The 60,948-nt window shown below is 38.8% G+C and overlaps 1 protein-coding gene and 1 pseudogene across 1 annotated transcript; both read left to right on the forward strand.

Moving 5' to 3' along the window:
* The window catches only part of LOC106992589 (protein tyrosine phosphatase type IVA 1 pseudogene), a 542-nt pseudogene extending 385 nt beyond the window's left edge, over positions 1-157 (forward strand).
* Positions 158-28,494: 28,337 nt separating this feature from the next.
* UPP2 (uridine phosphorylase 2) lies at positions 28,495-60,104 on the forward strand. The gene is made up of 6 exons (XM_015110188.3): positions 28,495-28,786; positions 32,680-32,797; positions 41,673-41,787; positions 45,563-45,772; positions 47,926-48,072; positions 58,867-60,104. The coding sequence occupies exons 1-6, from the start codon at positions 28,725-28,727 to the stop codon at positions 59,007-59,009; spliced, it is 795 nt and encodes a 264-aa protein (XP_014965674.3). The 5' UTR covers positions 28,495-28,724; the 3' UTR covers positions 59,010-60,104.
* Positions 60,105-60,948: the final 844 nt, after the last annotated feature.

Consider the following 60,948-nt stretch of genomic DNA (forward strand, 5'->3'; position numbering starts at 1 on the left):
AAAATGAAAGATGAAGATGCAGTACAATTCATAAGACAAAAGCAGTGTCGAGCTTTTAACAGCAAGTAACTTTTGTATTTGGAGAAGTATTGTCCTAAAGATGTGGCTTCGCTTCAAAGACTCCAGTGGTCATAGATACAACTGTTGCAGTCAATAAAACTGGGGTCCCTGATGCTACTGCCTTGGAAGTGGAACTTGAGATAGGACCTGATTTGTTAGACATATTAGCCAACATGTTGGCTTAGTGATCAAGTCTAATGTAGCTTCCATAGGAGTATTGAAAGGCAGTTTTACCAGGTCACAAGCTAGATAGATTTGGCAACCTCTGTGTTTGGGTTACAGTGAACCTATTTGGACACTTGTCAAAAGATTCTTGCTGTTAGCATTTAAAATATGCTTGTCATTTGTACCAATTGACCTTTCCTGAAATCATGCCGTATTGAGTTATGTGTTGTTTAAATCTATTCCCACGCCAGAATCTTATCAATATATAAGAAAATTAGGAGGATTAGGTGCCACCTGGCACAATATTTGTATATTTTTAGTACCATACAGAACTAAAATCCTAGGAACTATGAACACTCTAGACCTTATGTAGTTTATTCCTTCAATCATTTCAAACATTGAAAGTAGGGCCTACATGGTGACTTGCCTGCTCTCTTTCATACTCGCATGTATCAGGTTTGCTTAACCATTGATTCTTTTTTTTTTTTTTTTTTTTTTTACCAAGTCTTACAGTGATTACTTAATGTGTTTCAATAAATCTTACTTTGTGCTGTTATGAAAAACCTCCATTTAAAAAAATCTACATTGTATAGAAGCACATGTCTTTAATGTCTTCAGACAGAAAGGCCTTACAGTTAATTTAATGTTTGCAATCTGAGGTGCAACTTCACAGGGAAGGCCTGAGAAAAGAATGGAAGAGGGCTATTCATTATTTTTAGCAAAATATTGCCATGGTCTTGTGCAGAGCATGTGGGATATGCCATTTAATTTAGTAAAATATTTTTTAAAGGTAGAGATGATTTGTTACTGTAGCTAAAACAATTCTTAATCATAAAATTTCTGAAATTCTTGTAATTTTTTCCATATTTATCAGAAGTTGTTTACCAACTTATTTTTGTTTGAAAGTGATTTTTTATTTCCTTCTCTTCCTAACCTTTCTTGCAAAAAAAGAAGTGGGTTTCTGCTAATGAACTGAGCAGACATCTAATATTTTATATGCCTTTCGAGCTGTGTAACTTAATATTTGGATACTTGATAATTTGTTTTATTATGTAATTGATAAAATAGTGATGTATATTAAGGTTAGTTCAACCATATATTTATACTGTCTGGGGATGTGTGGCTTTAGTTCTGTGGGAGAAATAATTTGTCAGTGTCCATCAGCTTGTAAAAACTTAATGTGAGAGCTTAAACATCTAAATAAATAGTGAAATGCATTTATCATTAAAAAACAAAAAACAAAAAAAAAAAAAGAGAGAGAAAAAGAAAACAAACCAAACTCCTTCCCTATCAGGAGTAAAAACAAAGAAAGACAAATGAGGTGAAGGAGATAGGGAATTCCTCTTCACTGCCTTTGTGGGGAGAGGGAGAAACAAAAGTTGTAAAGGAATGTGGAATCTTACCTGCATCAGGGATTGAAAAACCAAAACTTTGAGAAGATGAACGTGACCCATTATGGGCAGAGAAGATTTACAAATCAATGTGTTCAGATTGCCAGATTCCAAGTTTTTACCACGCCCATTTTTTACTTGTTTACAAACACTGTGTCCCAGAATAATTTCTGAAACTTACTTATTTACCTAAAATTTCAGTAGTTGTCAATGTGTGGAGGTGTCTTTTATTTTTAAATAAAATGATTAGACTGTGTACACTACAATGAGTACCTAAATTTTCAATGCCCAGACACCGATGAACACCCCCAACTATCAAGACCATCCAGGAAAACTTGACTTCACCAAACTGAATAAGGTACCATGGACCAATCCTGGAAAAACAGATATGTGATCTTTCAGACAGAGAATTCAAAATAGCTGTTTTGAGGAAGCTCAAAGAAATTCAAGGTAACAAAGAGAAGGAATCAGAATTCCATCAGATAAATTTAACAAAGAGATTCAACTAATTAAAGAGAATTGAGCTGAAATTCTGGAGCTGAAAAATGCAATTGACATGCTAAAACAATGCATCACAGTTCCTTAAGAGCATAATCAAGCAGAAGAAAGAATTAGTGAGCTTGAAGACAGCCTATTTGAAAATATATAGTCAAAAGAGACAAAAGAAAAAAGAATAAACAAAAATGAAGCATCACTACAAGATCTAGAAAACAGCCTCAAAAGGGCAAATCTAACAATATTGATCTTAACGCGAAGGCAGAGAAAAAGATAGGAGTAGAAAGTTTATTCAAAGGGATAATATCAAAGAACTTCCAAAATGTAGAGAAAGATATCAGCATTCAAATACAAAAAGGTGATAGAACACCAAGCAGATTTAACTCAAGGAAGACTACCTCCAAGCATTTAATAATCAAACTCCCAAAGACTAAGGATAAAGAAAGGATCCTAAAAACAGCAAAAGAAAAGAAACAACATACAAAGGAGCCCCAATACGTCCAGCAGCAGACTTTTCAGTAGAAACCTTATATGCCAGCAGAGAGTGGCATGACATATTTAAGTACTGAAGGAAACAAACTTTTACCCTAGAATACGTTTGATGAAAATATCCTTCAAGCATGAAAGAGAAATAAAGACTTTCCTAGACAAATGAAAGCTGAGGGATTTTATCTACACCAGATCTTTCCTACAGGAAATGCTAAAGGGAGTTCTTCAACCTGGAAAGAAAGATACTAACAAGCAAGAAGAAATCCTTTGAGGGCCAGGTATAGTGGCTCATGTCTGTAATTCCAGCATTTTGGGAGACCAGTGAGGGAGGGTAGCTTAAACTTAGATGCTTGAGACCAGCTTGGACAATGTAGTGAGACCTTGTCTCTCCAAATTTTTATTTAAAAATTAGCTGGATGTGGTGGCATGCACTTGCAGTCTCAGCTACTTGGGAGGCTGAGGAGGGAAAATCATTTGAGCTGGGATGCAGAGGTTTCAGTGAGCCAAGATTGTGCCACTGCATTCCAGCCAAGGTGACAGAGTGAGACCTTGTCTGAAAACAAACAAAAACCAAACAGAAAAGACATCATCTGAAGATAGAAAACTCACTGGTAATAGCAAGCACACCGAAAAGCACAGATTATTATAAAACTATAATTGTGATGTGCTTACTCTCTTAAGTAGAAAGACTAAATGGCGAACCAGTGAAAAATAATTACTATAACACCTTTTCAATACATAGACATTTCAATAAGACATAAAGAGAAGAAAATAAAAAGTTAAAAAGCTGGGGGATAAAGTTAAAGTGTAGAGTTTTTATTAGTTTTTTTTTTGTTGCTTGTTTATTTGTTTGCTTATGCAGTGTTAAGCTGACATCACTTTAAAACAATGGGTTATACGACAGTATTTACAGGCTTCATAACTTCAAATTTAAAAACATAGTATAAATATACAAAAAATAAAAAGCAAGAAATTAAATCATACACCAGAGAAAACCACCTTTAGTCAAAGAAAGTCAGGAAGGAAGGAAAGAAGGAAGAGAAAGAAGGAAGGAAAGAAGGAAGAGAAGATCTTCACATACACACACACACACACACACACACACACACACACACGGAAAACAAATAACAAAGGGGCAGAAGTAAGTCCTTATTTATCAATAATAGCATTGATTGTAAATGGATCAAACTCTCTAATGAAAAGACATAGGGTGACTGCAAGAATTTTTTTTTTAAAAAAGACCCACGTATCTGTTGCCTACAAGAAAGGCACTTCACCTATAAACACACACATAGACTGCAAATAAAGGGCTGGAAAAAGACATTCTATGCAAATAGAAACCCAAAGAAGAGCAGGAGTAGCTATACTTATACGAGACAAAATAGACTTTAAGACAAAGACTGTAAGAAGAGGCAAGGAAAGTCATTATATAATGATAAAGGGGTCAGTTTAGCAAGAGGAAATAACAATTATAAATATATATGCACCCAACATTGAAGTACCCAGATATAAAACAAATATTATTTGAGCTAAGGAGAGAGATAGACCCCCATACAGCAATAGCTGAAGACCTCAGCATCCCACTTTCAGCATTGGACAGATCTTTCAGACAGAAAATTAACAAAGAAACATTGGATTTAATCTATACTGTAGAACAAATGGACCTAAGAGATATTTACATTAGGGAACAATATAAATGTAAATGTTCTAAGAGAACATTTTTAATGTAATAAAAATGTGAATATTTTAAGATAACATTTTAGCCAATGGCTGCAGAATACACATTTTTCTCTTCAGCATATGAATAAGGATAGACCATATGTTGGGTCACAAAACAAGTCTTAAAACATTAAAAAAAAAAAAAAAAAACTGGAATAATACCAAGCATCTTCTCTGACCACCATGGAATAAAACTAGAAATCAATATCAAGTGGAATTTTGGCAACTGCACAAATAGATAAAATTTAAACAATATGCTCCTGAATGACCATTGGGTCAATGAAGAAATTAGGAAGGAAATTGAAAAATTTCTGGAAACAAATGATCATAGAAATACAACATACCAAAACCTATGGGATACAGTGAAAGCAGTATGAAGAGGAAAATTTATAGCTATAAGCACTTACATCAAAAAAGAAGAAAATCTTCAAATAAACAACCTAATGATGCATCTTAAAAAAATTAGAAAAGCAAAAACAAACTAAACCTAAAATTATTGGAAGAAAATAAATAATAAATATCAGAGCAGAAATAAATAAAAATGAAATGAAGAAAATAATAAAAAGATCAACAAAATGAAATGATTTTTTGAAAAGATAAATTGAGAAACCTTTAGCAAGGCTATCTAAGAAAAAAAGACATAAATAAATAAAATCATATATGAAAAAGGAGACATTACAACCAATTTCACTGGAATTCAAAGGATCACTAGTGGCTATTATGAGCAACTATATGTCAATAAATTGGAAAATCTGGAAGAAATAAATTCCTAGACATATACAACCTAACAAGATTGAACTATGAAGAAATCCAAAACCTGAACAGACCAATGACAACTAACAAGATCGAAGCTGTAATAAAAATTATCCCAATAAAGAAAAGCCCAGGACCTGATGACTTCACTGCTGAGTTATACCAAACATTTAAAGAAGAACTAATACCAACCTTATTCAAACTATTCTAAAAAATAAGAGTAGAGAATACTTCCAAACTTATTCTATGAGGCCAGTATTACCCTTATACCAGAACTGGACAAAGACACATCTGAAAAAGAAAACTATAGACCAATATTTCTGATGACTATTGATGCAAAAATCTTCAACAAAATACTAGAAAACCAAATTCAACAATACATTTAAAAGATTGTTCATCATGACCAAGTGGGATTTACCATAGGGATACAAGGATGGTTTAATATATGCAAATCAGTCAATGTGGTACATCATATCAACAGAATGAAGGATGAAAATCATATGATTATGTCAATTGATGCTGAAAACATATTTAATATAATTCAATATTGCTTCATGATTAACAACTCTCAATAAACTGGGTATAAGAGAAACATACCTCAACATGATAAAAGCCATATGTGAAAGACTCACAGCTAGTATAATCCTGAATGTGGAAAAACTGAAAGCCTTTCCTCTAAGATCTGAAACTCATCAAAGATGCCTGCTTTCACCACTGTTATTCAACATAGTACTAGAAGTCCTAGCTATAGTGATCAGAGAAGAGAAAGATATAAAGGGCATCCAAATTGAAAAGAAAGAAGTAAAATTATTCTTGTTTGCAGATGATATGATCTTATATTTGGAAAAACCTAAAAATTTCTTAAGGAAACTATTAGAACTGATTAATGAATTCAGTAAAGTTGCAGGATACAAAAGCAACATACAAAAATCAGTAGCATTTCTATATGCCAACAGTGAACAGTGTGAAAAAGAAACAAAAAAGTAATCTAATTTCATCAGCCATGCATAAAATTAAATACCTAGGAATTAACCAAAGAAGTAAAAGATCTCTATAATGAAAACCAAACATTGATGAAAGAAATGTAAGAGGACACTAAAAAATGGAAAAATATTCCATTTCATAGATTGGAAGAATCAATATTGTTAAATGTTCATACTATCTAAAGCAATTCCTATCAAAATACCCATGACATTCTTCACAGAAATAGAAAAAAAGTCCTAGAACTTATATGAAATCACAAAAGACTCAAAACAGCCAAGGCTATCCTGAACAGAAAGAACAAAACTGAAGGAATCACATTACCTGACTTCAAATTACACTACAGAGCTATCATAACCCAAACAGCATGGTACTGCCATAAAAACAGACAACATAGACCAATGGAACAGAATAAAGAACGCAGAAACGAATCCATACACTTACAGTGAACTCATTTTCGACAAAGGTGCCAAGAACATACATTGATGAAAAGACAGTCTCTTTAATATAGGGTGCTGGGAAAACAGGATATCCATATGCAGAAGAATAAAACTAGACCTTTATGTCTCACCATATACAAAAATCAAATCAAAATGGATTAAAGACTTAAATCGAAGACCTCAAAGTATAAAACTGCTACAAGAAAACATTGGGAAGCATTGGATTGGCCAAAAATTTCTTGAGTAATACACCAGAAGCACAGGCAACCAAAGCAAAAGTGGACAAATGGGATCACATCCAGTTAAAACTTCTGCACGACAAAGGAAACAATCAACAAAGTGCATGAGACAACCCACAGAATGGGAGGGAGAAAATATTTGCAAAGTACCTATCTGACAAGGGATTAATAATCAGAATGGATAAAGAGCTCAAAACAACCCTATAGGAAGAAATCTAGTAATCCAATGAAAACATGGGCAAGGCCAGGCACGGTGGCTCAAGCCTGTAATCCCAGCACTTTGGAAGGCCGAGATGGGCGGATCACGAGGTCAGGAGATCGAGACCATCCTGGCTAACATGATGAAACCCCGTCTCTACTAAAAAGTACAAAAAACTAGCGGGCGAGGTGGCGGGCGCCTGTAGTCCCAGCTACTCGGGAGGCTGAGGCAGGAGAATGGCATAAACCCGGGAGGCGGAGCTTGCAGTGAGCCGAGATGGCACCACTGCACTCCAGCCTGGGCGACAGAGCGAGACTCCGTCTCAAAAAAAAAAAAAAAAAAAAAAAAAAGAAAACATGGGCAAAAGATCTAAATAGACATTTCTTAAAAGAGATACAAATAGCAAACAGGCATACAAAAAGATGCTCATCATGGATCATCAGAGAAATGTAAATCAAAACTACAATGAGATATCATCTCACCCTGATAAAAATGGCTTTTATTTAAATGACAGGGAATAACAAATGCTAGGGAGGATATGGAGAAAAAGAAACCCTTGTACACTGTTGGTGAGAATGTAAATCAGTACGACCACTTGTAGAATTTTGGTGTTTCCCCAGAAAACTGTAAAATAGAGTTACCATATGATCCAGCAATCCCACTGCTGGGTATATTCTCAAAAGAAAAGAAATCAGTATATTGAACAGAGATCTGTACTCCTATGTTTGTTGCAGCTCTGTTCACTACAGCCAAGATTTGGAAGCAACCTACTTGTCCATCAACAGATGAATGGATGAATGAATGTGATACACAGATACAATGGAGTACTATTTAGCCATAAAAAGAATAAGATCTTGTCGTTTGCAACAACATGGATGGAACTGGCAGTCATTATGTTAAGTGAAATAAGCCAGGCACAAAAAGACAAACATCACACTTCACTTATTTGTGGGAGATGCAAATGAAAACAATTGTATTCGTGGAGACAGAGAGTAGAAGATGGTTACCAGAGGCTGGGAAGAGTAGTGGGGGAATGGGAGCAGGGATGTGGGGATATTTAATGGGTACAAAAAGTAGTTAGAAAGAATAAAGAAGACCTAGCATTTGATAGCACAACAGGGTGACTATAATCAATAATGACTGCACATTTTAAAATAATGAAAAGAGTAGAATTGGATTGTGACACAAAAGAGAAATGCTTGAGGGGATGGATACCCCATTTACCCTGATGTGATTATTGCACACTGCATGCCTGTACCAAAGTATTTCATGGTGTGGTGTGGCTCTGCATCTCCACCCAAATCTCACCTCAAATTGTAATAATCCCCACATGTCAAAAGTGGGACCAGGTGGTGATAACTGAATCATGGGGGCAGTTTCCCCTATACTGTTTTCATGACAGTGAGTGAGTTCTCATAAAGAGGCTCCCCCGTTTGCTCGGCATTCATTCTCTCCTGACACAATGTGAAGAGGTGCCTTCTGCCATGATTGTAAATTTCCTGAAGCCTCCCCAGTCATGCAGAACTGTGAGTCAATTAAACATCTTTTCTTTATAAATTACCCAGTCTCAGGTATATTTTCATAGCAGCATGAGAACAGACTAACACATACCGCAAAATATATATACATACTATGTACTCACAAAAATTAAAAATTTTTTTTTTAAAAAAAGAAAAAAAAGCCTACTTGTATATGTCCCTGTAAGATATTCAAATTATAAGAATTTGGTCCTAGATATGCTTCTTGGGTTGGCTGACCAGGGGTTAATGAAAGAGTTGTGGAATTTAGGATCGGAGAGACTTGGGCTATTCACCTCCTGGAGGACTTGGAGCAAATGAACTAACATTGTTGTAAAATGGAAATATCTATGTTACAGGGTGCTTGTGATGACAAAACAAGATCACAGACAGGTAGCACCTGTCATCATTAGGCAAATTTAGAAAAATTAAAAGGTGATTAAATCATACTAAACCCATTCCACTTCATTCAATTATTTTCCCCACTCATACATTTCTCTTACATATATATTTTTTCAAATGGCTGAAAAAAAGCCTTTTCCAATATTTTCTCCCCAACTTGACACTGTTTCTGCTCTTCAACAATGAGTGCGTTTCTGGCAGAGTAATGTTGAATGAGTTCAAGTGAGTCAGAGTTGAGAGAGGGGTAAGCTCCATGCTGCCTCATTCATTGTTCTTTTGCATAATCAGTGTTAACAAATGTAAAGCTAACTGTATTCTGTGAAGTGTATCATGGGAGTCAGTTTCCTGTCAGGCACTATTCACACAGAGACAACCAAGCCATTCAGTGTAATCATCATCTGTGTTTGAAGTCTGACTGTCTGGGGACAGAGTCTTGCTTAGATCCACACTGCCACATAAATATCCCTGGTCTTAGCCCCTTGACTCTGGAATTTCCCTTTCAGAGCCTTCTCATTTGATTAAGAGATTTGGGTTCCATGAGCCACACACCATTTCATGCTTCTTAAATATATATTCCATAAATTTTTATTTAAAAAGTATATGTTAAGACAAATGGTATTAAAATAACAGTAATTGTATCTTTCATTATGTGCTTATAAACCAGGTATTTAATATATATTTTCTCATTTTTATCTTCCCAATACTCCTGCATAGTAATCATTATTGTTTTCCACTTTACAAGAAGAAAACACTAAGATTATGAGCTTGCTGGCCCAATGATACATGGGTCCATTTGGCTTTAAAAGAATTATCCTTTCTGTATATCACACTGCCTCTTTAGGTGCAATTTGTTAGTCTACCATTTTGAAATAAAACAGCATCTATATCCTGTGACAGAATTGTGATGCACTGTTTTTCCTGCTTCCACAGCCAGGAGAATGGCTTTTCTCTGAGTACAATTACTTTCCATTTATCCACACACTGATTATACTCAGGAACAATGCATCATTTGGTATATTGTTGGTCTATTTTTATAAGCCTTGATGCGCTACTCCCTTCCAACTTATTGAAGCCATAGTTATCTTTTCCAGCTAGTCCAGTTCAAATCAAAACTGGCCAAACATCGGAAATATTTTTTCTACCTTGAAACAAAATTACGACTCTTACCAAAAAGCCAGCCTCTGTATTTTGTCCACCAGACTGTGCCCTCATTAGTGTGGGAATGAAGAAGGGATTAAGGCAAAGTAGGGGAGGATTAGAATTAGTGTGGAACATCTCTGCTCTCTGATCCCCTGACCTTCTCTCACCCCACCAGGCTCTGGAGAGAGGAGAGGAAAGATTTCCAGAAACCTCAGTTATTTGTTAGAATTTTAAAAGTATTCATTTAAAGGCATTTATTTTAAAATATTTTCAAATAAAATCTAATATTGAAAACTGAAGTGTGTCATGCCTGTGTACTCTTCTAAATGTTGATTTGCAGTGCTGTTACATCTCAAATGAGTTACAGACATAAAAATCAAGTGTTGCCAGGAAAATAAAGAATGGATACAGTCTCATAAATTAAATCACAGAATATAGAGAAATTGTATGAAAATTATGATTTTGGGAAAACAGGACCATAAGTCCAAACACTGCTTATGTCAATTTTTACTGCTTAACAAAGATAGAGAATATTTCTAATGCTTAACAAAAATTAAGGTCACTTTAAAGAAAAGCTTGTGTCCTGGACCATATTTTTTGTATTGCACTATGTTCTTATTTTGCTTGAGGACTAGGTCAGTTAAAACGTTTTTTTCTATTGAAGGGAATGTAAATCAGCAGTCATTATGGAGAATAGCATGATAGCTCCTCAAGAAACTAAAAATAGATCTACCATATGATGCAGCAATCTCACTGTGAAGTATATATCCAAAAGAAAGAAAATCAGTATACCAAAGAGATAGCTGCACTCCCATGTTTATTGCAGCACTGTTCATAATAGCCAAGATTTGGAAGCAATCTAAGTGTCGATTAGTGGTTGAATAGATAAAGGAAATGTGGTCATATACACAATAAAATACTATTCAGCCACAAAAAGAATGAAATCCTGTCATTTGCAACAATGTGGATGGAACTGGAGCCAGACACAGAAAGACAAACTTCACATGTTCTCACTTACTTTGGGGAGCTAAAAATTAAAAATATTGAACTCATGGAGATGGAGAGTAGAATGATGTTACCAGAGGCTAAAAGGGGTAGTGGGGAGTGGGGACAAAGTAAAGATGATTAATGGGTGTAAAAATATAGTTAGATAAAATCAATAAGCTCTAGTATTTTTTATTTATTTTTATTTCAATAGGTTTTTGGGGAACACATGGTGTTTGATTACATGAATAATTTTTTTTTTTGACACAGAGTCTCACTCTGTCATCCAAGTTGGAATGCAGTGGCTCTATTTTGGCTCACTACAACCTCCACCTTCCAGGTTTGAGCAATTCTCCTGCCTCAGCCTCCTGAGTAGCTGTGACTACAGGCACCCATCACCATGTCCGGGTAATTTTTGTATTTGTAGTATAGATGGGGTTCCACCGTTGGCCAGGCTGGTCTTGAACTCCTGACCTCAAATGATCTGCCTGCCTTGGCCTCCGAAAGTGCTGGGATTACAGGCATGAGCCACTACACCCTGTCTGGTTACATGAATAAGTTCTTTAATGGTGATTTGTGAGATTTGGGTGCAGCCATCTCCAGAGCAGTGTACACTGTACCCAATGTGTAACCTTTTATCCCTCACCCCCTCCCACTCTTTCCCCAAGTCCCTAAAGTCCATTGTATGATTCTTAGGCCTTTGCATCCTTATAACTTAGCTTCCACTTATGAATGAGAACACACAATGTGTGGTTTTCCATTTCTGAGTTCCTTCACTTAGAATAATGGTCTCCACCATATGCAGAAAACTGAAGCTGGACCCCTTCCTTAAACCTTATACAAAAATTAACTTAAGATGGATTAAAGACTTAAACGTAAGACCTAAAACCATAAAAGCTCTAGGAGAAAACCTAAGCAATGCCCTTCATGACATAAGCATGAGCAAAGACTTCATGACTAAAAGACCAAAAGCAATGGCAACAAAAGCCAAAATTAACAAAAGGGATTTAATTAAACTAAAGAGCTTCTGCACAGCAAAAGAAACTATCATTAGAGTGAACAGGCAACCTACAGAATGGAAGAAAATTTTTGCAATCCATGCATCTGACAAAGGGCTAATATCTAGAATCTACAAGGAACTTAAACAAATTTACAAGATAAAAACAACCCCATCAAAAAGTGGCAAAGGATATGAACACACACTTCTCAAAAGAAGATATTTATGCAGCCAATGAACATATAAAACAAAGCTCATCATCACTGGTCATTAGAGAAATTCAAATCAAAACCACAATGAGATACCGTCTCATGCTAGTTAGAATGGCGATCATTAAAATGTCAGCAAACAACAGATGCTGCAGGGGATGCAGAGAAACAGGAATGCTTTTACACTGTTGGTGGGAGTGTAAATTAGTTCAACCAATGTGGAAGACAGTGTGGCAATTCCTCAAGGATCTAGAATCAGAAATACCATTTCACCCAGGAATCCCATTACTGGGTATATACCCAAAGGATTATAAATCATTCTACTATAAAGACACATGCACACTTATATTTATTGTGGCACTGTTCACAATAGCAAAGACTTGGAACCAACCTAAATGTCCATCAGTGATAGACTGGATAAAGAAAATGGACATATATACACCATGGAATACTATGCAGTCATAAAAAAAGATGATTTCATGTCCTTTGCAGGGACATGGATGAAGTTGGAAACCATCATTCTCAGCAAACTAACACAAGAACAGAAAACCAAACACCGCATGTTCTCACTCATAAGTAGGAGTTGAACAATGAGAACACATGGACACAGGAAGGGGAACATCACACACCAGGGCCTGTCGGGGGTTGGGGGGTTAGGGAAGGGGTAGCATTAGGAGAAATACCTAATATAGATGATGGGTTGACGGGGGCAGCAAACGACCATGGCATGTGTATACCTATGAAACAAACCTGCAGGTTCTGTACATGTATCCCAGAACTTGAAGTATACTTTTTTTAAAAAAAAGAATAATTGTCTCAAATTCCATGTAGGGTGCTCTGAATGCCATTATTTCATCCTTTTTATGGCTGAGTAGTATTTCAAGATGTACATACATATACATGTAAACAGGAAGAAACAGACATATGTGATGTGTGTGTGTGTGTGTGTGTGTGTGTATGTGTATATATATATCACAAGTTCTTTATCTGCTTGATTGAGTGGCATTTGGGCTGGTTCCATATTTTTGCAATTGAGAATTGTGCTGCTATAACCATGCCTGTGTAGGTATCTTTTTCATATAATGATTTCTTTTCCTCTGGGTAGATACCCAGTAGTGGGATTGCTGGATCAAATAGTAGCTCTACTTTTAGTTGTTTTAGGAATCTTCACACTGTTTTCCATGGTAGCTGTACTAGTTTACATTCCAGCTAGTGGTGTAAAAGTGCTCCCTTTTCACCACATCCATGCCAACATTTATTATTTTTTTATTTTTTTGATTATGGCCATTCTTGCAGGAGTAAACTGGTATTGTATTGTGGTTTTGATTTCTATTTCCCTGATAATTAGTGATGTTGAACATTTTCTCATATGTTTGTTTGCCATTTGTATACCTTCTTTTCAGAATTGTCTATTCATGTCCTTAGCCCACATTTTGATGGGATTGTTTTTTTCTTGCTGATTTGAGTTCTTTATAGATTCAGGAAATTAGTCCTTTGTTGGATATATAACTTGCAAAGATCTTTTCGCATTCTGTAGGCTGGCTGTTTGCTGATTGTTTCTTTTGCTGTGCAGAAGCTTTTTCATTTAATTACGTCCCATCTACTTATCTTTGTTTTTGCTGCATTTGCTTTTGGGTTCTTGGTCATAAAGTGTTTGCCTAAGTCAATGTCGACAAAGGTTTTTCTGATGTTATCTTCCAGAATTTTTACAGTTTCCGGTTTCAGATTTAAGTATTTGATACACCTCGAGTTGGTTTTTGTATATGGTGAGAGATGAGGATCCAGTTTCATTCTCCTGCATGTGGTTTGCCAATTATCCTTGCACAATTTTTTGAATAGGATATATTTTCCCCACTTTATGTTTTTGTTTGCTTTGTTGAAGATCAGTTTGGTGTAAGTATTTGGGTTTACTTCTGGGTTCTCTATTGTATTCCATTGGTCTGTGTGCCTATTTTTATACTAGTACCATGCTGTTTTGGTGACTATAGCATTATAGTATAGCTTGAAGCTGGTTTACGTGATGCCTCCAGATTTGTTCTTTTTGCTTAGTCTTGCTTTGGCTATGCAGACTCTTTTTGTGTTACATATGAATTTTATAATTTTTTTTTCTAGTTCTGTGAAGAATGATGGTGGTATTTTGATGGGAATTGCAATGAATTTGAAGATTGCTTTTGGCAGTATGGTTATTTTCACATTATTGATTCTACCCATTCATGAGCATGGGGTATGCTTCCATTTGTTTGTTTTGTCTATGATTTTTTTCAGCAGTGTTTTGCAGTTTTCCTTGTAGAGGTCTTTCGCCTTCCTGGTTATGTATATTCCTAAGTATTTTATTTTATTTTATTTTATTGCAATTATTATAACAGGGAATGAGTTTTGGATTTGATTCTCAGCTTGGTCGCTGTTGGTGTATAGCAGAGCTACTGATTTTCGTACATTAATTTTGTATCCTGAAACTTTGCTGAATTCATTTATCAGTTCTAGGAAGCTTTTTGGAGGAGTCTTTAGGGTTTTCTAGGTATACAATCATATCATCAGCAAATGGTGACAGTTTGACTTCCTGTTTACTGATTTGGATGCCCTTTATTTCTTTGTCTTGTCTAATTGCTCTGGCTAGGACTTCTAGTACTATGTTGAGAAGTGGTGAGAGAGGGCATTCTTGTCTTGTTCCAGTTCTCCGAGGGAATGCTTTCAGCTTTTCCCCCATCAGTATGATGTTGGCTGTGGGTTTGTCATGGATGGCTTTTATTACACTGAGGTATGTCCCTTGCATGCTGATTTTGCTGAGGGTTTTAATAAAAAAGGAATGCTGGACTTTGTCGAATGCTTTTTCTGCATCTATTGAGATGATCACGTGATTTTTGTTTTTAATTCTGTTTATGTGGTATATCACATTTATTGACTTGCATCGTTGAAACATCCCGGCATCCCTGGTATGAAATCCACTTGATCATGGCAGATTACCTTTTTGATATGCTGTTAGATTCAGTTAGCTAGTATTTTGTTCAAGATTTTTGCATCTATGTACGTTCATCAGGGATATTAGTCTGTAGTTTTCTTTGTTATGTCCTTTCCTGGTTTTGGTATTAGGGTGATACTGGCTTCATAGAATGATTTGGGGAGGATTCCCTTTTTCTCTATCTTGTGGGATAGTGTCAACAGGATTGGCATGAATCCTTCTTTGAATGTCTGATAGAATTCAGGTGTGAATCCATCTGATCCTGGACTTATTTTTCTTGGCATTTTAAATTACCCTTTATATCTCACTGCTTATTATTGTTCTGTTCAGAGTTTCTATTTATTCCTGGTTTAATCTGGGAGGATTGTATATTTCTAGTTTCTCCTCTAGATTTTCTAGCTTATACACATAAAGGTGTTCATAGTAGCCTTGAATAATCTTTTGTATTTCTGTGGTATTTGTTGTAATATCTCCCATTTTGTTTCTAATTGATCTTATTTGGATCTTCTCTCTTCTTTTCTTGGTTAACCTCACTAATGATCTGTCAATTGTATTTATCTTTTCAAAGACCCAGCTTTTTGTTTAATTTATCTTTTGTATTTTTTTGTTTCAATTTCATTTACTTTCATTTACTTCTGCTCTGATCATTGTTATTTCTTTTCTTCTGCTGGGCTTGGGTTTGGTTTGTTCTTATTTCTGTAGTTCCTTGAGGTGTGACCTTAGATTGTCTATTTGTGGTCTTTCAGATGTTTTGATGTACATATATATTTAAGGCTATGAACTTTCTTCTTATCACCACCTTTGCTGTATCCCAGAGGTTTTGATAGGTTGTCACTATTATCATTCAGTTCAAAGAATTGTTAAATTTCCATCTTGATTTCATTGTTGACCGTGATCATTCAGGAGCAGGTTATTTAATTTCCAGGTATCTGCATGGTTTTGAAGGTTCCTTTTTGAGTTGATATCCAATTTGATTACACTGTGGTCTGAAAGAGTACTTGATATAAATTCAGTTTTCCTAAATTTATTGAGACTTGTTTTGTGGCCTATCATATGATCTATCTTAAAGAATGCTCCATGTGCTGAGGAATAGAATGGATATTCTGCAGTTGTTGGGTAGAATGTTCTGTAAATATCTGTTAAGTCCATTTGTTCTAAAGTATAGTTTAAATCCATTGCTTCTTTGTTGACTTTCTGTCAAGATGACCTGTCTGTTGCTGTCAGTGGAGTATTAAAGTCCTCCACCATTAATATATTGCCATCTATCTTATTTCTTGAGTCTAATAGTAATTGTTTTATAAATTTGGGCACTCCAATATTAGATGCATATATGTTTAGGATTGCAATATTTTTGTGTACTCCCAATTCAACGACCCCCCCACCCCAAGTTCTGTCCAGGAAACTTTGCATTCGGTTGAGACTGTTACAAAGTTCAGCTGGAAGTTTCCTTCTCTCTGGTCGTTTCCCAGTTCCCCAGGCAGTCCTCCCTAAGGACCCCTGTGAGACAAAGTCAGAAATGGCTTCCCTAGGGAATGAAAGTGTCCATATGGCTCTTCTCGCTGCTGCTTGTACCCCTGTATTTCACTTGACTCTCTAAATTCATCTCAGCTCTAGGTAAGGTCAAATCCTTCTCCTGTGATCTGGGATCTGGACCTTCAGGTTCCCCAGTGAGGGTGTATGTTGGGGGTGGAATATCCCCTTTCACACTTTGGGCACTCACAGTGTTTTGGCTATCTCCAGGGGCCTGCAGCAGCAACCCACTTCCTTCAAAGGGTCTGTGGACTCTCTTGGCTGTTTCTGCAGTAGTTCTTGGAGCAAAAGTTCATGATGTGAGTTTCCACAAGCTGCTCTGTCCATCCAAGTGGGAGCTGCAAATGAGTCCTGCCTCCTAGCCTCCATTCTCCCCAAGATCTAGTATTTCATAGCATAACCCAGTGACTATAGTCAACAATCATTTGTTATATATTTTAAAATAACTAAAAGGGTGGAATTGGAATGTTCCTAACACAGATAAATGATAAATTCTTAAGGTAGTGGATATCTTAATTACTCTGGTGTGATTATTACACATTGTGTGCGTGTATTAAAACATCAAATGTAGGCTGGGCACAGTGGCTCATACCTGTAATCCCAGCACTTTGGGAGGCCAAGGCAGGCAGATCACGAGGTCAGGGGATCGAGACCATCCCAGCTAACACAGTGAAACGCTTTCTCTACTAAAAATCAAAAAATTAGCCAGGCGTGGTGGTGGGCACCTATAGTCCCAGCTACTTGGGAGGCTGAGGCAGGAGAATGGCATGAACCCAGGAGATGGAGCTTGCAGTGAGGCGAGATTGTGCTACTGCACTCCTCCAGCCTGGGCAACAGAATGAGACTCCATCTCAAAAAAAAGCCCCAAAAAGCAAAAAAACAACAACAAAAAAACCCCATCAAATGTATCTAAGTATATACACATTATTTACCCATAGCAATTAAAAATAAATTTTAAAAACATTTCATTTCTAATTTTTTGCAATATTATTTTTGCTTGCTAAACAATGCATCTGCCAGCAGCATGGCACACTGACCCACATGGACAACTTTCCTAACAGACATAAAAGGAGTATTGTGTAAAGGTTAGCATGGGCTAGTTTTAAGGAATAAAAGAGATAAACCCCAAGTTTTAGAAATGAAGAGTGTAAGCTCATGAGCTGATGCCATTGAGGCCCAGTGAGGATCAAACTTGGAATAGGCCCCCATGCCACGGTGCTGGGGTTCTGCAGGATGTAAACACGGGGTCCTGGTCTGTAGGAGGTGACCGTTGAACCTGAAACTTCTACATTAAGCCAGGACTGGGAAACTCTGTACCTTCAGTGAAAGAGGGTTAACATCCCAATGACTGTTCTGAAATGCAAAGAAAGTTTGTCTCTGCAGCACGTGGGTACAAAAACAGTCTCCAGTGAGAAACTGAAGTAACGTGTCACTTGTGTTTGTAGAATGACACTTTATGCTACCTACATGGTACCAAAATCTTTAAAATAAGACATTAATGTCAAACTGGTCCTAGACTGTGGACACACTTGTAGCCTCTAGCAGAAGCAAACACAAAACGGCTGTCTGCGGATGCTTTCAAAAATTTCTGTGTACTGGATTCCCATGGTAAAATAGATATGGACTAAAAAATTGAAATTATAGGCAAAATGAGGAAACACTAATGACAGAAATCAGCTATAACAGGAAGATTAGCACTCCAAGAACTTCAGATAGATCCACAACCTGAAAGAAGTTATAAAATATCTATGTTTAAAATGATTAAATAGACAAAATATGAAACAGAAATATATAGAAAAAATAGGATATGGTTTTTAAAAATAGGTAAATTTGAAAAAGTAATGATTAGCTTACCTACAAATGAAAAAAAGTTTAGTAAAATAAAAATCTCAGTGCATGGTGTATTTGTTACCTGTTGCCACAACAACGCTATTGCCTAGGTCCTGAAAGGCACACAGCAAGCATTTCCTACTCATGTGCCTGGGGTCAGTAGGGCTGGCAAAGTGACCTTGCTGATCTTGGTGGGCTGGCTCACTTCTGGGGCTCAGCTGACTGTTGGATGATCTAGGCTGGGCCTCACTGGGGTGACGAGGTGCCTGGGCTCCGTTTCACATGCTTCTCTTCCCCCAGCAGACTACCCTGGGCATGTTAGTGTGACAATGGGGAAGTGCAAAGGCATGAACAAGTGGCACACTGTCAGTTCTGCCTCATTTTCTTGATCAAAATAATGGCATGATCGAGTCTGTGGTCAAGGAACAGTCAATGTTACCCAGTTTATGGTGAGAAGGCATTGCATAGTTATATGGAACAGGGTGTAGATACAGGGAGGAGTAAATAATTGAGGACATTACTGCAACTAACCACAGATAGGTTAAGAGCTGTTTAAACACATCCAGAGAATGTGTGAAGAAGAAAGATCTGAGAAGATTTCTCATTTTGTTGCAGAGACAAACTGAATGTATGAAAGGGAAGTTAATAAATTAGGAGGACAAACTGAGATGGCTTAACATACATCTAAGAGGGGTGCCAGAAGAAGATTACATATTCAAGGAAAAAATAGTGAGAATTTCCTAACATTGATAACAGATAGACTTTTTCATAATTTGGAAGCACAGTGACCCATGAGAATGATTTATTTTTTAAAAAAGTCACACCTAAACACATTTTTTTTTTTTTTTTTTTTTTTTTGAGACGGAGTCTCGCTGTGTCTCCCAGGCTGGAGTGCAGTGGCGTGATCTCGGCTCACTGCAAGCTCCGCCTCCCGGGTTCACGCCATTCTCCCGCCTCAGCCTCCCAAGTAGCTGGGACTACAGGCACCCACCACCATGCCCTGCTAGTTTTTTGTATTTTTAGTAGAGACGAGGTTTCACCATGTTAGCCAGGATAGTCTCGATCTCCTGACCTCGTGATCCACCCGCCTCGGCCTCCCAAAGTGCTGGGATTACAGGCTTGAGCCACCGCCCCCGGCCCTAAACACATTTTAATAAAACTTCAGGATATAAAGAGAAAATCTAGATGCAACCAGAAAGAAGAGACAGATTACCTACTCAAACACAAGCAGATGAAAACAAACTTTTCATCAGCAACAATGGGTACCAGAAGATAATGAATGAATATGCTATGAGTGCTGAGGGAAAATCACTGACAATCTGGAATTCTAGACCATGCTAAATAGTCACTCAAAAATGAGGATAAAACAAAGATAGTTTTCAGCTCAAAGCCCATGCTGAAGAACTATTATATAATGTGCTTTAGAAAGAAAGAAACCCAGAAAGAAGGAGATCTGAGAATCAATCGTGATCAAAGACATTGGCAGGCACGAATAATATACATTATTATTAACTGTCAACAAAGCGGTAACCATAAGACTAAAAGGGAGGGAGGGATGAAAACAAGATAGATTAAGTTACTTTATACCAAAAATGTGAAGTAGTAATTAGAGTTAAATTGTTCCAAGTTGCCTGTGTTATGCAGAAGAGTATAGGTATTCATTAACTTTGAATTTTATTAAGTCAAGTATGCTTGTTAAAATGTAAGGGTAACTATTGACAGAATAGAAGTAAAATATATAACTTCCAAAATAACATACGGAAATGGAGTCTGCAAAGAATCATGTAATCATTTTTTTTTTCTCGCTTTGTCACCCAGGCTGAAGTACAGTGGCGTGATCTGGGCTCACTGCAACTTCCGCCTCCCAGGTTCAAGTGATTCTCATGCCTCAGCCTACTCAGTAGTAGGGACTACAGGCACATGCCACCACACCTGGCTAATTTTTGTATTTTTAGTAGAAATTGGGTTTCAACATGTTGGCTAGGCTGTTCTCAAACTCCTGACGTCAAGTAATCCATCCACCTCAGCCTCTCAGAGTGCTGGGATAACAGGCGTGAGCCATTGCGCCCAGCACAGAGAACTTAATCATTCTATAGAAGGTAGGAAGGAGGTAAAAAGAAGCATACATGCACACACACAGACACATTTAGAAACAAAATAAGAAATGAATAAAAGTATATCAGGAATCACAGTATTTGTAAAACAGAGATAAAAGACAACTCTTTGAAAATCCATCGATGTATTGTTTACCTGATACACTCCTAAAACATAATGACATGGAAAGTTTGGAAGTAAAGGACAATATATATATAACCAACAAAGGATCAGTATTCATCATATATAAAAATCTCCTATAAATTAGTAAGATAAAAATAAAATACCCAGAAGAAAAAATGGGCAAAGAATGTAGAAGAAAGTTGAAAGACTGCCAAACACATATAAAGGCATTTAATCTCACTAGTAATCAGGGAAATGAAATAAAGCAAAGAGATACCATTTTACAGTCACCACATTAGCAAAGGAATTATAAGGCTAACAACATCAGATTTATTGGCAAGAATATGGGGAAATGGGGTATAGTATACACTGTTGACACAAGTGTAACTTGGTAAAACTATTTTGTAGGGCAGTGTAATACTATCTAGCAAAATTGAATACATGCAAACATATTATTACCACACATTAGAGAAACTCTTAGGTGCATACACAAGAAGATACCCATACGGATGTTTACAGGAAAAAATTGGAAGCAACATAAAAAAGCCAGTTTTAAAAATGTATGTATAGTATATGTTACATTAATATATATGCGCCATATATTATATATACATATATTTCTTATATATACATATCTACCGTATATGTACATATACCACATACACACACACATATACACATATACCTTAAACCTGCTCATGTAGTTATAAGTATATACTTAGGAGTACGAGTTTTAAAATGTACCCCAAAGCACACCTACCAACTCTCCACCTTTAGGACAGTGATTACCTTCGGGAAGAAAGTAAAGGTAATCTAAAGTAAAGAATGTGGACAGGCTTTAATGAAATCTTCCTTTTAAAAAATATGTGTTAAATATGGCAAAATATTAACAATTGTTAAATTTGGGTAGTAACTACACAGGCATCTAATATATCTGTACATTTCTTTATGTTTAAAATATTTTAAAATTAAAAATTTAAAATATAGTAACTAACATGAAGTAGTCACAAAGACTTAACAATCATCACAGCAACAGTATTTTCTGTTTATTTATTTTAAATAAAAAAACAAGTAAAGTGTTCAAAAGAATAACATTTTTAAAAAGTCATGACATGCCTAAGGTGAAGCATTTACAGAAATGTGAATGTGACCATGATTATACAACCAAGGTTTTCTACTTCTTTAGAAAAAAATTAATGGTTAACTCAATATATTGCACTTAGTAATGTTAAGAGAGTACCATAAAACACGCTGTTCTCTTTCACTCAGCTGAACCTAAATTAGAATCAGTCAGCTTTGAAATTTCATGACTTTGGGGGCCTAGAATTCACCACCTCCACAATGTATTAGCATTATTTTCCCATCTGAGCCCTCTTGGGCAGCAGCAGTAATAATCTGTGGTGTGTGTTAGAGGTTAGGACTGAACCTTCCTTGAGTTCCCAGGAAAATCACCCCCTCTCCCTTCAGTGTGGGGTTTGTCAAACACACTTCCTCCAGCTGTGGAGGCTGATTTCCCAGTGTACTTCACGTTCTGGTCAGGCACTTTCATCAGGTGCTGAAAGACAAACACGGGCTTTAATCTCCAAGGCCTGAAGTCACCAGAATGGCCAATCACAGGCAGTGAGAAGCCAGGCTAGGAGACCAACAGAAACAGAGCTTTTCAGCCCTCATGCCGTTTAACTCACATTTCAGGGACGGCTCAGGGGCAGTCAGAAATTGCTCCAGACAGGGTGGTGAGTTGGGCCCTGCTATTTGGGTAAAATCATAGGGAAGTGTTGAGTCTGAGAAGAGTTAATCATAAAGTGTATGTGAGACACATTTTAAGGGTCAATTTAAAATTTGGCAATGAGATGATTTTAAAATCACCTTTAGGACTGGGCCATCATTTTGATGGGGCCATCTTGTTCATTGGCATTCACAGAACACACAGCTGCTGTGGTTTAACTGTGGCCCTCTTTTCCTATAAATGAGTTAAATCAACAACCTCATGACTAGCAGGGTCAAATGTGGCAGAGATGCTCCTTGCATCCCAGTCCTACTTCACCTTCAACACCCAGATCAAATTCCCTTCTCTTGTTGACACCGTTCTCCTTGGATTCTTGTCTTCTTTAATGGACTCCAACATGTACCAGAAGCAAAGTAGAAAGAGTTTTCATGGTTTGTGGCTACACAGGTCTAGATCTGAACTCCAATCTCCATTTACTCACTGTAGGATCTCAGGCATTTCATTTAACCTCTCTAGGCTTCCATTTCCTCATCTGAAAATTGGGGAGATAATAATACCTCTTTCACAGAGGTGTTGTGAAGATGAAATGAGATACAGAGTCAAACTGTTCAGTCCAAAGCCTGGCCTGGAGTAACGCTTTTAGCCACTGTTGTTACTGACATTCTTCCTGCTTTTTTCATTATTTTTCCTTGTCCTTCAGATTTCTATTCTGAGTTGAATGTGTTTATTTTGAACTTAGACAAAAGCTTTTACATTTTATTCCCTACTGGTATTGATTTAAGATATGCTTTATTTCCAATGAAATAGCTTTTCTTGAATTTTTGTTAGACACGTGGTGCCTCATATTTTCTCAAACATCATTAAGAACAGAAACATCCTAAAAATTGAAGTCAAGTACATGCAGAAGTTAAGGGTCTTCAGTCTTAAGGCCCTCTGTTGACCAAGCCACTAGAGGCACTGATGACCTTTGCTGGCTTTTCAGTTTTCTGTTGACTCTGAGGCTCTGGTGTTGGCTTAAGGTCAGCTGTTAGAAAACAGTGCATTTATGATTTGGTCACACTGTGGGAGTCAGGCTTCTGCTAAGACCTCCAGAAAAGCCAGGAAGTTGTAAGTAAAGTTCTTTTCATTTGGATGTTGCCAGAAAAAACAGGCTGAGAACAAAGACCATTATTATAAAATACTAAAACAAGTCATTGCTCATCTTCAAGCATTAACAAACTTAGCACATAGTAGGTGCTTAATAATCACTTACTGCATGATAAGTATGACACTTCTTATGTGGAGTCTCCATTTACCTGGAGACAGGCCCTTTCTGGAATGGTTGACAATAGTCAGTCCTCCCCACCAAAACCCCTACAAAAGCCTAGAAATAAATGTTCACACAATTTGAAACTTGTCATTTTATTGACTTTAATCATTGTCCAAAGAGAAATTCCTGGAGATATATATATGTGTGTATATCTACATATATTTTTATATATATATATACACACTCTCTCTATATACAGCATCTCTCTATATATATATGAGTTAAATCAACAACTCTCTATCTATATATATATATATATATAGAGAGAGAGAGTGTGTGTGTGTGTGCGTGTGTGTGTGTGTGTGTGTGTGTGTATATACACACTCTAAATATTAGGAAGCATAATTCTGGTAAAAAATAAATTTTGTCAATCAAGAAATTTTCCTCAGGCAAATTTCAGCTTTATAAAGATTCCAGTCCTTTGCAAGGATTGGGGGATGCTGCAGTCCTCCCTAGCGCCTCAGCATGGGTCAGCCTCCGCTACACTAACCCTCGGGGGAAGGTATCTGTGCAAACATTCAGCTGCCACCCCTCTGCCTGACCCTGCCTAGAAGAGCAGTGCATTTTGACAGAATTGTGGAGGGAAACATCCTCCAAAAAAGAGCAAAACAAACACTGTAGGGTCATAGCATTTGTCCTCGGGATACAATTCTTTATTGCTTATAATTATAATCAATAGAGTACTGTGAAACCTAATACTAGTCTCTTTTTTCTTTTCTGTATACATGGCCTTTTTCATAGTGCACACTCCCATCTATCCGCTGGGGGAATGGGAGGTAGAGTAGGAAATTAGGATTCTTTCTATAGCAATGTTGAGTCCCTAATAAGGCAATGTGAGGAAAAATAAAGATTTTAGATATGTTTATGCTGCCATTAACACAACAAAACCTAGGTCTGGACTTGAACATGGAAATTGTTAGAAACCAAAGAGAACTCAGGATAGAATATAAGGGGAATTCACATAAAACAGAGAGAAAAAGTACAAAGAGGATCTCCTTTTCTAGTTATGAGAGTGAGAGGGCAGGAGAAATGGGGCAAGAGACAGACCAAGGTCTGCGGTGACCGTCCACCCTTGGGGGTGAAAATAAAGGAGGAGGGCACTATTCCTATCCAACTAGGCATGGACCAGCCTGAGAACACTGGAGCCAGAGGCCTGCATCCTTCGATGCAGCCTAAGAAAGGTTGCGATTCTCCAGGAGAATCTCCATAGTCAGCTCAGGCCCGCATCCAAGATGGTGATGGGAAGGGCCAGCATAATGCTCCCTTAGGGCCAGATGGGGCCAGCTGCATCTCAGTGAGCCCATTCAAGGACCCATAGACTATACCTAAGTAGCCACAGGTCCCTCATGGGGACACAGTGGACAATGCCTGAGCTACAACATCACATAGAGCCAAGGGATAATACAAGGAACTGAGCACATGGATCCAAGAACCCTTCTTTTCCTCCTTGCTCCGCTCCACTATTCCATTTAGTATGTGTCACCTCAGATGGGAGCAGTGGGTACAAGGAAGAAATTGGATGAATACATATCTAAAAGAAAATAAATCATTTAAATGAGACTATTTAAACCAAAGATGCAATTAACAGAGATGCTAACTGGCAAGTTTAAAAACACTATCCTCTGCTCTGTCTCCCAGGAGGGTGGGTATAGTGAGAAAGACTGGATAGCTGATAGAAAATACTGGACGTTTTCTTTGCACATATGTGTAATAATGTTAAACTATAACACGTCTATACTATAAAACAATTGTATATTTTTAACAGCTCCCCTTTTATACAAAGGTTTTGAGGCAGCTATAATCTATGTATTGGAAAATAAACACTCAAGGAAAGATTAAAAGACCTTTAATTAGTTTTAGTTATTTGTCATGAAGGAGCGAATGCTGAATTTACACTTAGTATATGTGTTTTAACATATAGAAGGTTAGTATGAGAAGTGTGGTAACTTGCATTTTCTTTATTCATAGAATGTCAATATTTTTGTGGAAGAAAAGAAGCAAGAACTGTCATATTAATGCCTTTATTTTCAGCACTTCCTAGACTTCCTAGAGCATGGTGTATGCTCAGTTAATATTTATTGAATGAATAAATGAAAATACAAATTGCTTAGCCTCAGAATGGATAGCTTAGGACATTTTTGGAGCTCTCTCAAGCCATTACTGGTGCTATGGGCTGAATGGAAGAGCCAGGGGAATCTGATGTGGCAGGAGGAAAGGGCTCTTGGTTACCCCATCCCCACTCTGACAAAACCCGCCAAAGAAGGAGATGTGAGGACTTTGCTGTGCCTGGACACCCCTGCTCCCATAGGCTGTAAGGCTAGTGTGAGTGTGAGTGTGTGCGTGCGTGCGTGTGCGTGTGTGTGTGCGTGCGTGCGTGTGCGTGTGTGTGTGAGTGTGCGTGCATGTGCAAGGGGCAGTGTTTTCTGGGTATGGGTGCTTGCTGCAGCCTCAGGTGAACGAGTACAACCTTTGCTGATACCCCATGGAGAGGCATCTAAGAACTGAGACTCTGGTCCCAGGGCCAGTCTAGGAGGCAGGGAAAGAGCACAAAAACATAGTCTCAGGGAGGCCTAAATGCTATCCAGTGGTACATCAAGACCATGCTTTTTTTTCCCCCCTCTAATATTAGAGGTTCAGGGACAAAATTAAGCCAGATAGAAAATTGTAATGGAATTGAGAATGTGATAGTGCCGGCATCATAAAGGAAGACGGTAGGAAGTGAAATGTTTTGTCTCAGGCCAGACACTGTGGAGCATGGATTTGGCAGATCTGATGCAAGACCCTCCTGATCACAAGGCTGGACTGAGTCATGGGCTGTGCCTGGCACATAGCCTTTGTTTGCAAATCACCCAGTGGCCGAGCCTGAGTTTGCCTTGTGCACTCCTGTGTGCATAATTTTTAAAAACGAAACCTTTTCCCATGCTCTTCAGGAGACTGGCCTTTTGCAATACAGTCAATCAAAAAACATTGCTGAGAAACAACCTACCATAAGAGCAGGACTGAGTCTTGAGAAGATTGAAAAGTGGGGAGAATAATTTAAGACTGCCCAGAAGGCATTAACTAGTATTCTACTTTCATAGATCAACTTTTATAGATTCCATAAGATTATTCTGAACTTCATCCAAAAGACAATCACTTGCCTTAATGTCTGGCCGAGTTGTTTCATGGGGTCCATAAATCTCAAATGGCATTACCTGGCACTGTTAGTGATCAAGATCACTGGTTGACTGAATCTGCACTGGAAACAGACATGTTAATCCACCTAGTTAATTCACTGTGGTAATTAATTACTGAACACTTATCTAATTAGCTAATGCTTTTATCTCTCAAACCCAGAGGTAAATGCCAGATTGAAATTGGTGGTTCTCCTCATTATACCTTAAAAATAAAATTGAGAGGTATGGCATGGAATATCAAATAAAAGTGTGCTGGTGCCTGTGGTAGTGAGTGAGTATGGTGAGTCTCAAAATTGCCAGTGGTTCCTGGGAAGGAGCAGCAGGTAGACCAGCCTGAGATGAGTCAGGGGTAAGAGACAGATGTATTATTACAAGCTATCAACAATAACTACTGTCCTAAGTTACAAAGGCAACACACATGTTAAAGACTATTTTGCCTCATAGTCATCATTACCTTTTCCAGGATAAGTGTCCTCAGGAATTTTTTGATATCTGGGCACAGTTGCAAACGTCTAGTTGGTGGTAACAATGGCAAGATTTAGGCTACATGGATTCCTCAATATAGAGTCCCCTATTCTTTTTCCTTCCTATTCTGTAAACTTTGCTGTCTGACCAAGATGGGCCAAAGGAGGCCAGTGTGACATTCAAAGAGTTTGCCAAGAATGACTGTCACCAGGAAGAGGAGCGTCTTCTAACATGGAGAACTCAGTTAGGATATGAGCACTTGATTCTTGACTGTGATGCACATTCTTAGAAATCCAAGCATATTAGGAGGTGTCTTGTATTTGCTGCTGTTTGGCATTTATAGACATTTTAGGTTCTGATTCGCCTGAAAGCCATGAGACTATGTTCTTGAAGCTCTCACCAGCTTAGAACTTCAGTCGATTGCTCTGGGAGTGAAGGGAAAAAAGATCAGGATGAAGTTATCTAGTTTTCTAGATTTTTCCATCCCCAAAGTGAAAAGTGAGAAGCATTAGCAAAAGTAGTGAATTCATGCCTTTCTTGGCAGAGACTTCGTTTTCTGAAAATACTATGCTATATTATTCCATGTGGATTAACCCCTGATTCAATGAATTTTACCAACGGCCTACAGTTTAAAGAAAGAGGCCCTGGGAAATAAGTTTTTTTTTTTTTTTTTTTTTTTAAATTATCAGTCCTTCTGTGTGAACTGGAATGAGCAAAGTTCAGATAAAGGGACATTCTGAGGTCCTGACTTTGGATGCTTTCCTAACTTGTGATGACAAAGAATGAAAACAAGTTGGTGAGGGGCTGGATGGAGAGGGGAAACTGAAATGTTTGAGAACTGGACGTTCTCGTATGTATTGGACACAGTTTTGAGAAGACCTGGTAGGCGTGTTATAGAAACCAAAAGAGGACTTGTATCCGTGTACAGTTTTCTCAAAGCAAATAAGCCTGTTTACAACATCAAACCTGTGTTGGGATCAAGGACAAATGTAAGGGAAAGGTTCTCACCAATAGTTAACAAGCTAACCAACCTGGTCAAAGAGCTAGGATGGCACACCATCAAAGGGGACCTATCTTCTTGAGAAAGTTCTGCTCTGAGAGCTGGGCTGTGGTATAAAAGGCATGTCAGGGAGGGCGTTTTTTATTTGATAGGAAAATTTAAAATGCTAAAGGAAAATGTTTCTTAGCAATTTCACAGGAAAACCTAAGTTTTAAGAGAGGGTATCATTCTAACTTGGAACTGAACTATTATGACTAGATCTATAATAGCAAGTCACAATATTTCTCTTTCTTGACATCAATTTAAGAGTGACTATTCACATAGTAGAGAGAATGGCTTCGGTTATACCTGCCTCCAATAGTTCCATGAGATCTGATAGGAATACATATGTGGGGTGAGTAATTTTGATTTTCTAAATTTGTTTTGATCAGATGGATGCTCCTTAGATTTTGTATTAAATGATTAGATAATGGGCCTCTACAGTTATCACTGGATACAGCTCATAAAACAATAAAAACAATGCAAAATGTCTTTTCAATGACATTTTTACTCCTTGATTTTGGGGGTTAGGGGTTGGCTCATCTAAGAAAATGGGGCAAAATAAGTCAAAAAAACATGCAAAAATTTAGCCAACCTTCAGTAGTAAACAAATTCAAGGTTCAGCCTGGGACTCACTATAGCGTTCAGCCCTTAATTCCAAGACCATGCGCTGCAATTGAGAAATAATTAAAAGGGTCTCTCAGTGCCTGAGGGAGGTTTAATTGTGTTGCAGGATATTGTGGAGTGATTTAATATGCTTCGTGATGGACCTTACAGAGAATTTACTTCTGAAATACCATTTATGTGATTAATCTCATGGGTAGATATAAAATTGCTGAAGCTGTCTACAAATTTAGCTCCAGTTCCTGCCCCAGGTTAACAGAACACAACAGAGCATTAATCATCATGAGGCATAAGGAGATTTTGATGGTTCCCTCTGATTTCCTGAGAGTTGCGTGAAATGTCTTGCTCAGAGCCTCCATTATATCAGCATTTCAGAAAACACTCCATTTGCCCACCCCAAACAGAGGTAGCCTCCTGCATGTTCCCTTCCTCAGGGAAGCCCAGGAGAAAGAGAAAAAGAAAAATTATGAAGACGAAGGTAATGGCAAATGGAAAGACTTCTTCCCAGCCAGCAATTTCTTTTGTTTGGCAATATTTAATACTCATCATGTAGTATAATTTGTCATGATTTACTAAAAAGACTATTATCTGTATTAGGAAAGGAAAAAGAGTTTGAAGAGAAAACAACACGTACAAACTTATTTAGTAAAAAGTATATATTTTGGAAAAATCAAAGTATTGCAAAAACTACATTCATATTGGGTAGAAATTTGGTGTGAAATCCCAAACAAGCTTTTTCTTTGGTACTGACAGAGTGATCATCTTAGAAGTGCTGCTTGATGAACCCAGTGAAACAAGACACTTCTATAGGCAGTCCCCCAAATTTTCTGAGAAATCATTAGACAGTGGGCCAGGGCATCAAGGAAAAGTAATCCTAATGAATTAATGTGTTATAATACAAGTGAAAATAATTAATGGCTCTGGTGGTTGGAGAATTTCTCCCCGGAGATAGGAAGAGTGGTATAGATGAGTGACTTTAAAAACACCAAAGCCCAGGTCTCCTTGAGTAAGTCAATCTGAATTTCTAGAGATAGGGTCTAGGAATTAAAGTGCCCCTGGTGGTTCTGATATGTAGCTAGAGTTTGGAATCACTAGGGTAGAGGAATAAGACTCTTTTATAGAATAATGATTCATAGATTCAGTTGGGAATCCAAAGGAATATTTCCAGGTCGTGAAAGTAGTCTTGGCAGAGTGAAACAGAAAGTGTAATAGAATTTGGAAGAAAAAGTGGATGGCAGTGTTTGTCAAACTTTAATGTGCATGTGAATCACACAGAGTTTGTTAAAATGCAGATTTTGATTCAGCAGATGTGGGGTGGAATCTAATATTTTGCATTCCTAAGGAGCTCCCCAGGTGTTGCTGATGCTGCTGGTTCACTGACCACACACTGTATAACAAGGGACTAGGGCTAAATTCTTGCCTCACAAGAGAAGAAAGGAAATGTCCCTTTGCTTTGAGATTTTGAAGCTTGTTCTGTAGTAGTAAAGTGCACTAACACCATGGAATATTTTATTTTGGAAACTAGGTATGTATGACCCAGTAACTAATTAAAAATCTATTACTCTAGATGTTTTTGAGAAGGAAATTAATAGTATTTTGTTCTACTTTCTGAACAGTTCAATTTAATTCAACAAGAGAATTTGTTAAAACTTAGGGACTCAAGAAAGATATTTGAGATAGCTTGCCTCAGGGGATTCGCAGTCTTTCTAGGGGGATGGAAACTTAACTACATTACAATGTGAAATGCTATCTACCAGCACTAGTATGAAACAAATGCTTTGGGAACACAGTAAGAAAAAAAGTAATACTGACCAAGGAGAGAAGATGCTTGGAAAAGCCTTTATGGAAGACGTAATATTTGAATTGGACCATGAAGGAAAATTGGAATTTTGGTAGGTGAAAAGTAGAAGAAAGGAGGAAGGATGTTTGAAGGACAAAGGCCTGAAGCAGGGGTTCTCAACTTTGGCTGTACCAAAGATCATTTGAGAAGATTTTTAAAATACTTAAATTTTTTAGATTTAAAATACAGAGTGTCTAAATTAATTAGTGCCTGGTCAATAGTGTTTTTGTTTTTGTTTTTGTTTTAAAGCTCCCTGGTAATTTTAATACACAATCAAAGTGAGAATCAATAAAGATATAGAAAGACACAAGGCTTGGTAAAATGTTTTGAAGTGTATGGAATGAAAAGCATGTGGAAAGGCCAGGCTTGGTGGCTCACACCTGTAATCCCAGCACTTTGGGAGGCTAAGGTGGGTGGATCGCTTGAGGTCAGAAGTCTGAGACCATCCTGGCCAACATGGTGAAACCTCATCTCTACTAAAAATACAAAAAATAGCTGGGTATGGTGGTGGGCACCTGTAATCCCAGGTACTCAGGAGGCTGAGGCAGGAGAATCGCTTGAACCAGGAGGCTGAGGTTGCAGTGAGCTGAGATTGGGCCACTGCACTCCAGCCTGGGTGACAGAGCAAAATTCTGAAAGAGAAGAGAAGAGAAGAGAAGAGAAGACAAGAGAAGACAAGAGAAGAGAAGAGGAGAGAGGAGAGAAAAGAGAGAACAGAGAAGAGAAGAGAAGGCATGTGGAGAGAAATGGGAGGAACAAAGAACAAAGAAGTCCCAGACAGTTCTTGGCAAAGACGTCTTGACCCACTGTGGTGTGGGGGTAGATACCTTTTATCACTGATAACTCTAGTGGCATATGATTAGTACCCAAATAACCAAAAGCTACAAATGATATCCTTCATAAATATAAACTGGATTGAATTAAGGTCATTCTTATAGCCGTCATCAGCTCACTGTCTTGCATTTCGTGGTATTTTACAAAGAAAAGAGAGGAAGGATTGGTGTTCTAGCTGTACTGCTGTGATGGGGGTTCGAGCCAGGGCTGTGGCCACTGGGTTGGAAAGAAAGTGGTGTATTCAGCTTGGTTGGTGGAGTCCTCAATGGCAGTGCTATTCAAAGTGTTGTCCACAGACCATCAGCGTCAGGACCAATGAGGAGTTTGCTAGAAATGCAAATTCGGACACACATCAACAACCCGCTGAATCAGAATTTCCAGAAGAGGAGTCCATGAAGTGTCTGGCTGATTCTTATGCATGCTACACTTTGAGAAGATAAAATAAAATACAAATAATTTACTCAAGTTTGCACAATTAGGACATATATGGTTGAACTTGTACTGGAACCCAGGCAATCTGAATCCACAGCCCAGTAGCTTATATTCCACAGCCTCCCATGCAAAGAAATCAGATGACCATTACAATCAGAACTGAATAGAAATGGCTGTTTTGTAATTTACTGGTTGTTAATCTTGCACAAGTTTCTCAACTTCTGTAAGCCTTGGCTTCTTTGTTTGTAAACTAAATTATTAATCTTACCCAGCTAATACAGCAGTTATGGCACAAATGAGTTAATGAATTTGTTATATGCAGTTTTCATGCCATTTTCATGCTTAGTGCTATGTTTGGCACATAGTGAGAGCAAATATTCGCCATAATTATTGTTATACTGCATTGCTTCTCAACGAATAATTTAACCCTAAAGGAAGGTTTATGTTCAGACTTTCTTTCTTGTGAGCTTTCTCTCAAAATTCTTTTATATCTTCTTTGTGTAATTTTTTTTTTCCAGAAAAAGGTTTGTTCATGTTAAAAATCCTTACTTGGATTCAATGGATGAAGACATTCTCTATCACTTGGATTTGGGAACAAAAACACACAACCTACCAGCAATGTTTGGAGATGTAAAGGTAAAAACATTTCTAATTTCAGGAAAAATGATTGAGTTTTTTCTACTAATTTTTCTTCTTACCTTGCCAGAATAATCTATACACCATTGGCTAGTGAAGTCCCAACAGGAACTAAAGTCACACTCATTCTCTGAAACAATTTGGAATGTGTATATCATGAACAATCATTTCCACCCCAACAAGACATAAAGGTTCCCAAACTAAATCTAATGCAAACATGTTATTTGACTACTCTGGTCCCTGGAGATAAATACAATTTTATTGACAATACTGCTGGGTGTTGAGAATTCATTATGTTTTAACAGATTCAGCTCACTAACATCTACATTTATAGCTTAATCTCACTAGTTCTCATTTTATTAAATCATAAAAATAACTCAACAAAACTAACAATATTATTTCACTTCTGGAAAATAATCATTATCTAATATTTCATATTAAGATTTTGTTTCGTAAGAAATATTTCATAAAAATTATTTATTAAATACTACATAAAATTGTACTTCTGCATTGTTTTATCTGACATGTATTTTAATTATATAAGCAATTTGTAATTTGTATTCCTTATTTAAAACAGGGAATACAAAAAAGAATATGATTTTTAAAAAACACCCAGTAGTCCTACCACCTAAACATAGACACGATCAACTCATTTATTTCTTTCAATCATTTTTAATGAATAGACTTTAAAATAGTTGTAACTATATAGCTGCATTCTACACTTTATCATTTAGCTTTACATCATTAACATTTCTCCATATTATTACATTCTTTTGAAACATATCATTTATGGGTGTCAAGTGGTGTACCACACATTACAGAGACTATTATTAACTTTTATGCTAAAATATTTTCCATTATAAACAGGACTCAAATGAATATTTTTGTACCTGAAGATTTTCTACATTTAGGTCAGTTTGCTTAGGGTGATTCACAGAAATGCTCAAAGAGACTGGATTTTTAAAGAACTTTGTTTTCCAAAAGACTATATCTATTTACAGTTGCACTAATGGAGAATCGCGCAGTTTTCATCTGACTTTTTCATTTCTTTGGCAATTACAATAACAAAAATAAAAGCGTCACATGTACTATCTCACTAACATCTGCAGATTTAGCTCTTTTAGGTGGGTTTAGCAGATATTAACTCTCTCCATAAAACAAGAAAATTAAGTTCAGAGAGGTGGAAGAAGGTTACAGTTACACCACAGAGTGGTGGCGCTGAGACCTGGACCAAGTTCTTCCAAGTCCAATCTCTAGGGTCCTTGCTCATTGCACTAGGAGGACCCTTTGGGTCACAGTAACTCAGGATTGTCCATAATTATTTAATCCTAGCTCTTTCACTTACCCATTGGGTCAAGAGGCAGGTGAGAAAAGGGGAGGAAGAAGAGGGGGAGGTTAAGAAGGAGGAGGAGGAAGAGGTTGGAGGCAGAGGAAAAGGAAGGGAACAAGAAACTAAGGAGGGAGGGAAAGAAAAAAAGTTGGAAAATGAGAAGAAATCGATCTACGATGCCTATGGTCAGTAGGTGCTGAGTGGCCTTCTCCCACTCCCTCTCTCCTAGGCAGGAAAGTGTGAGGGTTTGGGTGGGTGTCCTCACAGCGAGGTGACCCACCGTTTCTTCACTCCTCTCCAGGCTGCACTCCTTGCCTTTGTGTCACCTCCCTCTATCTTGTGCTTCATCTTCTCAATGTAACCTCTTCCCCTGCTGCTGTTTTGGTTTACTTATGCTCCAAGAGTCATTGATCAAGGCGGTTTTTAATACTCAATAATCAGATTGTACCAGAATTCAAATGTTAGATTTGAGGTTCATGCCTCACAATAATATCCCAGGACCTTTGTCTAGAGATGACTCTGATTAATTGAAAGACTTTTCATAATTAATGAACTAAGACACATAGCTGGTTAATACATTTAAAAGACTTGAGACATGTATTTGAGGCAGAAAGTGATTTGCTATCTACATTTCTGGGTTTCTGTCTCTCTTCTACCATTTATGGAGTGCTTTCTATATATCAGACTCTGTGTGGCACGTGTGAATGGTACAGTCAGTCCCCACAGCAACTAAAGTAGTTATTATCTCCACTTTACAGATGAGAAAACCCAGGCTCAAATATATACATAGTGATATAACATATATATAATATATGTTTATCTGTAATAGGCACAACACAGCTGGTATGTGAAACAACTGAGATTAAAACTTAGGTTTCTCTGATTAAAAAAAAAAAATGGCTCTTTCTCTGTTCAAACGAAACAAACCAACACAAAAACAAAAATAAAAGCACTATGTTTTAGTACTTTTTAGTAGTCCAAGTATTAGTTTCTGGGAAATCATTGGGATGGAAAGCTTTGTTTTAGAGATAAAAATAAAGGGACTCGCATGTATCTCTCGCTCATGTGTGCACACACACACACACACACACACATGCACACACATAGTTGTCGCATCTCGGTTATAATCCCAGGAACCAGACCTTCACATCTCTGTCTGTCCAGATTTTGTTCAGCACTTATTCTCACACACTGTTTATCATAACCACTATCCAACCTTATACATTCACCACCCACCTGGTTGTGAACCTTCAGTAAATTATCTTTTGGATACAAAGATATGCTCTGTTTCAAACCTGTTTATCCCATCAGAGAGCAACTCTACTGATTGAGCCACTTTGATGAATAGGAGGCAAAAGAGAGAGAGAGAGAGAGAGTGTGTGTGTGTGTGTGTGTGTGTGTGTGTGTGTGTGTGTGTGTATAAATTGAGGAGCAGGTAACCTAGTTCCAAATGATCGGAACTGGCCATTTAACCTGAACTAGAATTTTTTCAAGGCAACAGGTAAAGTCTGATTTATTCTCATAGATGGTTTCCTCAGAAACTTGCCTTCCTCCAGCCATGTTCTCCTCTTTGAACGAGAACATTCTACATTCAATTTCTTGAGTCCCTTAAATCTCAGGGCAGCAGCCCTGGCTCAGAAAAGAGGACATAATCCATCAGTACCTGAAAACTCAGCCTTGTCTTCACAGAGATGATAATCATTATTAAGAGCATTATCTTCAAAGAAAGGAGAACTCTGGGTGTATAAAGTTGAAACTTCAGACTCCAGCAATCGCTCCCATTTCCTTCATATTCTTACCATATTTAAAAATTTTTGCTATGTGCTACTGCAAAATCTCAGTAGCTTAATACAAGTTAAGTTTACTTCTCACTCATATTAGGTACAAAGTGGGAGTTCTTGGTTGATGGATGGTTTCCCTACAACTGATGATTCAAGGACCCAGGCTCCTTCCATTATTGTGACTCTGTTTCCTTCAAGGCATAAATTGCTGTTTCCCAGTGTGTCAACATCTGTCCAGCAGATGAGAGTGACAATATGTAGGGTCACCAATACATCCTCCTTGTAGGATAGGAGATTTCTATGGGCTAGGACTGGAAATGGTACCCATTACTTCTGCTCAAATTCTAGTCACTGGAACTCAGACATATGACCTTGTCTAACTGGAAAGGAGGCTGAGATGTTAAGTTTAGCTGGGTGCCCAGAAAGAACGGCAAACTGTTTAGGTGAACAGCTAATCAATCTCTGCCACACTCACTAGAAAGATTCAGACAATTAATACATACGGTGGAGGATCCTTAGGAGTTATCTATTCGATATCAACATCCAAATATGTCTTTTATAAAATCACTAACTGATATCCTCTAATCTCTCACTAGAAATTTCTAGTAATATGTAAAATTATTACTTTATAATACCATATAATATGCATTTTGAATGTATTTATATTCCCTTGTTAATGTAGAAAATGCATAAGATGCAATAGACCAGATTCATACAACATGGCATAGTTAAGACTTTTAAGATACTAGGGATATCTAAAGCTGAGCTTTTTTCTGGCAGTCATTAGCCAAAGTCCTTAACATATTTTTGTAATGCCTCTGACTCCTTCCCATTGTGTTTCTAACTTCTTTGATAAAACCAGGACAATTGATCGTTTTGTTTGAGACAAAAACACTGTAAATGTCACTTAAGGTCAATGTTGGTTGGTGGTCTTCAGCCATATTTTACTTCTCATTAAAGCAGCCAGACTGAAAACTGTGTCCAGAGATGATGTTTAGTGAGTCTGGTTTAGGAGTAAGGAAGGCTTTAAAAACCAAGCTGCTTCTGTCTGTGCATATGATCTTTATGTCTCCAGAAATATTCAGGAATTCCTGTTGATTATAGCAACATCTACAGTTCAAAGGAGAATTCAAACCACAAGCTATTCTAACATCTGTTTTGGTTTTATGGTCAATCTGAATAGTTGTAATTTACATTCGCTGGCACCACACAATGAGGTTATTTTCAAACTACTGTACTGTGTTTTAAAAATTTCCTCGGACTTAGATCGTGAGCCAAGTCTTAACTATCCACACCAACAAAGAAGAAAATTCCATGAATTATTAATAACAAGTTTAAAACTCACCTGAAGCCATGGTCTTAACCTCTTTGTTACCAGTCTTTATGGCTGACTTCTATTGCAGTTCATTACTAGCTTAAGGCTTCATCAGAGAAACTCATAAGAAGGCAGAGAAATGACAATGTTAAGAGTAGAAGAGAAGCAGAGGGCCTGGATACAGGGCTAATAACACCACTAATTGCAAAAGAGTGTAGCTCAGGAACTATTGCTAAATGGAAACAGGATGCATCATGTTATCAGACCACCCAATAGTTAGAGTAAATCATTTGTGAATGGGGCCACCTATTCTATAACCTCAGTTAGGTATTTCATTAGACAGATATTCTTTATCTCTGTGATGGACCTCGTCAGCCCTCCCAATCCTCTGTCCAATGCTGCCCACATCAGCTAGATACCACCAACTGCCTTTTCCTTACTAGAGGACTCAGACCAGCTTCATTTGTACTAAATTCTGCAATATAGGAATAGTAAGCAAGTTCAGAAGCAGGAATAGAAAATTGCTACATGATATATAAATTAACGGTTACCATTTGTCCATCACTGAGAACGTGTCTGGACTTGTGCAATGTCCTTTGCCATATGCAATCTCACGTTCTTCTTTCAAAACCCTCTGAGGGGTACTGTGTTTTTCCTATATTGGAGATGGTCTGAGGCACATAGCTTATTTGTGTGACACTGAGCAAGCTTCTTACTCACTGATGGGGTTGGAGTTCAAAGCCAGGTTTACCCAACCTCAAAGGGCAGACCCTCAGCTATGTTGTCTTCTCTCTCTTTGCATTTTCCTCGCCACTTACTTCAGAATCCTGGAGGATTTGACTCTTGCCACCTTGCTGTGGCCTGTGCTTCCTCCTGGGTGTGAGAGTCTGCCAGTGCTCACTCTCTTGTTGCCGACCCCTAGTGCTTCTCTGCTTCTCTCCCTGGCATCTACCTCTCCCATTCCTGGTCCCTGGGGCTAGTGTACCCCTAAACAGACTGTTGTATGAGTAACTGCCAGACAATTGTATTGCCATCTTCTATTAGACATCCCTGACTGCAACACCTATCCTAATTTCAGAGAAGGGAAAATGTGAATAAAGCAAAAACAAAAATAAATCACTGGAATTGATGAAATGCCACAGGGAGATCCCACATTTACAATAATAAGGCTTGTTCCATGAGAATTTCTTCTGAATAAGAAATTTAAAAGTCTTGAAATGATTCCTTTAAAATTTTAAGTTCACATAATCCATTTCACAATACAAATTTATGATGGGGGATGCGGAATCAGAAAACATACCTAAAACTGGTAGTTCTCCTTTTGCTCTTGTATCACTTACATGCTGTGGCCTCAGAACTTACATCCTAAGCATATGTCATGGTAATGCTCAACAATAGGCTGTCTATGTCAATTTAAGATGCTGGTTGGTGTTCACTATAAACAAAAACACCAGGAAACACCTCCTTGAATAATATGAACATTTATTTTGATTTGTGATTTTTTTTTTTTACTAATTTAGTGCATAAAACTTTGCATCTGTTGCCTTATTTACAGGTTGATGCAAAATAGCTAATTCATGGAACATAAACCATGACATCTACACACTCTTAAGTAAATTAACTAAAAAGTAAAATAAAAAATTAGAGTTGAAACTGACCCGTGGTTCTTATCCCAGTTACCATGGCAGGCCCTTGTTTATTTTTATTAACAGTTTGTCTGTGTTGGTGGGAGCCCCAACAGAATGAAAGCATTTGCACTGTTTATGCACAAGGAGCTTGGGTTGGAGGAAGCTGAAGAAGACATAAAAGACATCTGTGCTGGGACAGACAGATAGTGTATGTACAAAACCGGGCCTGTGCTCACCATCAGTGTGAGTATCCATGGTTGCATTTCAGCTAGTCATTGCAGGCTAGACAAAAAAGTGGGAACTTTTACATGTAGGAGTTCTTTTTCCCTCCTGCTTTGCATTCTTACACAATTAAGCTAGGTGTCCACGTATGAGTTTCTTATTGGAAAAAGCCCCCAGGGCAGAACATAGCATGCAGCATCATTTTTGTTTATTAGTTACCACTTAGATATTCAAATTAGGGGGAAAATACTCAAAGCACCCCTCCTTTCTCTTTACTCTGTAACTGGTTAACACCCCTCACTCCCCCCACTCAACGGCAATTTTCCTTCCTCTATCCCTTACCCAGCTTTGGGAATGTTGAGCTTTTAGTACACATAGGCTAATTTTCAGGACTGCTAAAGTGCTGCTGTTTAACACCATAATAAGCTCGCTGAAAAGCTGCTAATGCATTTCTACTGAGCTCTTGTGAATTACTGTCCTGCATTTAGAACATGTGAACAGTTACGGAAGCACACAGTGTCCTAAGACAAAATGAAAGGGGAATGATTTGCAGTTTTAGGGAACATGCAGACCATTTCCCCCTTGGACTCAGCTGGGCACACACTGATGAGGGCGTATGTGCATAGGTGTCCAATTTGCCTTCCCATGTTTATCCCTCTGCACAGGGCTGTATTCCGAAGCAATAACTCTGAAGCCATCACATTTCTGGGCAGTGCAATCCTCATAAGAGGCACAGGCAGGCATGCCAGGGGACAGGGGAAGAATCTCCTGCACAGGGTGGCAATTCTAAGGAACTGAGCTGTAAGTGGCTCCTACCAGAGGGAATAGGCATCATCCATGGATTGCCCTACAGTGTGGACGAGCATTGATGAAAACCTGGGGTAAAGAAGAGAAAATTATGCAACAACAATGAGGCAGCTAAATTGATCTCCTCTCTGGGCCAAGAGAGCCTGAAACCTGTTCAAATGGGAATCCATTCAATTATTCGCTTGTGCATTCAATAAACGATTACAGAATATCTACATTAGAAGGAAGCTGAATATCCACTGATCTTGGCAAATTTTTTCTTACCAACATTTGCTGGACTTTTAGACGATAACTGTTTTTTGTACAGTAAATGGAGAAACACAAAAATGTTAAGTTTCTTAAAAATGTGGCACTGCCATAAATAAGCAGTAAAACTTCAGAGGAAGAAATGAAAACAGCAATAGACTGATCCTGCTGTCCTGTCGGGAAAAAGACCTGAAATATGTGTCATGCCAAGGTTACCAATTAGAAATGGGCCTTACTAGGCAGGCAGGGGACTGACAACTGTGATTCCTTCTTTGAAAACTCTTCCTCTGCAGTAGCGGTTGAATGGGGTAAATGTGTGTGAAAGAGAGCACAAGTCCATTTGTCCTTTCATCAACGCGTCACATAATAAGTGACAATCATTAACTTACTAAATGTCTGAACTGGAAGGACTCTGAGAGATCATATAATAATTCATCTTAATTATAGTAAGAAAATTAGGTAAGAAAAAATAATACTGAGAGAGTTTATTCATTAGTCACAGAGGCAGTTCCAAAGTCCCAGACTTTTTAATTTTGGATATACAAATCAATACAAGTTTGATTCCTGGCTCCAGAACGCTTACTAAGCATTTGAAAGTCAGGGCATATTCAGTGGGAACCAGAAAGGGGGAACGCAGAGGTTCGAAATTTCCATAGCTCAACATTCTTGATAGAAGGAGGAAGTTCAGGTGAAAACATCATGGTCACGGCCAGTGGTTTTCCAAAGTCTTTGTATCCAAGAGTAGGACACATTGAGGAGCACATTTGACTCTCTGCTGTCATGTCAGGAATGAAGTTACTACCAGTTTTGAATTCAGTTCCAGTTTCTACAAATTACAGAATGGAAGATCTTTCTGGAGGGTTATTAGGACATCGTGTAGACACCAGGAGTTGCTAAATCCTCCAGCCTGTGTTGATCCCTTTCCTGTTGACATTGATTCCACTGTCCTGAATACTGAATAAAACAGGGTTATGGTCATGATCTATAGTAATTTAAACTCACTTCCATGTTCAGTATAAGTTTAAAATTGTGAAGTGGGGAATCTAGCCCACGTTTCTACCCTAGTACCTTTCAAAGCACACAAAATTAAAAGCAAATGAAATGGATTCACTATTTCATTTAATATGGTTGAAAAGGACTCTTGATTTGGAGGCCGAAATTATATTTCCTCAAAATCAAGTCAATCGTGCAAAAAGCTCTTTTTCAAAGGCTCATCATGAAGAGCCCAGTGGGAAGATGGGAAATGGCTCTGCCCTGACACACCTGTATACCATACCATCCCCCCGTTCTGCTCTTGCTGATGAGGGCTGAAGTCAACAGAACTGGCAGCGAGACGCCTCCCTCTGATCTTCACAGATGGACACATCTGTCAGCATGTCATGTAGGCGCCAGTTAGGGAGGACTTACGTTTTCCTCAGCATTGGCAAAGTCTTAATGATTATGTAAATTTATCTGAGGCCTGTTAACTTGTAATGAAGGAAGAAGATATGTCCTGTTCATGTATCACTTTGCAAGATGTATGAAGACTTTCTCTTTCTCTCAACAGCACGGCATGGGCATCCCCTCCATTTCTATTATGCTTCATGAACTCATCAAATTACTCCACCATGCACGGTGCTGCGATGTCACCATTATTAGAATTGGTACATCAGGGGGAATAGGTGAGACGGATTGATTTCTATTAGAATTGAGTGATCCTTACACACGTGATAGCTGCCAAAATATACCATCCTATTCAGAGCCCAGCAGAAGCCCAGATGGGCTAAAAAGTGTCAGAAGGCTGGACTTGAGGAAATTCAAGGAAATCTGCCCACATTGCGTTTTTCTTTTCTTCCTTTTTTCTTTATTGAAACCCACAGGGAGAGATCTCACTGCCTATTGCAGGATGGTCTTAGGTGTTTATAAAGGGAAGAGTAGAAAAGTTGCTAGAAGATGTGTTTTGAGGGCAGGGGTAAATTTCAAGTCTTAGGAATTTTTTTGTTGTTGTTTTTGTTTTTGAGACAGAGTCTCGCTCTGCCGCCCAGGCTAGAGTGCAGTGGTGCAATCTCGGGTCACTGCAAGCTCCGCCTCCTGGGTTCAGGCCATTCTTCTGCCTCAGCCTCCCGAGTAGCTGGGACTACAGGCACCCGCCACCATGCCCGGCTAATTTTTTGTATTTTTAGTAGAGACAGGGTTTCACTGTGTTAGCCAGGATGGTCTCGATCTCCTGACCTCGTGATCTGCCCCCCTTGGCCTCCCAAAGTGCTGGGATTACTGGCGTGAGCCACCGCGCCCAGCCAGGAATTTTTTAAAGTAACAGAAATAAGTGTGTTCAAGTAAAAAAAAAATCACAAAAATTTCCCAGTTTCATCAGCTAAGTGAGCAAACTGCGAAGCTCTTAGAAAAACATTGCTTTTTGCTCACATCAGTTACTACATCACCTCTGTTGGCTGTATCTTTTCCTCATCAGTACACCAGAAAGAACCCAGGCCAGGCTTTCAGGGAAGGCTTAAATGATGCTTCCTAAAGTTTTCACAGAGCCTCCTGACCTCCCTTCTTCTTTGGCTTCTCAGGCATCTGTAAAGAGGCCTTGTTTTTGCTTCCAGAATCTGTTGTGATGAAGTTTTGAGGAAATGTCTTCTTCTTCAGCTTTTTCTTAAGGAGCACATCTTGTCAGGGTATGATTTTACCATGTCACCAAAATGCAAACACAGACTGCACATGGTAAATGGAGAAGTTTGGTTGACAGGGCGATAGAACTGAATGGGCATTATAAAAAGGGCTGAGATTTAGGAAGAGAAATGGTTGTAGAATTAGACATTTATGGAGCAAAAAGGGATGTCAGTAATCCTCACACAAATAGCTGGAGAAGTGTTGTGTTCAACATCACAAAGCCACCATGGCTGAGCCATGCGTCACTAGAAATCATACACGTTGGAAAAGATGGTGGCCTTTCCACAGCCGTGGTCCAGGAATCAAGTCCAGCCAAGGCCCTTACATCTGGGAGAAAGTAAGACCTTTGTGTATATCCATCCAGAGAGAGAAGTAGAGTGTTAGCAATAAGTGTTAGATCAGGCATCCTTCTAGATTGTAGTTTATCCAATACCCCAAATAATCAGTAGTAGGGAACTACTCATTTGGGCATGAATTTCAGATAACATAGCTATTAAAGTTGCTCATAATTCTTGGGTTGTGGGTTACAAGGATCTGCCTTCAGAGCCCACATTCATGCATTGTAAAGTCCGGACTGCTACAGTTACCACTTGATATTAATGAACACCAGCATGGGCAAGGTGCTCCAATGACCATCTAGCTCTTGATAATGGTCTTTTATTTCATGGCAACATGATACATACAGCACACAATGAAGGCCCATGGATGGTGGCAAATTAACCCACTGTGCTGGTGTAGACACCTTCATTTTGAAGTTTTATCCTCATTAAGAACTCTTAGCTTATCAAAAAGTTGTATTTGCTTATTTTGTTTTAAGCAGTTTTGCATTTGGAGATGAAAGATGTACACAGTATTATGTTGCTCACATGATCCCTTCCTACATGAGCCAACACACCTTGATAAGCATAAAGTACTCAGTTAAATAGTACGTTGACCTTTGAGAAACCTTAACCATGACATAATACACTAACACATTTAAATATCAGGATGGCATATAAATAACATCATTTTTATGTATATGCTTTCAACTTCCCTCTCAATCACTTTCTTAGGACATTGTGAACAATTCAAGGAGCCACTTACTTGGATTGTTTGAAAAGCATCTGGCCAGGCACAACGACTCACACCTATAATCCCAGCACTTTGGGAGGCCGAGGCAGTGGATCACTTGAGGCCAGGAGTTTGACAGCAGCCTGGCCAACATGGTGAAATCTCTACTAAAAATATAAAAAATTAGTTAGGTGTGGTGGTGTGTGCCTGTAGTCCTAGCTACTCTGGAGGCTGAGGCAAGAGGATTGCTTGAACCCAAGAGGCAGAGACTGTAGTGAGCTGAGATCACCCCACTACATTACAGCCTGGGTGACAGAGCAAGACCCCATCTCAAAAAAATAAAAATAGAAATAAAATTAAAAAAATAAAAAGTAGTTCACCCAACAAGGACCTATTATCAGTGGCCACCTTGGGTCTCTAGTTGGATCCTCTAAAGCATTTTGTAATTAAGTCTACTTTGATCAATATCAAAATTTATGCCACCCTGAAGGATAAGGCTATACTCTATAGCAGGGATTGTCAAGCTTTTTCTGTAAAGGACAAGATAGTAAATATTTTAGGATTTGCTGACTGTGTGATTTCTATTGCAACTTCTCAACTCTGCCACTAGAGCTTGAAAGCAGCTATAGACAATATGTAAATAAATGGGTGTGGCTGTGTGATAATAAAACTTTATTTACAAAGACAGGATTTGGTTTATGAACCATAGGCTTGCAGAGCTATAATCTATGGCATCTTTGTGAAAACATTCACTCATTCGACAAATTGTTATTGAGTACCTATAATGTGGCAGGCACAGAGCTAGACCAGGAGAGAGCAGTGAACAGACACAGTTCTTGCCTTTATAGAGTTTATGTTCTATCAGAGAAAAAGATAAACAAATGGGTAATTATAAAAATTGTTAGGACAGAGAGAGTCTAGGGCATCTATGAAGATATATCTTCTTATTCAGACTCTAAATAGAAATGAGACTGGGTCAAAAGCTGGGTCAAAACTGGGCCTGGGGAAATTTAGTGTAACCTGTCTGTGTTGCCTTTTAATTTTTTCATTTGTTTGCTTCCCTTCTGTGGATTCAGACCTTTTTCAGGAAGTAAATTAAGCTGACACCTGAAGAGTGACTTGGGGTGTGATGAAAAGGTGGGGGGAGGATGAGAGGGCATGCCAGGCAGGGAGACTAGCAGTTAGCAGAAAACAGTTTCTTAAGTAAGCCCAAGTCCCTTGAGCACCCCAGAGTTTGTAGCCATGGAAGGTCAGCCAAGAGGCCTGATTTACATGGAGTCGGGGAGGGAACAAATGTGACAAGAATCAGAAGAAAAAGAGGATAGAGATGCAAAGAAATTACAGTAATCAAGAAGTCACGAGAAGATTAAATATTAAGAAGTCACATCACTTTATGAAAGCTACTTGCTGGCAGGCTTATTTATTTTTTTCCTGACCTAATTTATTCAGTTTTGAGCCCAAAAGCTGGCACTAATTTGCATGTCCAAGAGTCATGTTTGTCTTGAAATCTAAACCCCATCACATTGTAAATATGCATTTGGAAAGACAACAAATGTAAATGCCTCTTCTGAATGTTATTTAATTGCATTGGGAAAAGAAAATAATTTTAAAGTTGAAAACAGGGAGACTCATTAGCAGCTAGCATTAATGTTTGCAGAATTGGTTACACATGCTATGTGTCAAAAGTAAACTCTAAATGATATTCTTCTGTAATCATTTATTATCACATTGCAGGGATTGCACCAGGGACTGTTGTAATAACAGATATAGCTGTAGACTCCTTCTTTAAGCCCCAGTTTGAACAGGTCATTTTGGACAACATCGTCACCCGAAGTACGGAACTTGACAAGGAACTATCTGAAGAACTGTTCAACTGTAGCAAAGAAATCCCCAACTTCCCAACCCTCATTGGACATACAATGTGTACCTATGATTTTTATGAAGGTGAGAACAGTTTATAAACTGGGAAGGCAACAGAAAAATGCCAGCAACTCTTTGTTATTCAAACCCATAATTTATATTAAAAGCTCTCCTTTAGAAAATTAATATTTGTGGATTAAAAAGGAACTGAAACAGCCTTTTTTTACTTACTAAAGCATAAAGACACAAGGACATAACGAGCAGCAGAGAAACACCCAGAATGAATTTCTATTGAGGGTGAATTTAATCCTCCAAGAACAAATTGAACACTAAAATGTAATTAGTGATGTTCACAAAATCTTATCTCTGTTGAATGCCTTTAACTTAGATTAGCATCTCTAAGAGAAGGGAAGTATACTGATTCTGTGTTTCTGCCATTCGTCTGTACCTTAAAAGGGATTCTGTCCCCAGGAAAGAGTGGGCCAGAAAATGGGGAGAAATGCTTGGGGAGGAGGTATAAATCCCACTGGATGGTGTGATCTGAGTGGGGTTTTGTCTCTCAGCCATGAGTAAGGGGTCCCCAGACCGAGTTTAGAGACAAATGGAAGGTGACTGCTATGTAGCGGGCTTGCTACTAGAGATGAAAGGCCCAGGGGAAGAAACCTTCAAAGACAGACCCCCAACTTTTCTCGTCCCAGAAGAAAGAATCTACATAGAGTTGGTACCGTGCCTTGAAGGGCATTCTGAAAATCTGGCAGTATAGTTATATTCTTTTCAAAATCCATACTATTTCATTATAAATTATTTTTATTTTCCCTTTGGATCAAACTTAAAATACTATATTGGATTTTAAGAAATTATGTTTGGAGATAGGTCATATTATCTATACATTTTACTTCCAGTTAGTAAAGGTGGTTTTACCACATACTTGTTGTAAAATAGCAGGGCTGTTGGGGTCTGAAAGGGCTGAGACCCTCTGTTTAAGCCCACTGACTCACAGTCCCTCCATCTCGAGGGTCACTCACTGATACGTTAAGCAGAGTTTGCAAATGGCAGTTTGTTAAAGTCAATGTTTCCTTTGGCCTGCACAGCATTTTAAAAAATGTGAATTATTTTGCCAACATTTACAATATCTGGAAATGTTATATGAACATCCACATTTCTGGCTTTTTGAAAGAACTAACATTTAAAAATGTAGAATATATGCATGGCAGCCTTGGCAAGCCCTGACCCACATCTGGGGCTACGTTTGCTGAGGCGGGGGTGAGGCTGCTCCCCTCCGACCAGACACTTGCGTCGGCATTACCTGCGTGGCTCCTGCGAGGTCTTGTTTGAATCAGCTTAAATCGCACTCTGTCAGAGGTGTCGGCAGGCAGCTCTAATGAGAAGAGAAGGAACAAGGGGAAGCAGACTGCCCGGGTGAAGGTAGCATGAAAAAGTTAGAGGAAAGGGAGAAAAAGAGAGGAAAGAGCACCAAAAAGGGGATTGCGAAAATAATGGATGGCAACCGCGTGCTATTAGGCCATTTGCTTGAATCCAGGCCTTTTCAGGAGTGGGGAGGCATTAGAAGGTCTATTTCTGGGTGTGCACAGCGTACAGGAGGAGTAATGACATCAGACTTTCCTTTTCTTGCTTCTGCCTGCACTGGAGGATACAGGTGAAATTCAGTGACGAATGAATATTGGGAGCAGCCTGGAAAGGAAAACATGATCACAAGGGGTGGCATGCAGCCTGAGAGGTGTGCGGAAAGGCGGAAGGCGGACAGTGTCGCAAAGGGCATAAGGAGAGGCGCAATGTGCAAACACTGTCCTGATCCTCAAGTAGCTTAGTGTCTGGAAGCCTCTTTTTCTCTCCCAGCACCCGTCCCTGGGCCATTCCCCAGTCATTGGAGCAACCTGAGATTCTCTTCAAAGGGCAGCTCTCACAGCAACCCGCCACTTCCTGATTTGCCTGGGCACAGTGCTGGCTACCATAGCCACTCAGCAGTGACTGACCCCAGAATTGAGGCCCTCGGCCATGGACGCTCCTTCCTACATATGAGACTCCTGAGCCAGGGACAGCCTCGTTCCATGGTCCTCTGGTAGGAAGAGTCACACAGCTCAGTTTATCCTACATGGGAAGCACACTGCAGAGTTAGAGACAGCCGCGGAGGGCTCCAGCCAACAGCCAGCCTCTTGTGACGCCACTGACAGTGGGGTGGGACATCAAGTCACTAAATGTTCTCCCCTCCCTTTCAGGCCAAGGCCGACTAGATGGAGCACTGTGCTCCTTTTCCAGAGAAAAAAAGTTAGATTACTTGAAGAGAGCATATAAAGCTGGCGTCAGGAATATTGAAATGGAATCTACAGTGTTTACAGCCATGTGTGGACTCTGTGGTCTAAAAGGTAAGCTTTTCATGAATGCTTAGGGTCAAATTCTCCTCCTTCATGCAGCTACTTTTACACTTCCGGAGAAGAAAAAGGGGTCCAGCTATATATTACCTTGGGCTGAATGCATGACTTGTAATTGTATATAATATACATTATCTCATAATATCTTGTGAGTGGCCAGGACATTATTCCTATTATGCAAATAAGGAAACTAAACCTCAAGGGTCAAAATCAAGTTGCCCAAGGTCAACAGCTAGTTGGTGACATGTTCAGACTCGACAGCAAGTTCGGTTTCCTTCATCCTGGTAGTGGCTGGTAGTTTCTATTACAACTGAATTTATCGAGACAAGATGCAAAAAGAAATTCCTAAAATAGTCCATCAGTCATAATTTTAAATAGCACGGTCAGGGAAGGATGGGAGGAGAATGTGCCACATGGCTATCTGGGGGAAGAGCATTCTGATCAATGCAAATCCAAAGCCACAGGCAGGAGGAGCACTCAGGGAGAACTGGAGGAAGAGGGAAGAGATCAGGAGGGGAGAGGCAGTGGTGGAGAATGGTAGGAGAGAGGGAAGGTACACAGATTGTATAGGACACTGTGAGAACTCTGGGTGAAATGGAGAGCTTTGAATAAAGAGGTGGCTGGATCTGACCTGTGTGTTAACAGAATCACGGTGGCTGCTGAGCTGGGAAGACCCGAAAGGGGTGAAGGGTGGAGCAGGGAGAAGAACGAGAGGGCGAATGCAGTAGTCTAGTGAGAGTTGATGGACAAAGTGATAGCAGCGGAGGTAGTGAGAAGTAGTCAGATTGTAGAAACATTTTGAAGACAAACCCAGCAACATTTGCTGATGACTTGATGTAAATTTGGGGAGAAAGGCAGGAGTTAAAAGCGACTCCCATGTTTATGGCCTAAACTACTGGAAGCGTGAGGTTGTATAACTGGGATAGAAAAAATTGGGGTGAAGATGTTGGGGTAGTAGACATCAAAATGGAGGCCAAGCAAGCAGGTGAATTTATGAATCTGGAGTTTAGGTGGGTCGTTTGGACTGGAGACATAAAATTCTAAGTTGAGAGCATATAGATGGCATTTAAAGCTATGCAATGGATAAGATAACGAACAATGAGTCTAGACACAGATGACAAGAGGTCCTTGCTTAAACATTAAAAGTTAAGGGAGATGGGAGAGACCAAGGAGGAGTGGCTCATGAAGTTGGCAATACACCAGGGAAGTGTCGCATCCTGATATGCAGAGAGGAAGGCTTCAAAGAAGTAAAGAAGTACAGCACAATAAAGCTTCATTTTTATCATAAGTGGAATTTGCCTTGCAATACTTCTCCTTATAGTCAACCAATTTTAATCTACACATTACAAACAGAATATATGTGGTCATATTTCTAAGAATGCATTTTACAAAAAAGCTAAGGAGATTGATTGTCGAAGTACTATCCTTAACTACTTGCATCTGTCAGAATATATGCACATGTAAATTATTGGTAAAAATGTGGGAGGAACACACAATGCATTTTTGTACTTTTTTTTTTTTTTGAGACAGAGTCTCCCTCTGTTGCTCAGGCTGAGTATAGTGGTGTGATCTCAGCTCACTGCAACCTTTGCCTCCAAGGTTCAAGCGATTCTCCTGCCTCAGCCTCCCGAATAGCTGGAATTACAAGCTTGTGCCACCATGCCCGGCTAACTTTTATATTTTTGGTAGAGATGGGGTTTCACCATGTTAGCCAGGCTGGTCTTGAAATCTTGATGTTAAGTGATCCGCCTGCCTCAGCCTCCCAAAATACTGGGATTACAGGAGTGAGCTATCACGCCCAGCCCATCTTTGTACTCTTTTGAAGGTCATTGCTAATACCCTCTTTTCGAGAACAAGAGCATCTGCTTTTCTCTCTACAAGTTAGTGACAGTGGGAAAGCAGCACCCCACACAGCCCGCAGGGACACCTGGATTCAGATGTTTCTGCTCTAGGAAATGCCTCCTCACGTTTATTTATTATATAAACAAGTGATCACTTGAGTCATGTCTCCACCTAATATGTAAGTGTAACATAATCTGTTAACCACTTTATTAATAGTTAAATATAAAATGCCGAGATATCAACATGTTGCCTTTGTGAAAACTGGGTGATGATCAGCAGTTCTTTCTTAAGAGGCACCAATTGGCAGCCAAGAAGAGTTCTAGGCTTGTGGACCTGGACTCTGAGTCTTTCTTTCTCTCTTTAGGATGTTGCAGAAACCTAAGTGAAGTTATTCTAAGAGCCTTTCTGTCCTTGCTGCAAATCCTTGTGACCTTGGTCTCTCTGCTACCTGCAGGTTTCCCTCCTGGATACTTTCTTCTCTACGTTTCTGTAGTTACCGGCCCCCACTGCATTTTCTTTCTTATGCTGCTGCTGGACCTGCTGGTAGCTGATTTTCACCTGCAAATAGCTCTCTCCCAGGCCACTGCTGCAGCCTTTCATGGAGTAGACCCCTTCTAGACTGCCAACATTCACACTAAAGGCTGCATCTGCAGCTCTGTAGTTCTTGGGAGTATTTCTATCCGAATGTCTTCATGGTGCCAGGGGCTCTTTATCTCCCTCAGATACTACTGTTTTAAAAGGTGGATTCCTGGTATGCTGCCCCTTGGAAGATCAGCCACCAAGTATAGAGACAAAAATCCCATACATAGGATGCTATCATATTCTCTTCTTTCATTACTACTTCATAACATCCTCTTCCTGTAACACTGAAACTTGGAAGCTGGCACCTTCTGATTTTAACCCATTTATAACATACTTTGTGTGAGCCAGAAAAGCTTGCTTGGGGAAGGGCTGAGAATGCATTAACGGACAGCTGCTGAAACAGAGAAAGTTAGAGAGGGCATCCAATGGTAAGCAATATGGAAAAAAAGATTTCACCTGGCACTAAGAGCCCAGGGTGCATAGGCATGTCTCCGCAACCCCCTCCCCGCCACTGTTAGTTATGGCCCACCCTATCCTGTTTCACCAGACAGCCCTCTGAGACCTCTTCTGTTCCTTTAGTACTACCAGATGACTGGATAACCAATCTGAATTCATACTAAGGTGATGGCTTATAAATAACAATTTTTTACATAAACAAGGGTCTTCTAGAGAGCCATTGTACTAATTTAGATGAATTACTCAGAGTTTGGACCATTGCAGAAACAGATCTTTCTATATCTACTTAGCACAAGGAAGCCTTGGGTCCATGTGGATTACCACTTATTATCTTTGCAGTTAGTATTACACATCTCACCCTAAATCTCACCTCCTCAAAAAAGTCTTGCATGACTACCTATACTCACTCACTCACAATGGTGTCATTCTATTTCATTTATCTGCATCACATTTACCACTACCGACTATATTTCCAGTCTGTTTGTAAATTAACTTATATATTATTTCATGCATATTAATGTGTGAAGGCCTATATTGATTATTTCTGTCCATTAGAATATAAGTGCCATAAGAACAGGGACCTTGTTTGTCATTGCTGTATCCCCAGTACTTAGAATATTGCCTGCCATATGGACTTTCAATATTTACTGAATGAGTGAATGAATGAAAAAAAAAAAGGGCCACTAGACTCTTTTTCACCATGGAAAATGGCCATTGCAAACTTTAACCTTCATTCCCCAGCCATATAAGTGGCTTAGAATTGTCTAAAAGACTTAGGAGTATCTCCTAACTGTCCACAAAAGAGGAAGCAAAGCCTTAAAGTCAAGCCTCCCTTTGCTCTAAGGTCTATACAAATATTTATTTTGCTAGATCTACAACCTCTGGGTTTTTCAATATTTGATAGGCGGACAAACTACCTGTAATAAGGCCACTGACACCCATAAGTCACTGCTGCTATCCTGATCTCATTATCTTAGAAAAGAGAGTTGGGAATCCAATGCTGTTTTAACAAAGATTCAAGTGAAGGGAAATAGTGGAATTCACTCAATTATTCCAAGGCTAAATTTTCAGCATAAGGTAAACCTGTACAATGGAAGCACTGTGTAATGCTCAATAAATGCATTCTCCTGTCACTTTATAATATGCACATATCTGTGTCTCTCTTAAAGCAAAATCTACTTTAATTAAGCCCCAAACATTCTGGATAAAGATGATAATCCTCTTGTATTGTGAACTTGTGATAAGTATGTTTAACTTGCATTCATGTTTTAAAGACAGTGCTGCCTTTTGACACAGGCTTGCATGACAATATATGAAGCCTAATATTTGCCTAAGCTTAGGTGCTGCTTAAATCCTCTTCTATGTCTAGTTGTTTGCAGCACTCACAGTGGCTTTTTTTAAAGCATTCAGTGTTATTTCCTTGGACAGACACTGGTAACTTAGGGAAATATTTAGTCTTTATAATATTATCTTAATACAGTTCAATGAGAGGGAGCAGAATCTTGACTTTAATTCCACGTTTATATTCTTCTGCTGTTCCCAACAATGAAGGATATTGGACTCCGAGAACTACATGAGGATCATTGATAAAGGTAAAAAGATACCACAAGGATTAAAGGTTGTAATCGGTTTGGAGCTAGAGTATTTCTTAACCCTAAAATGGAGATAAATCCAGATTTTGAAAAACCCTTAGGCCAGGGTACAAGGCAACCAATTGCAGTGCTCTTCACCTTTACAAGAGAAAAATAGACTGTAGCTCAGGAAGGTTAAATAACCTTCCCACCTTCTCAGAGCTGGGAAACAGGTGAGCTGGACTTTGAACCCAGCTCTGCTGACTCAGGCCCCTTTGCACCCTGCCTGCCATTTCTTGACAGCAGCCTCCCCGTGGAGACAACATGGTCATAGTCTCTGGACAGAAGAGCCAAAATGTGCACCACTAAAAGTCAATGCAGATTTTTCCATTTTAAGCGTCGTGAGCAGATAGTTGCACCACTGCTACAAGCAAACCCTAAGGACTGAGCACATACCAATTGACTTAGTGATGGGATCAAATAAAACGTTAAGCAGATACTTATTTACTAGTATGCAGAGCCCTTATTTTGCCAAGAAAATCAGTCACTGTAGCTGGAAAATCAGGTATAAATGGTATATAATTCACTTATTACTTTTAGAGGGACAAGATTTTAAAAAAAATGTTTCTTTTTGCTTTGTTTTCACATATTTTAATCAAAGTCAGTGTCTATAGCTTTGTTTCATTCATTTTAATTCCCCCCTCCTAGCCTCTATTCCACTCTTCGCTCCCCACTGGCAACAACTCACACATTAGAGATCATTTAGGGCCATTGATTCCACCCTGTCTGTGGCTGTCATTATCTGTGGCCCTCCTTTCCCCTGCTCTGGCCCCAGGGAGGCCATCTGGATTCCCCTGGTGAGCCTCCCACCCCCACCTCCAGTAAGTGCGCAAGGCTCCATCCTCTGCCTATCCTGCCACATCTCTGGTTAAGGGTCCCACATCTGGCAGAAGCCCCAGTCCTCGAGGTTACCTCTGGACCTGCTGGAGAAGACAGCAGTTTTTTGAACTAACCAAATCATGTGACGTAGGTAAGCTGAGGATGTAGACTTGCAAGAAGCCTCTGAGATCTAACCTGCTCCTTGCTCAGAGGATGAAATGAGGTCTAGAGAGTGTAATTGACCTGCCTGAGGAAACAGAGAGACTGAAACAGAGATGAACTAGAATAGAGATCTCCTGTCTCCTGATCACCACTCTCTTCACTATTCCATAAGGTGCAAAAAAGTACTGTATTCATCTATTGAAAGATGACCTGTACTGCCTCTGTTTGAAAAAGCATTTGTGGCAGCTTTCAATGAAAGAGGAATGCATAATAATATAATTTAAACAGAAGTAAAAAAAAAAATAGGAGGCATTTATTTAAGGGAATAGATAGGAAGGTATCCTTTTTTTATTTTTATTTTTTGAGACAAGGTCTCTCTCTGTAACTCAGGTTGGAGCACAGTGGTATGACCACAGCTCACGCAGCCTCCACCTCTTGGGCTAAAGCTATCTTCCCACCTCAGCCTGCAGAGTAGCTGGGACCACAGGTTCAAACCACCACTAATTTGTGTGTGGGGGGTGTGGGTTTGTTGTGGTGGTGGTGGTTGTTTTTGCAAAGTTGAAGTCTCACTTTGTTGCTAAGGCTGTCTTGAACTCCTAGGGTTCAATCAATTCTCATGCCTCAGTCTCCCAAAATGCTGGAATTGCAGGCATGAGCCACTGTGTCTGGCTAGAAGTTATCAGTATTAAAGAGGCCACCCAGGAGTACAATACTTAATTTAAACACTTAGATTGAGCTCCGAGTTTCCTGGAAACCAAGCTGTAAATGAAAACACTGCATTTGGGAGGCTGAGACGGGCGAATCACTAGTTCAGGAGATCGAGACCATCCTGGCTAACATGGTGAAACCCCTTCTCTACTAAAAATACAAAAAAAATTAGCCGGGCGTGGTGGAGGGCGTCTGTAGTCCCAGCTACTCGGGAGGCTGAGGCAGAAGAATGGTGTGAACTCAGGAGGTGGAGCTTGCAGTGAGTCGAGATTGCGCCACTGCACTCCAGCCTGGGCGACAGAGCAACACTCTGTCTCAAAATTTAGCTACTAAACAAAAACATTTGCAGTTTGTCACAAAATCTTGATCCAAATGTTAAACTTAAATGAAATTATCAGCTATATTATAATGTGCAGTGTCTCTGATAGCACCTTTATAAAAGGTATGGGACAATTCTTCATAGGTATAATGAATTGGTTCTAATTCAGCATTGTTTGGGCACCCAAAGAACTGGGGTCCAGGTATGTACATTTGTGGTAATGATGATTCAGAGATAGAGTTTCAAGTCTTTAAAGCAGTCATTTTCAAATATTAATGTACAAATAATTTAACTGGGAAGATTTTTTCATGCAGATTCACTGCCCTTTCCCAACCCCCATCCCCAATTCTGATTTGGTATGTCTGAAATAAAGCCTAAGTATCTCTGATTCTGTTGCAAGAGACTAGTGGAGCACATTTTGAGAAACACCAATCTAGAAGAACAAATTGTTTCTATGTCTCTTACCGTTGACCAGCCCCTTTGAATATAAATTTTCCCCACCTTGTTTTTAATAAGTAGCCAACAGCCTGAGATTAATGTTTCAGTGGAGATACAGGAAGTGCAAAGGCTCTGGGTTGTTGATTAAAAAACATTTTCCGTGCTTTACATACCAGGCATATAGGGAGCAAAGGTAGTGTTTGCTTAATAAACTCAAACCCTTGAGGAGCAGTGGGGGAGGGTATGAACACAACCAGGAAGAGGTAGAAGAAAGGCCAGGCTGGGAACTCCAAAGCTAATCTTTTCTGCTTTGCCATTTTCCAAAGACCAGCCCTGTTTGGCTTCTACTGTACACATGGGCATTTGTGCCCAGCCCTGCTATTTTTGCCCATTGTTCATGGGAAATCCTTGTTGGAAGTTCATTCTGAATCAGAGAGGTGGGGTTAAAGTGGTGATTCATAGCGGTGTATGGATTCCTAAGGATTCATGAGTGAATTTTCAGGGACCCTGGGACCCCTGAAGTTATACACAAATATTTTGTGTGTATAGGCAGAAGTGTATTTTTGTGTGAAAAGAGGTTCCAATTAAGACTTTCATCAGATTTTCAAAGGGGTCATAAATGTTCCCAAAGGGTTGACAATCACTGGGCAGTCCTAGCTCAGCTCAGGGTGCATCAAGCTCCATGTTCCGGTCTGTGTGTTCCCAGAACATTCTAGCCTCAGGTCAGCTCACTGACAATCTCCTTGGTGGCAGCTGGGTCACTAAGTATCTCTTCCTCCCCAGCAGCCAGCCTCCCTGCCTAATCTGAGGATTATGCTAGCAAAGCTGTCAGGCTTAATTTCAGCAAATTGTTTTGGGTAATTAGTCCCTTTTAATTGCTCATGGAAATAGTAATTTTAGGTGACAAGATTATTATATGCTGCTCGTTAGTGGATTCTCAAGGGTCAAGAAAACACCACTGAGATTGCTATAACCTGTTCTTTTCTATCTTTGGCATTCCCCTTGAAATCCAGAAAAGACATTTAGTAAAGTCGGTTCCCACTCTGTAAAAAGTATAGAGCACTGGTTTCCTTTTATCCTTCTGCCAAAGTGAAGGATTAGAGCAGGACTTTCAACTTTTCTGTGTGACTGCCAGCCCATGTTAGGCTTCACAGGTTTGCTGATCATTAACTTGAAAAGCTGTGGGAAGTTTCCAGCTCTTCCATTTGCTTGTTTACCTGTACAGCCAAGTTGCTTTACAACTGACTGAGTTTTGAATAAATAGGGTCCTAGGTGATGAAATATTTGACGCAGCTCAAGTTGAGTATTTTCATTGCTTTTCACGTCACTGAACAAGAGGGTCAGTCTGACCAATGGGTCAGTCTAACCGATAGGGCAGGATTGCCTAATGGTTCACCATGTGCTAGCTCAGGGGAGGAATGGATGGAAGGTAGAGAACTCTTCTCATCAGTTTAGGAAGCTAGGAGTTGATTGGCTCTGACTAGCTGTGTAATACTGGGTCATTTGGTTGATTTTTCTAAGCCCTCATTTAATCATCTGTCAAAAGGGGACAAAAATAATACCTAGCTCAAGGAACAGCTGTAAAGGATTAAGTGATATCATAAATGCTTGGCATGTAGCAATAACATATCAAACAAAAAAGATATACATGGATTGGAGAAATGTGGAGAAACACATGGAGAAAATATTTCTAAACTGATACATCTGATAAAAGGTGATATAAAGAATATGCAAGGAACTCAATAGCAAGAAAACAAATTGAGAAATGGGCAAAGGATCTGAATAGTTTCTAAAAGAAGACATACAAAAGGCCAACAGATATATATTAAAAAACAAACAAACAAACAACCGCTCAACCTCACTAGTCATCAGGGAAATGCAAATTGAAACCATGGTGAGGTGTCACTTCACACCTGCTAGAATGGCCATAATCAAAAAAGACGAAAGATTAAAAGTGTTGGCAGGATGTGGAGAAAAGAGAACCCTTGAATACTGTTGATGGGAATGTAAATTAGTACATCAATTATGAAAAACAGTATGATGGTTCTTCAAAAAACTACGAATTCCCATATGAGCTAGCAATCCCACCTCTGAGTAAATAGCTGAAGGAACTGGTATCAGTGTGCTGTAAAGAGACACCTGCTCTCCCATGTTTGTTGCAGCATTATTCGCAATAGCCAAGATACGGAATCAACCAAGTGTCCGTCAACAGATGAATAGATTTTTTAAATGTGGTATATATACATGATGGAATACTATTTCGCCTTTAAAAAGAAGGAAACTCCCTCATTTGCAACAACATGGATGAATTTGGAGGTCATTTTGTTAAGTGAAATAAGCCAGGCACAGATAGACAAATACTATATGATTTTACTTAGATGTGGAATCTAGAAAAATCAAATTCATAGAAATAGAGAGTAGAATGGTGGTTACCAGAGTATAGGGGGATGGGGAATGGGGAGAAACTGGTCAAAGGGTGCAAAATTTCAGTTACAAGGAGGATTAAGCTTGAGAGCTCTATTGCATAGCATAGTGATGAGAGTTCGTAATAATGTATATTGAAAAATCTCTAAGAGAGTAGATTTTAATTGTTTTCACCACAAAAATGCAAGTATAAGAGATGATAGATATGTGAATTAGGTTAATTTAACCATTTCACAATGTACACATATATCGAATCATCACATTGTACCTCATAATTATATACAGTTACTATTTGTCATTTAAAAATAAAGATAGCATGTACTATTATAATTACAGTATACTACTTCTTCCCAAATCTAGATCTTATAAAGAAGTCTGAAGTAGCAGAGAGGTCAAAGAAATAAACATTATCCTCATGCCCAACTCTCTCCATGCCTTCCAAGTTTGTTAATATAGACACATCTAATCAAATCACATATGCACCGAAATCCTTTTTAAAATGATGCAGATTCAGATGGAGATTATCACACTGTTAGCAATTCAAAGTGGCTAACACTGATTTCGATGTGAGTAACCACATTCCTTGAAATCAAAGATTTGATGTGAAACTGACAATAAAGAATTCATATGGAACTCAATTTTTCTCGCTGATGAAACCAAAGACATTGCCCTTGTGACAACTTTTCAAAAATGAGAGTTTCAATTTTTAAAAAAGACTTTTGTTCTTTTTTCTCCAGTTTCTTATCATAAGATTTCATTCTCATTCTTTAGAAATCAAATGCTAATATATTTGCTCTTTCATGGTGCTGCTTCTTACATTTAAGCATTTCATATCATGTTTTTTTCCTCTCAAATTTCATGAGGACCAGTATTCACCTTTATTGGTATTTCCTGAGGTCAGCATTCTATATCTCTTCTGTATTTACTTTTCTCTTCAGCTAGGGCTGCAATGCAGCAGGCAAACTCAACCATTGCACCAAGGAGTAAAATGTCACCTTGGGAATAATGGCTAGTTCTCTAGTTATATCCTCCAGTAAGAAGACCCTCCTCTTAAGAAATGGAAATAGGATAGAAAACTGGAGATGGCATGTCTCAGATTGCAAAGCTTTCTGCTTTATCTTGAATATGATGCTTTCCTGAGCCTTAATTGTGGAGTCAATTGTGGAGGAAAAGAGGAAGGAAGAGTGTTTGCAACAATTTCAGTTAACTTATTTAAATAAAGTGTTTGGTGGGATTCCACAAAAATATGAGTTATATTGAAGACCAGAAGTTTCAGTAAGTTGTGTCTACATTACAAAAAAGGAATACACAAAGTACATGTGCTATGGATGCTGGCGTGTTTGACTAATGCTTCTATAGAGAAGATGAACCCATTGATTCCAAGAGTTGTGCTAATTGTTCTTCTAGCTGCTGTGGTCTGTGTGACACTTCTCAACAGACTTGACTGTGATCAGATCAACTTGCCTCATGATGTCCTTGTGGAGTACCAGCAATGGCCTCAGCTCCTAATCTCCAACTTCATCAGACGGCGGCTTGGACTTTGTGACTAGACGTCCTAACGGGGCAGCCCAACCCTCCCCTGCAAGTTGGTGGCTCAAGTTGTAACATGAAAGTCATATTTTATTTGTGGCATTTTTATATAGTTCTCATCCACATGCTAAAATCATAATGGAAAGACTTTATGAAATCCTTCTCTCTTAAAAAGGAATTTATTGTAAAAGAATTTAATACTCACACTAAATTAAATTCAAATTTCATTTTATAATAAGTTAACTAAATCTGTCTAATAATTAAAATTTTAAAACTCCTGGATTATGACATTTGGAGTTTCATATGCAGCATTAATTAAGCTCACATCAAAATAGACCAGCCATTTGCAGATACAGTTACCAATCACTCTGTTTCTGAAACCAATCCAGAAATTCATGTTAGAACATTGTCAGGCACTTCTAGGTATTGGACAAGTGACAGAAACTGATTATCCACATTAAAAATATTTACAGAAAAAAGTGTCAATGAAATGTAGGTCTATATGGAAAAGTTATCATTAGGAAAATATGGCCATACTTCTTTTTTACCCCTACACAATTTCAGTGCACCACAGAATAGGATTCAAGATTTACATATGCCTGTTTGTGTTTTGTCTTGGAATATAACAACTCTGGATTACATTTTCCTTTCAACTGAAAACTCTCAGTAATGCAAAGAAAGGCCTTCCTTTTTCTTCAGAATCACAAGTGACTAAATTGCCTTCTAGCCACTTTTTTCTTGTAAAAAATGTGTTTTGAGGAGGCTGTATTTTTTATTCCATTTCAATGTTAACCAAATAGGCTGAGAAATTCATAGCAATTGAATTAAGACTTGAGTTCAAGATGTTAAAGGAATCCTTTTGTGTGACTTGACCAGACCGGCCTATTGCCCTACCCGTTTGATCCTCTGGGAGGCATGGTGCTCCTCCTGGCTGCACATGCTCTCTGTGAACTGATTGCGTCTTGGGTTCTTCTCAATTTGACATACTTGGGAGTTGGAATGACTGGATGGGGGATGGTGGAGGATGACTGGCACACTTGTATAGTATGTAATGTGGTGTACATATATTTATATGGTTGCGGCTCAAATAAAGTTTAATTCCAACACAGTACAGATTATTTGGGTCCTGGAGCCATTGTCACATGTGAGCAAATGGAGGCTTGGAGCAGGAAAGAGGTCCTGGCTGGTTGAGTCTGAACTGGCCTGCTCCTGTGTGGGCAACGGCTTTCTCTTTTAAGCAACAACAATAAACAAGAGGTGTTTATCGTCACTAATAAACAACCCACCAAGAGGTACATTGGTTTGTGAACTTCTTTTTGGCACTAGAGACACTTTAAGTGCTGTTTTTAGGGTATCCCAATAATTGACCATCAAATTCAAAGATCAGAGCTAAAGGCAAGCTAGAATAGTATCGCCATCGTTTTCTGATGGGATTTTTACTTTGTTTCATATTTTTTTACACCATGTAGTGGAAGCCACCTCAGAGAGCCTTCAGTTTGAACTTTTATCTGTCTGCTCCTGGACAATCCTTTTTTTTTTACAGGAAGGAGGAGAGGCTATGAGAGGGAAAAGAATGAAATAATTACAGTTAATCTTCTCAACTCCTGTGAGGTGTGTGTGTGCACAGGTGTGCGCATGCGTGCATTTGTGTCTGTGTCTTCCTCGCTGGTATTTCCTAGCTCAGTAAACCATATCACTTGCACAAGCCAGAAACCCGGGAAATCCCTGTGATGATTCTTTCTCCTTAATTCTCACAGCCAGTCGATCACTAAGTCGTATTAATTGATCCTCCTAAATATTTCCCCAGTCTGTTCATTTCCTTCCACCTTTTTGGCACCCATCCTAGTCCAGGTCACCATGATCTCTCCTCCAGATCACTGAGGAAGCCTTGCTCCTGATCAGCCTGCCTCCATTCTTGAAGTTTGATTGGGTTATTTTCCTGCTTCAAGGCCTTCACAT

This window comes from Macaca mulatta, chromosome 12, assembly GCF_049350105.2.
Source record: "Macaca mulatta isolate MMU2019108-1 chromosome 12, T2T-MMU8v2.0, whole genome shotgun sequence".
In the NCBI taxonomy this organism is placed as follows: domain Eukaryota; kingdom Metazoa; phylum Chordata; class Mammalia; order Primates; family Cercopithecidae; genus Macaca; species Macaca mulatta.

Coding starts and splice junctions, on each gene's coding strand:
- UPP2 (XM_015110188.3), top strand. CDS start 28,725: ATGGCTTCGGTTATACCTGCCTCCAATAGTTCCATGAGATCTGATAGG. Junction 28,787..32,679: donor GATAGGAATACATATGTGGG/GTGAGTAATTTT, acceptor TTTTTTTTCCAG/AAAAAGGTTTGTTCATGTTA. Junction 32,798..41,672: donor CAATGTTTGGAGATGTAAAG/GTAAAAACATTT, acceptor TTCTCTCAACAG/CACGGCATGGGCATCCCCTC.